This window comes from Diuraphis noxia, unplaced genomic scaffold, assembly GCF_037042655.1.
Source record: "Diuraphis noxia isolate RWA-SAM2 unplaced genomic scaffold, SU_Dnox_SAM2 contig0004, whole genome shotgun sequence".
Lineage (NCBI taxonomy): Eukaryota > Metazoa > Arthropoda > Insecta > Hemiptera > Aphididae > Diuraphis > Diuraphis noxia.
In genome coordinates, this window is record NW_028301714.1 from 60,117,038 (window position 1) to 60,189,126 (window position 72,089).

Here is a 72,089-nt window from a genome sequence, read left to right on the forward strand (position 1 = left end):
ACTGTGAGTGTACCTATATATATATACTGAGTTGCGATATGTACAATGTATATTGTACACAATATGGGCTTATTTTTAATATTTTTTGGGGATAATAAGGTTTAGGTTCGTCGCAAATTCGCAATACATTTGCATCGATGAGACTCGTGAGTCACAGTGATTTTTTAGAAATGAATAATTAGAACTTTAAAAAATGGATATTTTTTTACTTTTACCTTGTTAGAATATTTAAGATGCCTAAATGCCTTTAATATTTAGACATATTGAATTAAAGCTTAAGATGTACTCAACCTGCCTATAAATATATTTATTTATATATTGTTTAAAAGAATTGATACGTGATAAAGCTATTATATACTACCTATATACATAAAATATATTAATATTATTCAAATTTTCAACGTATTATTCAATGAAACAGAATTTAAAATTTAAGGCGTCCGCCGTCCTTCAAACAATTATTTTAAAATATTAAACGCGTGATATTTGTTCTGTGTCCTTATATTTAAATAATTGTATTGTGTACCTACAATATATCATTATACCTATATGGCTATACCTATAATAAAGTTTGTCTTTGGAACAAACCGTAGTTAATGCACCTTAAGCACCGCTTACACCGTAGTATATAACCATAACGCATATGGTAAATTGTCATATAGATGTGTATACTTGTATATATTAGTATTATACTTATTACTTAATACTTATTATAATTTCAAGCAAATTTTAGTACTTAATTTTACATATAAAAAATGCGTGATGTGAGTGTAATATGTTTTTATGAGATACAATTTTAAGGCCTATACAGTGAATAAACTTCTTATAATTTTATATTTTGTATCCAATTAACAAGTTTTTTTTAATAATCAATCAAGATCAACTTTCTAGCTCTTTTTTAATGTGAGAGAATAAAGTTAAAAAAATAAAGTTTTCATGGCTGACCACGTCGACATTTTTCTGGATTCAAATCATTATACCGCTTTGGCATTTTATCGGATCCATCTCATTAATATTTTAATTACTCATCTATACTGACTACTTATTAGTACTGAGTTTCATTTTTATTATATTCCTGTTTACCACATACTCTTGAAATTATTAAAATCCTGAGTTTTTCGTTCTAAATTATCATATACAATTTACTTTATTAAAAATTAAGAAAGTAAAAAATGGAACAAATTAGATTGAACAAACCCGTCAATTAAAAAAAAAAAAAGTATTGACTCTTGCATTCAGTTAAATGCTTATGCCTCATGACTCATGAGTTATTAACTATACGGTGCATATTTTAAATTGACTTTCTAAGTTATGTGCTGACTGCAGATTTAAATGAAACTGGCTGGATTGGAAACCAGGACCAAGATTACAGTAATATTCATCTAAATTTACCTATGTTATGTAGGTATAGTAATAATATTGTAATATTAAATTCCTTATTGTTTGTTTATCGCGAACCATTTACAGGTAAAATCATACATTTATAAATTATAAATTAATGCATTTATCTTTTAAGTTAACTTGTATTGAATGTGTAACTATTATAACAATAACAATAATTTAAATATTTCAAAACATTAATAGTTATTATTGTAGTATTAACCTAAATTAGTGTTAGTATGGTATGCTTAAAATGATTAAAATTTATAAAAATATTGATATTAATTGTTTATACTTTATCAAATTGTATAATATTTAAAATGTTATATGTCTATTGATATAATATTATACAATGCGAAACCACTCTTTGTCCAGTTTAAAGATATTACGAATTTATATTAAAAAAATTATATTCATGGTGTGATGGGCAAGGGGTCAATTGTGGGCGGGTAAAATTTAAAAAATACATTTGACCCTCCATGATTAAATTTCTATTTACGCCCTTGAAATCCATTGCCTATGACACAGACACTTCCGTGTCTATTGACAATACATTTTATTATGATACTCTAGTAAATAGTAGGTACCATTATGATTATTTTTATTTGAGAATATATTATATTGTATCAGACATAGGTTGACTCAGTAATTTTAAACCGCTTATTCTCGAGCGGTAGTCGCGAATTCTCCGAAGTACTTAGCTTGCTGAAACTTAAACACAAAAGAGTTTTAAATTTAAAAGTTCGTTTACAACGTTAACTGACTTACAGTGTTGCCGTCACAACGGTGCTTGAAGTTGAAGCATAAATGAAAATAATAAAAATCGATTCGAGATATCAAATTGTTGTTAAGTCACCGTAGTTCTGTTATCAACCAATGTTTATTAAATAATCAACAATAAAAAACAGTTTTAAGATAAAATTACGCTACTTATGAATGAGTGATAATTACTACACACAGTTTTAATCATTTTTTTTTTTTACATCAATAAATATACAATATACCTGACCTTGGTAAGTATATCCTATAAAATTGCATTTTTGTTTACTATAATGATGGCAGAATATGCCAATGATGGTGATAAATGACAACGTCGTAATAATATAATAATAATATTATGTATGGTTCGTTTTATAGCTCATTGCACACAGCTTCATTTCAGAGCTACCTATCAAAAACTATTCAATGGTCTTTGCATCAACGCTTCCATTGCCAAATTCAATCACATGTCCATCTTATTGTTTTTGTTGGGCTCTAATGATATTCATTTGTTACCAAATCAGTGATTTTCTTTTTTCATTACAATCCACATAGTATCTGCAGGCTGCAGCATACTGTAGGTTTCCTAATTTGCTCATTTGATTATATTATACGCATATTTTTTTGCGGAGGTACCTAAGACCTAACAGATTTTTTCCGTAATACTAGTACAATCAGGATTATATATTTATATCACTACTTAAATAAGTGCATAATATATTATGCACATATTATAATTAATTATTATATTAGGTACAGTTAGTATATTAAATATTTACAGCGACTATTATAGTGATAACTGACAATCATTGTTTAATAATTTTACAATCGTATAGTGACGAACTTTTATTCATTATATTTTGTACTTAGTGAAATTATAACATAAAATAGTAAAAATTTAAACGAAGTGTTATCATACATTTATGTAATATTTTGTTTCGAAATCGTACTTTCGAATTAACAATAAATCATTAATTACAACTTGTTGTGTAAATATTGTGATTATCATAATTTGTTAAACTATTGTTATCTAGTTAATAATAGTGACTAAATAATATTAATCAAAGTTTGATAATCAAACATTAAATACTATCAACGAGTAGTTACCTAATATAAATTTGATAAAGTGCGTATACAAAACATACCAATACCTTATCATTATTCAGACGATTCACACCAAATTGTTTATGGTGACGATCGGGATTATATATTAATATTTTTTGTACATCTACATTCTACATGTTATATTATGTATAATATTATGATATATAATATTTGTTGTTTGTGTAATTCAAATTTTTAACTGTTATAAAACAATATGCCTTCCCCAATCATTATTATAATTGTTATAATTATTATTACTATTATTTTTATTTGTTGTAAGTAATATTTGTATTATTACATAATTGTTACGAATTCCGTCATACCAACCCTATTAATTTATTAATAGCTGATACTGTATAAGATGTTAGGTTTTTAAAATTGTTAATTGTTATTACCTATATGAATTGTGATCAAAACAGATAATTTTTGAATGGAAATGTTTAACTGTATTCAACAGTGGTGTAATTGTGGAGAAATGGAAGGACAAACAAAAATGCGTGTCCAACAACCAAGTCCTAAAAAAAAGAAAAAAATTGATTATTTTTTTATGCAGATCGTGGATATAGATATTCCATAATAGTTTAACTTAATTATGACGTAAACATAAAATTTAAAACATAAATTATAATACAGTATGAAAAATACCCATATATTATTATTATGTAGGTATTTTTAGTTGACCCATTGAATACATTTATAAAAAAAGTATATTAACTTATCTAGGACTAATCAAATATATTAAATATTACAGTATGTTAATAATTTGAATATATCATATTATAATATTATATAAGAAAAAACGCTTATAGTTTAATATAAAATTAAACTTGCAGACAAAAAATAGAAAGTCTGCCAGACTGCGCGCTTAAAATACAACTATATACAATAAATATGATTTTAAATGATATTTTTAATCATGCAACTTTGTGAGACTAATGAAATACAAATAATATAATTTAATGCTATATAATATATATAATATTTTTAGTAGATACTAGTTGAGTTATAAATAATTCAAAAGTCTATAGTGTAAAATATGGGGGTCAAATAATTAGTTGCCCCTAGTCAAATGCCTGAGGGGCAAATGCTCACCCTTGCACCCCACAATTACGCTACTATATACTATAGTATATAAAGTATTTCAATATGTTATAATATGTAAACTAAATACCTAGTATGTTATTATTAATAAATTGCAACGATTGCATTGTTAGAAAGTTTTTATTCGTTTATTTCGATAGATTGATTTAATCTATTTTTTAATTCAATGTTATTGAAATTGGTATACATACATATACAAACATGATATATTGATATTGTCATATAATGCATAAATTATACTTTAAGAAGCAGCAGATCCACATGATCCACAATGATCCACATTCAATAGCTCATCAATCGATTAGAATATTGTACATGTAGTCAAACACAGACAGCAGATGCATGTATGATGATGGTTGTACTTAAATACAAGGAGGTAATTTCAAATTTTTTAAAAATGATGAAATGCCAAAATATGATATAGTATATTGACAGAGCTTGAAATAAGACAAAAAGTTTTCTCTTATAGATTCGTGAATCGAAAGAGTTATGTACAATATTTGTTAGTAGCCCATATAACAATTCGTATATAGGTAGGTACTATTAATTATTATAGCTTATATTCAATATTAAGTATACTCTACTCCAGTCTACTGTATTACTTTTTTTTTTATCACGCAACGATGATAATTTTTTTTATTAAAACCAAAACCAGGGGTGTAAATATTAATGAATCGTTTATGGACATCAATATGCGCTGTAAAATACTATAATATGCATAATGTGTTATGGGTATGTAAAGTATACATACTACATGTATGTAATACGTAAATAATATGTCTATTATGAATTTATTATGATATGTTTATACTTACTAACAAGAACCAATTTATTGACAAACAAATAAATTAGATTAATATAAATTGAGTATATCCGTTTCACAGTTGGATATAATATTAATAGTTGAAGATGAACACTACAGTCTACAATCATTGTAATGTGTTTTGTAAAGTCTAAGATAGATAAAGTCTTATTTATATATTCCTTATTATAATGTTATTATATAGGTATTTTATATATTAATTATTAGTATTGCCATTTATCACAATTCACAGGTATACCTATAATATATAGTATAAAACGAGAAATATTTAGAATTTTAATGCCCAAAGCTTTGATGTCACTAAATTTGTTACTGCTCTCATGAAAATTCAAAGAAAAGTGTCTCCGAAAATTATTTAGATACACAAAGATTTGCAAGTAATAGTAAGAATAACTTAAATATCTTATAAACAATCAACATTTGATGTATATACGTGTAAAATTCCAGGTTTCTTGTCATAAAATAATTACTTAATTTAGAAATTTTACTATAAATAAAAAGTAGATTCATTTAAAAAAAAAAAAACATCACTAAAATCTAACCATAATAACAGCTGCTTTACATTAAACATATTGTGGCTTAGTCATTTAGATTTGTTATTAAAACGTAAACGATTGGATTTCAGTGCACTATTTTTTTTTATTTGAACCAAGAGTTGAAACATAAAAGTAAATTTGTGTTCTGCAGATCCTATCTTTTGTTGTTAGCTTTAATATTAAAATGAATTAACCTATTATCAAGTGTAAAAATACAATATGATCTGTGTTTGTACATTGGCTTTTTTACAACACTTAAATTTTATGCAAGTTATGACTAATGTGTACGTAAAATATCACAATTTAAAAATGATCATTACCTATATCATAATTCAAATTTAAATATTGTACAAGCGCCAAGATGCCAAGTTATATAAATACAGTTACTGTTCTTAACTTTAAGTTTGATAGTATAGGTTAATAGTAATAAATCACTAATTTTAAAGTTAACAACACGAGATCAGTAAGATCAGTTCAGCCCCGACTCTAAAGAAAATATTTAAATTGTGACAATGATGCTGCTATCCTTAAACTTCTGAACAATTTTCCACCAGAGCCGATGGACTCATTTGTCCCCTTCTATTTACGTCCATGCAGGTAAGGTTGCGTAACATTCATTTCGTAGCTCATGTGTTAAATCTAATAAATCTTTCTGTATTTAATTCCTACTCAGTACAAGGAATAAGAAATTGTTTAGGGGAAATTTCAAAAACTAGAAATTTTTTTATCCGAAGCGTAAACATGTTTTGAATAATGCAATTGAAGAATTTAAAGTATAATATTACAAAATATCTTTAAAATGACTATGCTCTACTCGGTGGATAGAGCAGTATCATGCTGTAAATGGTTTTCTGGAACTTTTTGAGTGTATTACTAAATCATTAGACTTAATTTATAATTTGGCGGATTCAGACACATCTATACACAAGCGAGTAATTTGCGTTCTTCCATATTACAAGGTGAATTTATTATCTGTTTACATATTGCAGCTAAAGGATTTGGTCTTGGACTAACATTATCAAAAAAATTACAACGGATAACTATAGATTTAGTAGTAGGTGCCTTGCAGAAGATACCTTTAAAGGATTTCAGACATTACGTAGTATAAGTGTAAATATTGAATTTCATACTATTTTTGAAAATTCGAAGGGTTCAGCAAGTACATTTAATGCAAATATATCTATGCCTTGAGACTTGCAATTTACCAAAAAACGCAATGGAAGCAATAATATACTATATGCAATCAAGAAATATACGAGTATCCAAATGTTTTTAAATTGCTAAAAATATTTGCAACATGACCAGTTTCTTCAGCATCGAATGAGAGAACCTTTTCAAATTTAAAAAGAATAAAGACTTACTTACGAAACACGATATCTCAAGTAAATATAATTTTTTAATAGTTTATTTTATTTATTTAAAACTAATACCTATATTTTTAATTTTATTATGGAAGATAGATTAAATGGTTTGGCCATGTTATCGATTCAAAGAAATAAACAAATTACTACTGATGAAATTGAGCTTATAAAAAGGCATCTTGAATTTATTATTTAAATTAATTTATATAATACTTTTAAGTGTATTTATTATTTTCTATTTTCTATTTTAAAAATTATTATTGCTTGCTTTTATTTTTAAATAAAAATTATGTTTGCAGTAGGTATTTTATAAATGTATGATTTAAATTACGTAAAAAATACTACTTTTAATAAAATAAATAAAAAATGTTTCATTACAATATTTGATAAGTATATTATGAACTTAGTGGTTAGAAGTAAAACAGAGAAATATTGCAACCAATTAACAAATAAGTATATACCTATATTACCTGAACACTCCCCCAAAAAACATACAAAATATGCCACTGGATGTAGGTACTAGTGTACTGCGATTAAAATGTAAGCGAATAATAATAATAATAAGTAAGTAATTTACCGACCCAAGGTAAGAATACTTAAATAAAATTTAGGTAATATTTATTTTTGATGGTTTAAATTCATAATTGAAATGTTTAAAACAAACTTGGCATTTCTTCAATAAATGTATTGCCAATATAAATTTAAAAACAAAAAACTATAATATAATATATGTAATAAAGAAATAAAAATAGGGTATTGTAAATGGCAGGATGCCATAGCTCACAAAATTACTGAGATTGGCATTTAAAGAAAAAAATGTATTAAGTCATAAAACTTGACAAAAATAAAACTACTCATTTAATATAATATTAGATTTATATTATTATATCGTTAATTTAGTCTTGGAGTTTATTATGTCTTCTGTAGTGGCCAACATCCATAAAATGATAACAATTTATAATGTTATCTGACGAATATAAAAGCGATAGAATCAGTACGAAAATGCTTAGATGCAATTTATTAAAGCAATATTATCAAGAAAAAAATTGTAAATAACCGTGAGCCGCAACAATTCGTTATTATCTAGACACTATAATAGACGAACCTGATTTGGGTTTTAAAATAAATTATACATATATAATATATATATATATATATATATATATATATATATATATATATATATATATATATATATATATATATATATATATATATTATATACATACAGCCATACAGGGTGTCTGTCAAATGAAATAACTTTTATTCTAATTAATATAAAAAAAAATGTTTAGAGCATAGGTAGACACTTGCGTTACATTTATTTTTATTTTTTTATACTGAAAATAAAAAACTCAAAAATTGATTAAAAAAATTCTCGAAAACAATTCAATACAGCCAATTTGTGAATCTTATTTTGAGAAAAATTTATATGGTAAAAAAATTTATTTAAGTCAATTGGCTGATTTTTTACAATTTTTTTAAATATCAATATTCTAATTTCTATTTATAAGTAAATTACGATCGTTTATGTTAAAAACATTCAAAAATAGTCTATATAGAGGCGGTATTTGAATTATACAAAAATCTTACGATTAAAGTTTGAAATTTTTTTCCTCCTTTAATCACAATATTTTTGTCAATAATAATAATAACAATAATTAATTAATCAAATAAATTCCAGTCTTCAGTTGTAAACGTGTTATTAATATCTTCTGCAGTATCTAATTTATTTTTCAAATAGTTTTCATTATTTAATAGTGAAATGTTTGAAAAACGTTATTATTGTGTCATGCATTAGTCCATAGCTGTTTTTTTATTCCTCACATTTTAGTGTAACTCATAAGTACATAATTAATAACTTCACTTGTAGGACTAACAGAATATTTGAAGATGCTTCGCAATTCGCACCCCCTACTTGTCCCTAGACCCTAGCAACCGTCACGTGCAAAAATAACCATTACTAAATTCGTTAAAACGAGAAAACTTTCTTTAGTTAAGTACAATTAAACTGGATCAGCAAAAAGTTAAAACATAAAGTACCTGCCCAGTGATTTTTAAAACACGTGTGCTGCAGGAATTTACAGAATTCATAGTTTCATTTTGAGTTACTACTTTTATCCCTACAGTTATTAATATAACAATTACTATAACAGCATTAGGTTTGTACTAGTTAACTCATCACTTAGCCAGTCCATGACAGGTTCATTAACCTAAAACATTCATAAAATATAGTAAAATATGAATTATAATCATAATGTTTAACAAATAAGTATTAAAAATATCATTGAATAAGCTTAATATTCAGAAAATAATATTTCACCTTTCTATTAGTTAATAACACAAAATCGACAAAATAATCAAATTTTTTCATCACCTAAAACAAGTAGGTAGGTATTTCAAATAAGTTTTACGCTTTAAAAGTTTTTGTACGTTGGTAACTACCTCTTGTCATCTTATACGAATGTACAATATCTAACAATTTGTATTTTCATGTAGGTACTCTTGTCTCTTATTAATTATCGATCGTCTAATAATCGAAACAAATGCTTTACACATCATAGGCGTGCTCGCGAGGTGGGCCATGGCCCACCAGTAGCGTATATAGAAATAATTTTCGTGGTGGGCTCAAATATGTAGCAACCAACAATAATGATCTAGCACCTAGAAGCTACTATATTATATTTAATAGTTAAGACTGTAATTTCGGGAGGGACTGCCGCCCACTACCCCCTCCCTAAAACCTATATACACCACTGTGACACACATTGTGAATCATTCTGTACTGACAGACTGTATACTTGTCATACAAATAAATATAGAATTATGACATTTGTTTAATTATTTTCAATACTGAGAGATTATAAAATATCACCACGGAATTCGGAAATTTGAAAATCAAAATATACAAAAATGCGTATATGGTGGCGCTACCTAGTTACCACGATTTATGCTAACTAGCTAACTGATGATCGCGTACGTACCATAGAAAACAAAATGTACTACGTAGGTCATTCTTCAAGCAGGCATATCACGTGTTGATGATTTAAAAACCACGTCGATAGATTCCGTTGCAGTCTGAACTTTTAAACTGATTTGCGGTAATTAATGTTGTCATAGATATATAAATAAATCTTTTATTATTCTTATACTTAGAAGACGGGAGTGCAGAGTGAAAGTGCGCAGGATAAAATCCCACTTGTGGCGAAATACAAATTTATTATCTCATATTAGTTTTAGGTTTTAGCCGTATTAATTTTAAGGATATTGATATTGAAGTAGGTACGTGTAGTTGAACCATTATAGGAAGGGAGAAATAGCCCCTTTACGCCCTCTCACTACAAACGCCATTGTGAGAATGTATACTGCCCGTATAGGTCATGGATTAATGGTTTAAAATATTTATAATTACCTATTAATTTAAAGTTTAAGTACCTTCCTATATTTTAAGCCACTGAATAGGTTTAATTCACGTTTATGATATAGAAGATAGAATAATTAATATACGTTTATTCAATGTTCGATGTGTACGATGTAGATTATTGTTTTATTTGATTTGTCGAATTTATGACAATATAATATGGGCAAGGAGGTGGATGCGTGAGTCAATAGTTGTAAATCACAAGTCAAAACCAAGTACCATAATACTGGTTAATGCAAGTTCTTAACTGGAAAAGGGAAAAGGGAAAAGGGAAAACATTAAATTATTCATTATTATACATCGTTATTATATTTAAACAATAATATGCTTTAAGAAATTCTAAAAGGAACTGTATTATTATTATTTACAAAGACAGGTATTGATTATAATTTTTAAACTATTTTAGGTACCTATATGATTTTTTTTTATTGATTAATGATTTTGTATACATACATATGGATTATTATTAATGTAATATTGCAATAAAAATATTAATGAATATCTTTAAAAAAGGAGGAATTCATATCATATCATTATATTAAAGATGCATCAATAAGCTAATATGAAAGTTTTAAACCAGATTTTTAAATTAAAGGAAAATTAAATCATAAATTCTTTTTGAAAAGGGGTGGATTGAGAGAGTTAAAATTTAAGTAAACCAGTGCGTCAAAAGTCAAAACTGTGAGACAATAGTGTTGTTGATTAATGACCTATTCTATTTCACGATTCAAACATTCATGTTCTACAATAATAGTTGGGTATATACACAAAATATAAACTTGTTCGTACACTTATCATACATGAAATTTTTTTTTTTTTTTTTATTAAACAACTATCCGCGGCGTCTATGGCCATTGGATGTAACAGTACATTATATATTAGTATATTTACATATTACATTAATATTTAAAAAGATATACAAAGTGATTTAGTATTTAAAACAAGACAAAGTAGTAGTAATTAGGAGTTAAGTGAATAGTATTATTTACAATTTACAGTTTGTTTATAAGATTCGTTTGTCTGAGAAATAGTATGATCTTGTGTATATTGTTGGGGTCCGGGTTGAGTGCTTCAGCAAGGTGGTTGGATATTTGATATAACCTTCTTTCTTCGTCATACATGAAATTTATTCGTAAGCTACATTATAGTTAAACACTCATCACAGACGAATCTACGAATTCATCAAAGAGTGTATCCTTATTCCTTATCTAAAATATGGACTCTCTGCTTTGTAGGCTAAAAAGATTATGATATGAAATTATATCACCATAACCATAATATGATATATACTATATAGCCATATAATAGGTAGTCGGCACTTGATTCAGTTTTTGTATAAGTATTTTTTTTTTTTTTTTTAATTTAAAATTTAGAAATTGAAATAACTCTCAGGCTACAACAACAAGGTGCCACAAACACGTAACGATCACGTCCAAAAATTGAACTCATCCCAAATTCCCAACTCTGGAAATTTTCTGATAGTCGCAATAGTCGCATTGTTATCTATAGTGAATCTTAGGTAGGTAATATAATTAGATGATCGTGAAAAATAAGAATAGGTAATTTAAAAGTAATGTTTTACCTATATCAAGTTATTTTTTTAATTTCATATAACGGCGCGGCTCTTTAATCGCTATAATTTTAGCAACTAAACGTTTTATATTTAGTTGAACAGCTGAGTCTTAAATTTTTATCACTAAGAATTTCTGAAATCAACATGTAACTATAACTATTTAATATTCATTTGCTTTACAGTTATTATACAAATAAATTATGATAATGTCTATTGATAAGTGATTTTAACTTGAACTAACGTTATGTAATCAATAAATAAATGATTTCACCGACATTTAGAGTGTAAACAATTTATATTTAACATCTATTTGAACAGTGAGCACTATTATTTAATTATTGGTTGAAATTGTGTTAATTTTAATACAACGTTATTTGAATTTGAAATTTATCCATTTTGGTTGGTAGATATATTAAATCTAAAATACATTTGAATTTGAACCTAACATTATAACTTGTAACTACCTACCCATTGACCAATGGAAGCACTTGTGTTTATCTTGTTGTTCAGTTATTTTCAAATTTCCCTCCATTTATATAGTTAATGTTTACATTTTTCGTGCAGGAAAGCTCCTGTACTTGATAATGTGATACGGTAATAATTTGAAAATGTAAACACTAAATTCACAATATAGTTTTGATAAATTTTTAAATAAATTGTCGTCGTTATAAATATGGTACGAACAAACGGATATTATACATGACAAATAATTGTTGATCCGTATTTTAGCTGCTGATGTCTGTATCGTGGAGAAATCCGAGTCGTAATATTTACTACTGTTCAAAGTGTTCATATCGTAATGATACTATTACATTGATAGTGGCCGTGTTATCGAAACGTCGTCGGATGATAATAATAATATTATTCCTGACCCATCACTGATGGTTTTCAAAATGAACGAACGCTAATTTCGCACTCTTGCCGTCGACGATCTCGCATGTGTTTATTGCTCGTTCAGGTGATGGAGTAGTGTTGATGGACGATGTCGTCGAAAGTACCGGCGGGCCCCCGTGAAGTCACGATAACGAAGAGCGTCACCGGCTTCGGATTTAACGTTCGCGGTCAGGTTAGCGAGGGCGGTCAACTTAAGAGCATAAATGGTCAACTCTACGCTCCTTTGCAGCACGTCAGTGCCGTGCTCGAAGGAGGGGCGGCCTACGACGCGGGGATTCGAAAAGGAGACAGGATCCTCGAAGTGTAAGGCTCGTGCTTGTGCGCTTTGTTTGTTTCTTTTCTCGTCACGAGTCTGTCCATTATCTATGGATGGGATGTGAATCCCCGCGCGGATTCGTGACGAAAAAACTCGAAAAACCCCAAAAAACTTCACAATACTGTGTTTGTTGTTTAGGAACAATGTGAACGTCGAAGGATCAACACACAAACAAGTCGTAGACTTGATCAAATCGGGCGGTGATGTGTTGACGCTGACTGTAATTTCTGTTACACCTCAAGTATGTGCAAAATATTTTGATTATTTTCTGTTTTTAAGAGATAAGCATGGTTAATAAAAAATATTTTTCAATTGTTGAACAGATTTTTAAACATATCGATTCAATTTATTGCATTCAATAACAAATAGCATTTTTCACTTTTACACTTTTCCTTAAATCTGATACCTATTATTCGCCTAAATTAAGTTATAGAAAAATTATAGTAGCTAACACAATATTTCCAACTAATAATTTAAAAAGAAATCAATGTAAGATTGGTTTTATATACTTGATAAACAGTAAAGGTTAAATTTTTCAAATATTATCAGTTATGACCTGATTAAAACATTAATAGGACGTTGTACCCTTTGTGTTATTACTTTCTTACTTACGTTTAACTACCAAATTTTACTTTCAGAATATTACAATTTACTATTATGATTAACTTTAGAATGATTTGACCTATTATCAAGCTTAAAGGTAAGTACCTATTACTAAGAGCTCCAATTAGATTTTTTTTTGATTTTTAATTTTGAGCATTTTAAATTTTACAAAAAATACAATTTCAAATACTCTTATATTTAAAACGTAAAAATTTATGTGGCCTAGATAATAGTCTTGTCTTTATACTTGATAATAGATCAATTTAATTAAATATTACAAAATTGACTTTATTCCGTATGCACATTTTTTTATATGTTGACCATATTAAGACTGAAAAAATTCATGCAGATATAGCATCCTCTTACAGATACACAAACAATGATTTTACTCTTGTAATAGTGATGTCAAAGTTTATTCTTAATTATGTAGATATAAAGTTTATCAGAGTTAAACATTGTTATGTAGATTATTGAATGTTTAAAATATAATAAATTAAAACTAAAATTTTAATAAAATAGTTACTTAATAATCATACATAAAAAATCATTAATCAAAACATAAGTTACTGGTGATGACTATGTGATATTTCACGTAACAAATTTTATACTCATTTAGGTTCCTACTACCTATAATAATAAAAAAAAGTAATCTTGTAAGAGTGAATCATTATGATAATAATAATTATAATATTGCAATATAGTTTTTAATGACATCATAATTTTCAAATATTTTTTTACCAATGATATTGCCACATATTTTTGTTTCCATTGTGGCTATGACATGGGATAAACAAAATGTTTTCAAATAGGTACTGATCCTAGTTGCAGCAAAAAAAAATGGTCCAAGAATAATATATTAAACTTTTATTTTATAATATTTTTATTCATCAATAACTTAAATTATAAATACTGCCCGACAAATTATTTAGTGATCATTTAATAAGTAGAAATAGTACTATCATAGGACTTATTCATTTTTTACTAAATAACTAAAACAATTTAAAAACTTATTGATGAACCTGTAGTTTTTATATTTTATTAATCTATTGATACCTAGTTATAAATTTATAACTACAGTGAAAACTGTCTAAAACAGAAAAATATCCAATAAGGAATTTTTCTATGCTCATTCTCAATAAAACGGAACCTTCATAACGTGGAAACGGAACAATTTTCTAAGTCCCATGCAAGGAAAAACCATGCATAAACCGGAAAATGAGGCGCACATGTTAAATAAACCAAAAAATAAAGTATAAAATATAGATATGCGATTGTAAAATGTGCATTGTTAAATAGTGATAATAATGTTAATGAGTTTTTGATGATTGATACAAATTTGGTAACGGAAAGCCAAGTAGTACATTATCAAAATCGTTGTGAAAGTAATTCATATGGCGACGAAGAAGAAGTAATGCATGAAGAAGTCACAACGATTAATATATAAAAAGAAACATTAATTGGAATAAAAAGTCTACATAGGTTTGCTATTGATCAACAAGATGATAATCTTCTTCAATTGGTTTCATCAATCAAACAACACACAGAAGAAAAAATAGCAGCAACCGTAACAAAACAAAAATCTCTTCATCATTTTTGGAAATGCTAAATGTTTATACGTCATATTTAATTGTCTTGAATGAATTATAAAACCTATATTTTAGTTTAATTTTAATGAATTATATTATTTAAAACAATAAATTGAAAAATATTCTTTGATATTTCTTATTTATTTGAATTGAATAATTCAGGATTTTTCCGTTTTATTGAATAAAGTGGAAAACTGCTTATAACAGAATTTTTTGTTGGTCCCATGTGATTCTGCTTTAGACAGTTTTCACCGTATTCAATTGGCTTAGGGTAGCTCAGAAATAAGTTAAATTTTTTTTTCTTGAACCAAAATTTGTAACAATAGAGAACAATGTTTTTTCAATGGTAAAAATATAACTTAAAAATAAATTTTTAGTTAATTTTTAAATCACACTGAATTCCTGTTATTTTATTTTAGGAAGCTGAAAGACTTGAACCAAGTGAAGATCAATCTACATATAATTATATAGATTACAGTGATAAAAGATCATTACCAATTTCTGTACCAGATTATCATACAGTTGATAAAGATGGAGACAAATATGTGGTGAGAGATTATTATATTTTAGTTTTTATAATGGTATTATCATATACATCTTAGTGAGTAATTATTAATAAGTATGGTATTGATTATCATACTAACATAGTAACATGTTATTGAAAACATGAATAAGTGGGATTAATTATCAGATTTATAAAATTGTTGCTCACAAATAACACATTTAGATATTATATTATCTTAGATTTTTTAAGTTACATGGAATCATTGTTTTTTTACTGAGTATACAATTTTAAAAACAACCCATTTTACTCACTGAATATTAATTATTAATGTTATAAGTTCTTTAAAAATATAAGAAATAATTGTGAATATGAATTATTTAAAAAAACAAATTTTTTTTATAGTTTTAAATTGTTTATTACTTTATATTTTATATATTTTACTTACATAATGTACTAAACATTAAATATATCATAAGATCACATCTTCTGATCTAACCTCCCATACAATTTAAAAAGAAAAATGCATATTTAACTTTTATTTCTATCCATGTTAATCATTGTAGATAAGAATAGAGTGAGGTTTTTTTTTACAAATAAAACTACTATTTAGGTGTTCAATATATATATGGCTGGTCGTCACTTGTGTTCAAAACGATATAGTGAATTTGCCAATTTACATGCTAACCTCAAAAGAGAGTTTATTGGATATAGTTTTCCTAAAATCCCAGGGAAATGGCCCTTTACGTAAGTTCTAAATAAAAAAATTTATCTTATACAATAAATAATGCATATTTTTAATAGGTTAAGTGAACAACAACTTGATTCGAGAAGAAGAGGCTTAGAGTTATACTTGGAAAAGGTATGTGCTGTTCGTGTAATAGCTGAATGTGAAATTATGCAAGATTTTTTAGCTGATTCTGGAAACATACAGGTAATACTATTAATTTGTTAGACTTAAATATAAGTACTTAATATTTTTATTTCATTATTTTGTATACAGAATATTGACTCCATAGTGGATTTAAAAATAATATTACCTGACCGTGAAATAGTAGTTATTAGAACTAAAAAAAATGCAACAGCTGATAGTGTTTACAATAGTGTCGTTGATAAAATACAAATGGCTGAAAATACAGCAGTTTATTTTTACCTATTTGAAATTGTTGAGTATAATTTTGGTAAGTATTAAAATTTCTTAACATAATAGCATAGTTTATTTTTATCATTACTTTAAAACATTTAAAATTTATGTTTTATGCATTATTTATTTATAATATAATTTACTTATATTTTATTAGAAAGGAAAATTCAACCAAATGAAGTAGCTCATCAACTTTATGTTCAAAACTACCGGACGGCTAGTGCTAGTTGTTTATGTATAAAGCGATGGCTATTTAACCCTGCTGTTGAACTTCGTCTCATAGAATCTGATAATTTAGCTGCTACATTTATTTTCTGGAGTACTATAGACGAAGTAGATCGCAATCATATCATTGTAGGAGACCGTTTATATGAGCTAAAAGCTTTGCAAGATTCTTCCAAAAAACTAGATGTAATTATTCATCATATTTTTTATTTTACTATTTTAACCACAGCTTATGAAACAATTTTGAAGGTTTTAGTATATAAATATGAAACATTATTAAAAAATTTAATTAAAAAAAATTGTTTTTATAGTATTTAAAAATGGCTAAAGAATTACCTGGATATGGTGAAGTAATATTTCCACATTGTCCGTGTGACTCTCGAAAGACTGGTCATGTGATGGCAGCAGTTGGTTATTTAGGTCTTAGACTTATAGCTTGTACTGAAGATGGTTCTCTTGAGGTAATATTTATTAATTAATGATTACTAGAGACTGGATGTTTATGATTTTAAAATAATAAAATTAAGATGATCTTATGTTCCAAAAATGTATAAACAAGATGATTAGAAATTATGAGGAATAATTTTTTTATAGATTAATAAAAAAAAAATTGTGTTTTAAAATCATATTGTATTGCAAAAATATATTATTTATCCTTATAATATAAATTTTCTTGATGTAAAAACTTTAATATTTAAAATTTAAATTTATCAAAGAATGTGAACGTTGGAAAATCGTTGAAGTTAATTTAAGTGTTAATCTATCATTTCATACAAATTTGGTTTTTAGTAAATTAAATTAAATTTTATTTATTTCAGTAAATTATTTAAATGTTAGTGCTTGGTAATTTAAATAAGTAAACAGTTAGTTGTAGATTTTTGTATTTTTTTAATAAATTAATAATTTTCTAGATTAAAAAAAATTGTATAAATACATTGAAACTAAAAAATATTTATAAGACTTCTCCTATAACTGCACCAAAATTATATAGAACAATAATAAAATTAAAATTAGCATTTATATTATTTGATGTTGCAGAATCAAATTGTTGAATTCACATGGAAAACTATCAAATGCTGGGAGGTTGATGAGACTAATGGATTGTTTAGTTTTCAATTTCAACGTGAAGAAAAAAGCCCCAAATGTGTTAAATTACACACTCCTTATGTAAGTATATGATTCAATGTAATTAAGAACAAACTTAATTTTTTTATATTATTGTTATATCAATCTGATTTTGTATGTATTTTTTATTTATATAGTTCACATTCCTAGCAGACTGCTTTAATCGAATACAAGAGGAATCATGGAAAATTAAAACACCATAAAACAATAAATACATAGTAGTATACATTTTGTACATGTATAAAATATTTAATTTAATTTTATGAGTATAATAAAATACCTAAATAGTATTATTGCAATATAATTTTTTTGGTATTGATTGATGATGAATAATATTATATTTCCCATAATTATACAATTAATTCAATTTACTTTAAACAAAAAATATAGATAATGTGATAGTGACAACAGGCGCCATTTAAATGTTTATATTATTGAATCTTACTAAAGTCTATTATTTAGATTTCTTTTAACTAACAAATTCATTTTATTTTTTTCCAACTAGTTACTGTCTATCAAATATCAACTATGAATTTGTGTATATTTTTAAAATTAAAATCTTGAAATTATTTTTTTTACTATATTACATTTTATTGTATTTTTTATTTTGTTCCATATCGATTATATCTAGTATAATTTCATTTCAATAGTATATAGAAAATAAAAAATAGGAAAAATGGTGGAATTATTTATTTAGTTAAATAGAATATACCTTCTAATTTAAAAAACCTTTAAAGCTTAAAATACATTTTCATTTGACATTTAGTTTTTTATAATTATTTAAAAAAATAAATTATCATAATAAATTAGAGAAAAATTAAATATTATCAATTTATTAGAATCAACTATGGTGTAACATGTTAAAAGATTTGTTTCCAACTTATTATTTGTTAAATATTAAAAAGCCCATTTATTATTATACATTCCCAACTTCCCAAGTAGTATGATTAGAGTTCCATCATATGGGTTGATACATTTTTTTCATTATTTAAACATATTCCTAGCTAGTTTTCCTTTGTTGTTTCTTTTGGACTACTTTTATTTTTAGAATTATACTTATATACAATTAATTCAATTCTGATTTGTCATATGAATATGATTATTATATATATTATTTATACAATATATCAAATAGCTTATATTTTATGAGTATAATTATATCATATTTTTTTCCACCAAATAAAATTTTAGTGCCAGCATTATTGTAATTTGGGCCATTTATAAAACATTGGTTTTACTTTTAATTGTTTATATTTTAAAATCTATTAAATGATAAGACATTTTTTTGATAAAAAATTCATTGTTTTAATAATTATTTATTGTATTATTTTACTATTGTATATTATTATTATTATTATGATATGATATGTTATATCTTGTATTGATTGAAAGACATTTTTTTTTAAATTCATTAAAATACAGGCACATAATAAAATTTTATTCCATCAATTGTTTGTATTATACTGAGTGTTCAACAAGTGATCATATGAATAGGTTTATATTATTTAATCATTTTATAAGCTTGTTGTGAAATATATATATTTTTGTCTTATATACTATTATGATGATACAATTGTACCTGCAATATTGTATGTTCCGTTTAACACTGTATAGTAATTCAATTTTATATCAAGATTTGTTATTAATATACTATTATAATTAATTATTTTTCAATTTTCTTTATTGTAACCATGATTTGTTTTATGTAAGTTGAAGATCTAAGATATCATGTGATCGCCAAATACTGTGATCTACATTAAGCCGTACGGATATGTCCTATATTTTGATTGTGAAGTGGAGTAGTAAGTTAAACATATATATTATTCCGTTAATATCTTGTAAGTAATTACAATGAGAAAGTTATTTATATATGACTATTCGTAACTTTTTAGTAAAATATATTTTTTGAAAGTGATGTTCTCGAAAGCTTAAACTCCACTTGGACTTTTAATTATTATATTTAATTATTACTATGTCTGCCACTCAGTATTTTATATGTTCTAGTTTTTTTTTTTTACAATTTTATTATGATTATTATTATTACTATTATTGAGTCTATCTATATAACCACCACAGAGGTTGTAATATTAAACAATATATATATATTTTTTTAAATGCATAATAAAATAAATATTCAATATTACCATTTATGATAGATTAATGCCATTATGTGATTATACATATATTATTGTTGTGTGTGATAACTTGTTTTGATTATGTTATGAAGGTCATCCACTCTGTTACCATTTCGTAAATCTATGAGTATGTTATTATAATTAACTATAACTTAATGCAGTATTAAAACGCTCGTGTTCAGAGCTGTATCTTTTATTGGTCTGAGTAGTTTGTTTAGGAAACTTCTTAATATTTGTCAATATTCAACATAACAAAATTACGATGGAAAGTAAAAAGCTCACATTTACCGAAACAATCAATCTACGTAATAAGTATGTCGGGTAAGTGCTATTTTTAAAATGCAGTTTACTATATTATAGTCAATTAGTTTCTTTTTGATCTGGGTCCAATATTTGTTTTTCGTGTTTATTAATATCTTGTGATCCTCACGTACCTACTACCTGCTATTATTTAAATTTTATGATTTGAAAAATAAAAATACATTTAATTGTTAAATAGACTGGCAACATCTAACGTTATAGTTTTTTCGTAGCTACAATTTAAATTAAGCCTTAACAATGTGCGAGTATTTTGTTACTATATATCTAGTATCTACATCCTCAAAGGTCAACTTTCAATTTTCGCTTATTAAATACATATTAAAGTTTTGTTTAGTTATTTATTTAATTAATATTTCTTCTATAAGCTTTTACACCCGCTAAGTTAGTTCGTAGTTCTATACTTAGCCACCTTGATAGCTATAAAAGAAAATAGGTAATATACTGTTAGGATATTATTTAAGGATTTTTTAAAACAGCTTATTTACTTACTATAAAAATCACCCTTATAGCCATAGTATGGACAATATCTAATATATTACATAATTCCAAATGTCGTTTGATCAAAATTTAGTAGGTAATATTGAATATTTCTTAAGCATAAATATTAAATTAGCTGGGCTATAGGTGATTTTTAATTACCTACCTACCTAGTTCTAAAAAAAATGTTTAATGTATTTAATTTGGGCTAAACATTAATCGATTGAAAAAGTTTCACTAAATTTAATAAAATCAATTTTACACCAATAATTATAGGTATTCATTCACAAAAACTGTTGACATGAGAAAATAGTAAATATAATTTTTTTTATCTAACTACCTAATTAAATTTCAATTGACACTCAAATATCTTTTGTGTCTTCTGTACAAATAGGTTTGCTTATGTATGTATTTTTTAGGAAATCTTGCGAATTGTTTTATAAGAAGAATCCTTTGAAAATTGTTCGCGGCCAAGCACAGTATTTGTACGACCAAGACGGAAGAGAATACTTGGATTGCATCAATAACGTAGCCCACGGTATGGCTTAATAAACATTAGTAGGACGTAGGCTGTAGGGTTGTATTTATAAGTGTTTAATGGGATAAGCACTTGCACTAAAAAAAAAAAAATAGTTGCATTGAAATAAAAGAATACATTTTAGATAATAATTATTAAGTTATTTAATGTTTAATTAATAACAAGGTACTTGTCGTCCTGTATTATATGATTTTCCATATAAAATTCTCAAATAATCATAACAAATAAATTAACTAAATAAATTTTTTAATAAATTATTCTCACAGCCGATATAATATTAAATAAATAATTACTATATACATTGTTGCACACCGCTCGTTTTTATGCGTCCTAATTGAATGTTGTCTTAATTTTTAATGATTATTAGTGATAAATTCGAAACGACACGAAATAAGTACCTATCATTGATTATAGAATAGACTATTTTATAATCTATAGTACCTATGTATATGTAGGTGTATGTCTTCCGGGTAATATGTTTTGTATATTACCTATTGACTATTGTCTATTATTATAGTTGAAAACGTTTTTGTATTGTCTGTACCTATTCCATATTTGGTACATACTTGGTACTTAGTAGATACACTTATATAATATATATGTAATATGTATTAATATATATTATGTATACCAATATCTATATACTATATAAATAAATCTGCTAATTTGCAATACACCAATTAGGTATGCCAATGTAATTGTTTTAATGATCTGACATCTTAGCACATCTGAATCGAACACGTTAGTTCGTGGATATTTAAAATAAGTGTATGCAATAAGACACCTCTTAATTGGTAGACATGATTCAATGTTACAGGTCGTATTATTTTATTGTTATTGTTAACTTGACAACAACGATCGAGTTTACGAGTAGATAATATGGTCGTATATGTATCTACTATTTAAGTACCTTCCTAGTTTAAATCATAAGATGTAAGTAGTAAGTAGGTACCTACATATTAAGTATTAATATTAATTCAAAGTTCAAACAAAATAATATTATTTATCGTTGTGAGTCGTGAGACGACTAGTAGATTTCAAATATTAGGATAAAGGTATATCGTATATGTCTTGCATAATAAATCATAATACTCAAAGATTTCCTTGAACAGTTATTTTGTTTAAATCTATCGTCTAAAGATTCTCTTGGCTTTGTTTCTTTCAATTTTGACGTAGGAACCTATCAAGGTAATTTGTTTGTTTAATTATTGACACACTGGGGTCCTCAGTAGCGTACCTGTGAAAATATATTTATTTTTTTGTGGTGGGGGGGCATAAATTAATTGCACAACTATTTTTAAGGCTATAAATTATAATATAATCTAAAACTGTATTATAAATTATTGTTAAATACTTAAAACATGAATCATATACTACATTGATAAATGATATCAAAAAACACGATTTTAATCAGTGAAAATTAAAAATATTTATTATTTACATTATTTAAGCTGGACAATGAATTTGCATTACGACATCAAAAAACTTCTCGGGGGGGGGGGGGGAATGCTCCTGTTGCTCACACCCACAGGTACGCCACTGGGGTTCATACTTTATTATTGTATATTTGTATACACATATATATGTATGTAGCATTGTAGCCACATGTCTATGAAAACACCTGAATTAATATTATGATTACTAATAATCATTATGGAATTTTAATTTTATGCAAATAATTTTTTTATTGTATTATTTTAGTTACTGAGCGGAATAATACATGATTGATAAATGGTCTTACCATAATTTGTTTTAAATTCTGTAGAAATGAGTGGAGTGATGAATATATTGATTTTACTATTATGTGTGTTACTTTTTTTCTGCCTGTTAACATTTTTCTATAGTTGAAACAGTGTTTCAATTTTCTACTCCAGCATTTTTTTTGATAGGAAAGTGAATCTATAGCTAATATTTTGGTTGGTCAAAAGTAAATAATTCTTGGTTGTTTTCAAAAACATAAGGAAAAACAATAAATGAAAAAAAATAAGGAAAAACGGGGATTCTTAATTAAAATCAGTGTTTCAAATCGATTTAGTTATTTTCGACGAAACTCAAAAACGAATAACCAACAACCGTAGATACTATTGAATTTTTCAAAATATTTTTTCTCGTTTTTATCTATTTATATAAATTAAAATTTTTTCATGAAAATCAATAACAGTTGAAATATATTCTGAGGCGGTGTGCCTTCGATAAGAATCGTTGTTTGTAGATTTGTATGCTATGATTATTATTGAATTTAAACTGAACACATTCATTAAAGTGGTCAGTGACCTATTTAATGACGAAACACACTCAAACTCTACAACTCTACTATACAGTGACAGTATAGATAATAGGCGTATACTACCTAGGCGGTACTGCAACTTTTCAGTTTTAATTTTTTTATTGAACATGTTTGACATAAGCAGCAAAGGCCATTAGTCACAATTGGTATACACATTTTTTTTTTAAATTTTATGATATATATTGGTTTTTTTTTAAGAATTTGAGAACACGGCGGTCGGCGATGCTTGTAGCGTCCGGTCCGAGAGCTGCGTCCAACGTGATGGGTACGTTTGAATTTCTTCGTTCATTCGTAAATTGGCGGCATTCCGTGATTATGTGGCAGAATGTTAGTTCACAAGAAATGCACAGTGGTTTTCTTCCTTTTTTTATTAGGTATCCATGTGTAAGACGGGTGTGGCCGATGCGGAGTCTTTTTATGGTTGTCTTATCCCTTCTATTGGGGGAGAAATTAGGCCAGCTGAAGATTGTGTTTTTATTCTTCTTAGTTTAGCGTTTAATAAGTATGCGTTCCTTGATTTGGTTTCTTAAATTTGCATAATATGTTGTATAATGTTTAACTTTTGTGCGTCTGAGGACTTTGTTGCTTTCTTGGAATTTTCGTCTGCTTTTTCGTTACCTTCAATATTACTGTGTCCAGGGTTCCAGATGAGGAATTTGTTGGTTTTTTATTTATTATGAATAGTGTTTATACATTTTAAAATTTGTAATAATATGTATATAATAATAAGAATAACAATTAACATCATATTAAGATAAATTCCGATACCGTTGAGTGGTGGAGGATTAAGTACTTACCATAATTATTTTTTAGTTTTAATTATTAATATCAATTTCATACCTTTTTATTTATTTTTCCCTTATCTAAATACAATTATTATTATTTACCTACCATTAAAATTTGTTAGTAATGGTAGAGTTGCGATAAACAATGACAATTAAAATAATAAATTATATCATAATAACCTACCTATACTTTTATTGCTTATTTACTAGAAATTAAGTTAAAACGGTGTTATCTTGGTGTGGCACGGTTGCTGCAGTCATTTACTTGACGTGATTGAGCGTATATGCACCACGCACTGCCCGTTGCCACTTATTCCCGGATGGGTTAGGAACCACCCATGTTCTTAGTGGCAAATCGTTGACATACACGTATGTCAGAGACCAACTGCATCTTTTCTCAAAGTTAAAAAAAACTTATCTAAGGTCTATGTTTCCGCGGGTAAATTAATAATGATAAAAAAAATTAAAACTTTGAATTTACGAGTTCATACATCATACTACTATTAGCTTTACTTAAGAACTTTAAAGAGCGCTGGCACGATATTTTTGACTTTTGTGGTTACGATGAACTCGTGTTATATACGAGCTCGGAGACAACAACGCTTACGGGACATAGGGATTTTCACTAGGCCCATAATGGTTGATAAATCGAAGGTCCAGGGATAGGTAGGTACACTACTTTTTTTTTTTGAATTATAGTATTAAAAAATAAGTATAGGTTATGAAACAAGTTGCCCGATATTTATCATTCGGTAAATCAAAATAAATTTTCTACGAAATAATTTTATAAATATTGTTTTTCACGCCAAAATAAATAATTGTATGAGAGAGATCATTTTTGTGGTTATCGAGTGAAGTGATCCGCCGCTTTGTGTGTCATGGAATTGTACAATTTTCACATGTAGCCTTTTAAACATTTTTCGCACAACAAAATAAGAGCCTATCCGCCTCTACTCTTATCTATATATGCAGCGTTTAACGTATATTATTATGTGTTGTTTGCAGTTGGCCACTGTCATCCGGATGTGGTGAAAGCGGGCGTAGAACAAATGCAACAGTTGAACACCAACAGCCGGTTTCTGCACGATAACTTGGTGGTGTGTGCGGAGAAGCTTGTGTCGAAAATGCCGGAATCGCTTTCCGTCTGTTTCTTCGTCAATTCCGGTTCCGAAGCAAATGACTTGGCATTGAGGTTAGCCCGTCAACACACCGGCAACACCGACGTCATCACACTGGACCAGTGAGTTTATGTTAAATTCAATAATACTGAATTGATAATATTATAATACCTAGCTCATGCCTCTAAACTGTCTCGGTTGCTAATTTAAGTGACCATAATATTTAGGCATTCGTAAGTATGTAGCAGGTGATCTTCTATTATGTATGTGACAATGATCTATCGCAATATTCAAGTACAAATCTACAGTTTGATTGATTATTTTGCAATTGATTAATTACTATTGATATTTATTTTTATTAGTAATTAAAAATGACGAAAACTATAACAAAAAAAAAAAAAAAATTATCAAGTAAAAATGTATTAAAAACATGAATTGAACAGAATGACTATTACCTATATTAAATTTCTATTTTATATACAAAATTATTATTAGAATTATTAGATGTACCTACATGATCGTAATCAACTACCTTTAGGAATATAAAATTATCGGGATTCGGTATAAATTCCGTGTACAAATATATTAAGTAATATCTAATAGGCTAACTAACATTGTAAATAGGGTAATTATAATACGTAATTAATACTATACCTTACCTAGCAAAAACGCATATTTTGTAGACTCTACCACGATTACCACTATTACCTACTAAAAATTAAATAAGTAAGTAACCGTTGAAAAATATTTATAAAATTTGATAGATCACCTGAAAATGACGATTGTAGTAAATACTACCAATACTACCAATGGTACTACACATTTATAAATTGAAAGGTATAGAAAACCTACGACCCTTAAAATTAAAGGGTACAACAACTTCTACACGAATATTTTTATTTATATAGAAGACAGAGTCATGTATTATTAGGTTGGGCTGGTGATGGCGAGAGGGTAATTTGTGGTAGAATATTAAAATAATGAAATTATTTAATTGATTGCGCGTGATGGTGAATATTTAGGTAATTACTAATTACTAATTACTAATAGATACTTACTTCGAACCACATAAAAACGATTTGCCAAGACAATGAATGTTTATTGTTGAAAAAAAATCATTTTGTCATGTTATATAAATAAGGTATTTATTTACATTTATGTAGGTAAATATTTAATTCGGCCAAATTAATTTTACATTTGATAACCTTTGGCCTAATATTCTGTGTCGTATTCCGATAGAGAATTTAACGATGTGAATAATGTAAAAATATATTATACTATAACTATATACCTCAAGATATTCTAAACTATTATTGCAAATAATTAAGTACCAATAGTTATAGGGAGCTATTGTATTATACCATTGTAGTTCAGTTTTTACTGGTGACTATTTTCTTTCGTGTTATTTATATTGTTAAATTTGTTACTATATTAATTACCTTATACATTTATCTTTGCTGTTAGTTTTAATACTTTATGTGATTCGATAAAATCAAAAATAAAATATAGGAAACAGGTTTAAGAAATATTGTATATTTGTTCAACAATATTATATTTTTATGTAAATAATTTGTTTTTTCCTCAAATATTTATACTTCAGCATATTTTATTGTTGTGCAACATTGACTTAGTCAGGTGTTAGTATTTAAATTGTATAACTGCTGACGAAATTACGCTCTTTGTATATAAGCTATATAGATAACAATATTATCTCTAAGAATATTTTCTATTTTCATGTCTGAAGTGTGAAAGGTTAAAATATAATACCTAGCAAATAAATTATTGGCATGATTAATTAAAACTATAACTTATCATAATTATCGAAAATCATTATTCGATAACGTAGTGGTTCTCAAACTGTTTTATTCGTGGAGTCCTTAAGTTTCTAAAAATAATCGACAGAGCATCCCTATACCATGAATTTCAATTTTTAAACTAAAAACAAATTATTAATCTTAATGAATGATCATCATTAGGCAATGTAACTAACATTATTGAATTTAATTTGGAAGTGCCCGCGGAGTCGCTAGACCACTGTCGTGGAGTCCTAGGGCTGAACTCCATGTGGATCACAGACTCACAGTTTGAAAATCTTTGTCATAACAAGTTTAATATTTATTAAGTTTATATAATTTAAGAGATCGTTTACGTCTTATTTTGATCAATATTTATCTGTGTAGACAAACTATGTTTAAGCCGTCTTTAATCATCACAATCATGCATATAGGTACCTACATTTTATCATTGATTATAAATAACTACTAGTATTTATAATCAATGATTTTAGTAATTATTAATTACTAATTTTTATGGTATAATTGTTAGTGGATTATTTGTGAATTAAGTACCTAATCAAACTTTTTTTTTTTACATTTTTTAACCGAGGACTGGGGCTGGCACTGACGTCAGTCACTTCACCCCCCCCAGCCCTCATAGTTTATTGAATTAAATCACATCATATTTTTGGCCTCAGCCCGGGACAGTCCCCCTTCCTGGCGACCTTACACGTTTGTAATACATGATCGAGACTTATGGTCTCCTAGATTTCGCTTTCAGCGTACAACATAAATAATAATAAGACATTGACATTAGTGCTACACGCGTGCTCGCTGCCTCTGCCTTTCCTTTTCCTCCTTTTTCTGCATCACTTGGTGGATGAAGTCCTCCATGACATTCCACCTTTCGGTGGATTCCATCATCACCCCGACCATCGTTTCCGCCGTGATGTCCTCGCCAATTAGTGTGTTCATAATTCTTCTTCTTCCGTACCACGTGTCGCATTCGAAAAGTGTATGGTGGGCGTCGTCTGTAATACAGACTCTGTATGGTAGCCACAGAACATACACTCAGGTGACGGTAGCTTACCGAATCGATGTAGGTATCCCGAAAAGCATCCATGCCCTGTGAGGGCTTGTGTTAGGTGGTACTCTACCATACCGCTCGTTCTTTTGTGCCATCACTTAATGTTTGGTATTAGCCTATAAGTCCTAATCAAACTATCAGAATATTTTTAAACATAATATTTTTTTGAAATCTTTAATAAGTACATAAAATATTAATTTAAAACGAATTTAAGTAAGTATGTTTAAAATTTAAATCAGCAAAATTGAGTGGCTTAAGGCCCTGGAAAAATGTTGGTCCACTAATCCTATTTTTACATTTTTAAGGACCAATCTAGTGATTGCTTGGAGTTTAATTTATATGTATAATATTTCTTAGAAAATATATCCTATTTCAGAACGCGGGAACAGTGTATGTTTTTTTTAAAAATGTTGTTTTGTAATGATTAAAAACATTTTCAAAAAACGTCAATATATATTTTGTGGTAATGCATAGTGTTTACTATCAAAACAATTACTTTACGTAAATATTTAGATATTATGTGGTTTAATACTGCAATAAATGATTAAAAAATCTTTGTCAACAGAGTTATATTATAATGGTATTGAATTTATTATATTGGTTTATGACATCTATAACTTATAAGTTCATAACAACATATAATATACGAGATATAGGTATTTAATCGCAATTATGTATAAATATATTATACATATGTTTGTGGTTAATTATTCATTTTATACCGATATAAATAATTAAACGTCGTAACCTAAGTTTAATAAATAAAAATATATTAATTTTATAAAATACATCACTGTAACTTAGAGTTTGAAAAAATATTTATACATGTTTCAGTGCGTACCATGGTCACTTGACTTCACTAATTGACATATCACCATACAAACTAAATTTGCCTGGAGCTCCAAAAAAACCAGATTACGTGCACATAGTATGTATTTAAAAATAAGAAATTTTATAATATTGTTTAAAATTATTAATTTCGATTTTATTCAATTTCATTCTAGTACCTACTCTCATATATTCTTTTTATCTATCATAAATATTAATATAACTTATTAGTTATTAATATTCAATACTCAATTTGGCTTTGCCATTTAATAGTTTGCATTATACTTTTTTACGATTTATTTTTATAAAAATGGAAGTTTTAATCTTGAAAACCTTATTTTTTTTTTATCCAAGGTTATTCATGTTTTAACTTAAATATAATTTAAAAATAGCCCTGACATTTTATTTTCTTAAGAGTTTAAATTTTAGTGGATTCTTAATGTTTACAAATCAGAAAATATGTGATTTAGTTTTTCAAGATTGATTTTAAGTTCGAAGGTCATTTATATATTTTTTTATTTAATTATGTCACTCTATAATGATTTATTATTTTTCATGTATATATATAATTTAAATCTACACTACACGTTGTTACCATATAGGCTCCAGTTCCGGATGTATATAGAGGTAAAATAAAAGCTGATGAACATCCCGACGAAGATATGGGCAAATTGTATGCTATGGAAGTTAAAAAAATTATTGACGAAAATGTGATTGGACAACGCGGTGAACAAGTGTGCGCTTTCATCGCAGAAAGCTTACAAAGCTGTGGTGGCCAAATTATATTACCACATAATTATCTGCGAGATGTTTACACGTAAGTGACTTGAATCTCAATTAAGTTCAAAAGATTGCATAAAAAGGTGAAATAAATAGTTATAGATCATTCGTTACGATTATTTCACTGTTACATGTATGATGCCAGTATTGTTAAAAATTTGAAACACACTTTTTCAACTAAAATTTGGTAAATTTATCATCAGCTTAAGGTTCAATTAGAAAAAAATGGCTTGAAATAACTTAACTAAACAATTTTATCGTAATGAAAATGATGAAATATTTACTATATTGTTGCTGATAGAAAATAAGTTGTAAATCAACGAATTTGTTTATTGCACCTAACTAAAGAAAAGCGGATCTGTAGTCTGTGCTCTATAGATATATTAATTGTTCACGAATTTACGAGTTTTTCTAATCCTATAAACTATAAAGGTTTAATATTTTGTATTTTATTGTTTAATAGCGAACCTTAAGTTGCCTATATACGACGCCGAGAGAATGTAATTTTATGATATTGAAATGTATTTAAAAAATGTAAAAAATGTTACGATTACCAAGAAATCCTAGTATTAATTAAGACTTACGATAAGTTCAAGCAATATCAGTATTTTCGAAATCGCGTTTTGATAAAACTGATATTTTAAATTGAAAACGTGTGTGGTAATATAAAAATTCTTCGTATACCTATGTAAATGGTCGCCAGACGTTTTAGATAATTACTAATTAGAGTATTATTTTTGATTTTAGATATGTGCGGGAAGCCGGTGGTGTGTGTATTGCAGATGAAGTTCAAGTGGGATTCGGCCGATCGGGTACGCACTATTGGGCGTTCCAGATCGACGGACCGGACGTATTACCCGACATTGTGACCATTGGAAAGCCAATGGGCAATGGGCATCCGGTGGCTGCCGTCATCACCACGGAAGCCGTGGCCCGCAGCTTCGAAGCCACTGGTATTCAATATTTTAACACGGTGAGTAAAAATAAGTGTTTTTTTTTTGCTATAAATCGTGATTTGAGTGATTTGATGCGTTTTTATTTGATCCATATGTCAAGTCTGAAAATATGTAAATTAGGTGCGTCTCAATGGAACGCCACTAGTTCGCCGTTTGTTTCTATTTAAAAAAAATATAATTGTTAGTTTGTTTCTTTTATTTTGGTTACCTAAATACTGTATTCGGTATATATGTATATCTATATGGTAAATATACATTCATATATATTATATATAAATAATTTATATAATCATGAAGAAATTCAAAAAAAAAGTTATCTATCAAAATAGTCAACAAAATAGCCCGAGTATATATACACTACAGTTAGGTTAGGCCCTTATATTATGGTTGAAGATATTATAGTAAAATATTAATTATTATCTATGTAAGATTTACGTTGAAGAGTTTTTTACTCTGTCTGTATAACATAAATATTTACAATATAATATACAGCATCACGACATTGATAATATAGCCCATACTCGTTTTGGGTTTTCAATAATCCTGTATCAATGTTAACACGTATCAAACACATCATAAAGTTTATGCCTCATTATTTACAAAAACATCTTTGATCGAACCCAGAATTAATAATTTAAAAAATGATTTGCTGTTGCTACGACTGCATTTGTAGTACTTAAATATTTTCTAAAAATAAATTATACAACAATTTCTTCAAAAATTCACCACTCAAGCGCTGTGTATTCCACTTTCAGTAGGTACATGTATATAATTAATAATAACATTCTTTTTTATCAATTTTGATGTACAAACATATACCTGTTAGTAATACGAGTATATAGTGACGAGGATCTAATGCAACCATGTGGAGCCATGTGGAGCCAATTCTAAAATCCTATAGCTACTCACATCATCCACGATTATTATTAATATATTATCATAATATTATAATATGTATGTACATATTATCAATAACAGATTATTATTGTATAGTGGTGTTACTCCGCTATTCCAACTAGGATTCAAGTTAATCCAAGTTAACGGCGAAAAACTCTCGTGTGGTTTTTCAGTACGGCGGAAATCCCGTGTCGTGCGCAATAGCCATCGCCGTGATGTCCGCCGTCGACGAAGAACGGATGGTGGACAACGCCAAAGACGTGGGCGGGTACCTGCTGTCCGAACTCGAAAACATGCAACAAAAGTTCCCGGACGTGATCGGAGACGTACGCGGTGTCGGACTGTTTGTGGGCATAGAACTGATAATAGATCCGAAAACCAAGACTCCGGCCACGGCGGAAGCCCGAGATGTCGTGGACAGGTAAAAGCCAAATGTTGTTTGTCAACGTGCGTAAAATGTCTCCTGAGGTATCATTATTGCCTCCGTTAAAATTATTATTATTTTTAAGGAACCAGACGATTTTATTTTAATTTACAAATATTAAACATGATTATGGTATAGGTATAAAAGTTATTTTGATATAAAGACTTCAAATACATATTTTAGCTATTTATAAAAAAAAAATTAAAATAAACTCACAGAAACAAGTATCGGTCTTAAAGGGCTCTTGCCTGGTATATCATAGACGAGTATAGACAACGAGTATTTAAAAATATTGTTTTTATTATCTATATATTTGTTTTTAAAAACTCATAAAAATATAGGTAGTCAAAAACTTTTTGATTTGAATTTATTTTAAACGTCCATTTGAAATATATATAAAGTACGTATAGCCGTACAGGTACACTGAACGAAAATTCATTAGTAAATTCAATAATGATTATTTATCATTTATTAATAAATACTGCTATGTTAAAATAATAATTATTTTTTTAGTCTGAAAAATATATTATTGAGTTAAGAAAGTTCATAGGTAAAATCAACAAATTTTATCGGTATAATTAATAATATACCCAAACATTAATTTAAGAAAGAAATACATTGAATTAATAAATAGTTTATTAAATTTATAAAAACGCATTTTTAAATCAACATTGGTTTTTGTTAATTTTATACAACGGATTTAATAAATTTAATCATTATTAAATTCATAATACTGTAACAACAAGTATGAATATGTCTAAGTATACTTTACATTTTCCATGTGAAAGGTCTGTCCTAGGTTTGCGCTAGCGAAACGATTTTCTCGGTATATATATAACGTTTAATATGAATATGATACTTCGCGAATTTATGAAATTAAAACTACATATTATTATGTATCGCTAAATGGTTTTTGAAATATTTTGGTAGGTTTATAACATTTATTATTAACGTACAAATTGTGTTTCAGAATGAAAGACGAATTTCGAATATTGGTCAGCAGCGATGGACCAGATGTGAACGTTATTAAACTGAAACCACCGATGGTGTTCAGCAGAGCCAACGCCGATCGCTTTTTGAAGGCGTTCAAGACAATTATATCAGAAATTAGGACACAACGGTTTCAACTTCTGTGATTTATTTTATGCTATCACCTACTATAAATGTAATTTGGCATAATTATCATAACTGTATTTTTTAAATATATAGGCCATGATATAGGTAATATTGAATATATGTGTAATAATTTAAATGTTTAACTGAAAATATTAAAATAACGAGCACCGAAGTATAAATATATATTTTGTATTAGTTACCAATATAAAAAAGTATATATTTTAATAATTATTGTTCGTTTATGTATGTATCGATGTTTATTTCTGTGATTTGCTTTTTGTGTAGTGATAATATTGATCTATCGACTATCTGTGACCGAGTCAAGGCCGCAGGGCAATTGAGTGTAATTCCATCAACATAACTTACACGTTTACAGGCCCTGAACTGCTCGAATACAGAGTTATTGATGTATTTTGTACGGGTATTTTTTTTAGATGTTTTTGTCGTCACAATCGTATAAGCTTATAAAAAAACAGTTATGCTACGGGTCAATTGTAAAAAAATGTTCATAATAATTATGCAATCAAGAAGTAGGGTTATTCTGCAGGTTTTGTTCTGCGTAATTCGGTGGTAATTGAACTCGTATCGCATCGAGACGTGCTATGACGATATCGCATTTGTTATGAACGTCTTCCAATACATTTTCAAGTAGGTCTACTCTCTTAATCAACCTGAAAACTCATTTTATTTATAAATCAGTTTGGAAATAATAATCTCGATACTGTATACTTGCCAATTGATATCTGATGCATTGGAAGTGTCCTCGTCATCTTTATTACCTAAAAAGTAGTAAATAAATATTTTTTTAGGTATACCTAAGTTTAATTTTTACAATATATATACATATTATAATATTAATGAACAACCGTTTTTAATTTTATTGAATATTGGCTGTAATACCTATCTCGACTTCGTCTGGGGAAAAAAATGATCAAGCATACATACGGCATTAACTAATTTTCAAATAAAAGATTCTCGGAGTTGATGAGTCTTTGAAAATTTTTGCACAACGGAGTGTGGTGATTACGCCTTCGTTCAAGAATATAAATTTCAATTTATAAATACATATTATTTAATTCCAATTTAGACGGGGGATCGTCCGAACAACGTTAACGTCAAACGCGCATGACTATTATCTGCAGTAGTCAATATAGGCATAATAACTGATGATAAGACTGCAGTTGTGAAATAATCACAGACTATAAAAAAATAAAATAATAAAATAATAATAATAAAACGCATACTCGATTCTGGTGCGTTTTGCAGCACGTCCCGGAACATCTGCTTAGCTTCGTCTTCGTGGACCATCTTCTGCGGTTCGATTCCATATTTGTTAAGGATGTTTTCCACTTCCGAGTCCGTAAAACGGCAGCTGCGGGACGAGGACGAAACATTAACGAAATCGTGGTTAGATTAGGTTCCCGTCGTCACACACAGGTATACCGCTGTGGTATAGCTAGTAGTTGAGCATAGAATGTATTATAGTTAAAAGCCAGATTCACAGCTATGTTTGGGTGCGTCGATGCGCATTTCGATTGTTCGTACGCTACTTTTTTGGCATCGTGTAACAACCGAATTGCAACTTCGAGTGCTGCCTATATACCGAGAGAGAATTGACTACAACTCTAATTTTAAATCATTATGGTCACCCGTTGTAACCATATGGTTACCACGTCCACGCACGACACGAAGTAGCTGTAAAGGGTCCGGTTTCATCCTGTTGTAGGGTTTGCGAGATTAGCTAATATCGCGAATATGCCCCTCCTTATTATGTTTGGTTGTGAGTGGGTGGAAGCGGCGAGGACTTGCACAAATGCCCACTTCGCCCATCATCTTATTTCTTAGACTTACCGACTTACGTCCATTCTGATGACATATATGATGCCTTAATCCTAATTACACAATATTACATTATATCGGTATACTACGTACCGTTTCAGTATCTTATAAACGTCCTGATAGGTAACTCGACGATCCAGTTCATTGTTCAGCCGGTCGGTTCGACGGCGCACCGCCCATTTTTCGAAACCCATTTTGGCGAGCACGTTGTCCACAAAAGCCGACACCTTGTCGCTCACGTACGGTTGTCGGTCGCCCAACAACTGTTCGACGTCCACGTCGAAATAAGCGTGAAACACGATCGCCACTAGCATCGTCTTGAAAAAGAGCGCGGTTTATAAAAATACAATAAATAAAAAAAATTTCAAAAAGTTCCAGGGTGGGCCAGTGGACGAGTCAGAGATTTTCGGGAGGGCAATGGCCTGCTCGTGCCCGCTCTTGGCGCCGCCACCTGTTGCAGTACAATGGTCCCTGCAGACTCCGGCCCCATATCCTAAATTGGGGTGCACAAGTGAAGCACAAAAAAGCATTTTGATCCTAGCCGAAAGTCTTTTACAAGTATATATACATGTACAAATAACCCGCGGACTCGCTGCGGGTTAGGTTATGATCTCCCTGGCCTTTGAAAATAGGTTTAAAAAATACACAATATAATTATACATCATAATATAATTACCAGGAGAACGAATATCATCACGCACGTGAAAAATACGAAGAAAAACGTAGTGAACCAAGCGTCAGCGTCTTGAAGCGTATTGTAGTCGAAGTCCCTCATCAGTATTCTGAGCGACGAGAGAACGGAATCGTAGATGGTCGAGAATTCTTTTACCTAGTTTTGAGTGGGTGAAAGCGTGTTAGAGGAAAACGACCAAATAAATGACGGTCGCATTGCGTTCAATTATCATAATAGTATATATATACATGCATAATATGTATTATATAATGTGCATTTGCGGAGGTAATATGCATTTACAAGTAGGTTCGACGTCATTCGAATAGCGATGTCCTTTGTTTTTACGAATAACGAAATGTAACGAAAGTACGCCGAAGGGGGTGAGACAAAGTTGTTGATACTTTTTTTTCTTCAAAGATATCTTTTTCGCTTATATCATAGTTGATTCGTAAAAAAATTCGTATATGATTATTATCTATAGTCTATATCAGTGGTACAGATGTATAAAATAGTAGCTTTGAATAAATATTATCTAAATAAAATAAATAAATAATTTTTATTAAAAAAAAGTTCAAGTTGTCGCGGCACACCTTTCAAATTTCACGATACACCCTCTGGGAAATATTGGTCAATGGTCATATACTCAATGGTATAATAATCATCATACATCGTCTTAAACATATTATCTAAATATTTGAATTGTTTATCATGTATATTATGTATATTATTAGATTTTAATCATATTTATTAAAAGTTATAATTTTTATAAGAATATATTCTTATGTTCATCATCTTTCATATAGTTGTTCCAGAACAATCATATCATACACGGGAATTCATATAGGTATGGTCATAGTAGGGCATTATTCGAATATTTTTTTATTTAGATAAAATTATTATTCGAATAATTTTAAAAGAGAATTATTCGAATAAAAATGTATTCGAATAACATTCACAACGATTTATTTGAATAAAAAATTATTCTATACATATTCTTAGAATACAATTATTCTATACTAATATTGAGCTCTATACAAAAATGTACAAATAAATTAGACATTTAGATATTATATGGGAAATTTGCATGTTTAAAATTACCCAACCAAAGTTTAATCAATTGAGTAAACGAAAATTAATCGAATAATATTTATTCGAATAAATCGTTGTGAAAATTATTCGAATAATATTGTTTTTAAATTATTTAGCACACAGACATCTCATGGAAAAAAACGACCCTGCCATATGTGAAATGTGTGGAGTGGACTTCACAGTCAAACATATCATCACCGAATTTTTAAAAATACGATTATACGAAGAAAAAACACCACATATATCACAACAAATCGGAGAAGCGCTTGCACCGGACCCCCAATCAATCATGAACATCCTACAATTTATAAAAGAAATTCACCTATATAACCTAATTTAAGCCATACCATAACATAAGTTAACCACCCTTGTAAACTAATTTAAGCTAATGTCCAACTAATGGCCATAGAAGCCGATGTTTTTTAGATCAATAAATAAAAAAAAAAATTATTTAGATGAAAAGTTATTCGGATAATTTTTTATTTGAATATATTTATTCGAATAATTATCTAGATAAAATTTTGCCCAACTCTGGGTATGGTTAACGAGATGTAAAAAAATATAATTGAATACATTGCAGTATTTGGTGCACATTATGCGAGTATGCATTTGGGGATAAATATTTTGTTTCATGTGAATAATATGTATACCACAATGGGCACAATGTGGATTATTGAGCCATTGAGGTTCAAAATGGATGTACACGTTTTCCAATTTAAACTTGGTATGTATTTGGGATGCGTACGAGTTGATTTCCGGTTTCCTGTTTACCTGCGCCGATACCGTTGAGTTGATTCCATGGTCATCAAGAGTCATTAAATATTTTTCTCAATATTTGACTAAATATTGAAAAACATATCTAATGGCCTTGGGGATCAACTCGTACATACCTAATAATCATTCTGGAATCAACTAATCAACGTAAAGCAAGTCTCGGGCATCAACTCGCTTACTGCGACCAAACTCACTACCTACAGCAAATAATAATATTTCGACTGATATTAATTGTATATTGTGTGATCGAAATTACCTGTGCGCCGAATGCAAAATAACCAAGCGCCGCGAACGCACTCACGACAAAAATCATTATAACCAGGTATCCCGAGACGATTTTGAAGCACTGCAGTGACAAAAAATAATTTATTATATTATTGCCATAAATAAGTGAAAATATTATGTACCACAACTGAATATAATCTATAATATCGAAGGCCGGGTTATTAGGCGTGGACTGGTTAGGATGCTATAGCTAAAACATATTTGATCTGATTTGTTGTTAATGTTTGTTGTAACTTGGGTACCTATTTACGTTTTTTTCAATATTTTAAAAAAAAAAAACGAAATATTTCAATATTTTACAATTAATCGACATATATTATTTTAAATTTGCCCTTTAAAATTCCGAGCCCTTTTTTTACCAGTCTACGCCTGCGGGTTGCAATCGATGTAATAATTCGATAATTTGTAATACAATCTCTTGTTTACCCTGCCTACGCTCAAGTACACGGTGGTCATCGATCTGTTTAGGTCGGTGTACTTGATGACCTTGATGCACACCAGGAAGAACAAGTAGGCCGTCAGCTGGACAAGGGTCTCGTGTCTTGCTACCAAGAGCTCCACACCCTTGCGGTTCGTCACGGTTTTCGTGATTGCTTTCCATGGATTACCACCCGACGATGGCTTCTCCTTGAATACGACCATCAACGCCACGCCGATGGCCCACCACGCCAACTGCGGCGGCGTAAAGATTGCATTTTTTAAGTGGTTCGGTGGTGAACAGTTTTTAAGGAGTTAGAGATAGGCAATTTTCATGCATCCGGGTAATGTAAATTCGTGCATAGTATGTGATGTGTGTGTGTGTGTGTGTATGCGATAATATTTAAGAAAATTAATCTGAATTCGTTGTATTAGTGATCATCTTCTTCGGAGATGGTTTGATGTCTAAATTTATTAATCCAACGATTCCAACTTTTTTTTTAATCCCTGCAATGTACGTTATTGGTTGAGTACTGGAGTGTGTATTTTTGAAATCAGCCAGTTCACGTTTCTGATTTAAATTCCGAATAATTAACGTTTAAAAATTCCGAAATTTCAAAATACTCAAACTAAATTAATGCTTTTGTGTGTGTGTGTGTGGGGGGGGGGGTGAGGGGGAAGTGAATTGATTGATTTCAAGTAGACTTAATAATAAAGAATTCAAATCAGTTTTAAAAAGTGTTTTCGCATTATCACTAGGTCGATCAGTATGACGTAAAAAAATTGGTATGTTTTGGCTAAAATAACTGTTCACCACCGATTCTCCGGACAATAAATTGTTGAAAAAAAAAACCATGATGACTTACTGCCACGATACCGAAATCGACGTAGTTCCAGAACACAGTGACGTAGTCCTTCCGGAAGTACACTATTTCGAATATTTCTTCCACCGTGAAATAAACGACGAACCCGACGACGGCGAGCATGCCGATCAACGTAGACAACGAGTCGGCCACAGAGTACCTGTACAGCTTGACGGACCGAAACGTAGCCGACGAGACGACACCGCCGGATGCCGGAAATTCGAACACTAACCTGTGGGCACAACGTTCGAATTAAGCCGACGACAGCCGAATAACTATACTCTTATCGGTTTTAACGGAACAACAACAATGTCAGATTTAATGACGTTTGGACGTTTGCGGATTATTGTGCAGCGAGTCATTAATGCGTCGACAGCCGTGCACTGCAGCCACGCTCAACCTTTATATAATTATTTTTTAGTTCATATAGTACAATTATTATTTGGTATTATACATTACGTGGGGCTTGGACAAACATTTTGGTAGTGATTGAGATGTCTATAGAGGGGGGCGGTGGATTCTAAAAATTTGGGTACTTCTGGTAGTTTGAATTAAAAACTTTAAGATTTTTGACTTGGTAAATATGTTTATACTTTGCATCGTTGGAGTAAACATTTAATGTATTTATAATTTATATATATGTATAAAAAAAAATTGAATAATTAATAAAATTTTAAATATTTGTTTATGTTAAGAATTCGATAAAATTGAAAATGCGCTCTGACCGATGGCAAAGTAATCTTGCGAATGCAATCAAACATTATTTAAATCGAACCTTTGGGGAAGTACCTACTTAATTTTTGTCAGGCGTACAGCTAGTTCATGTCAATTGATTGGTGTTAAATATTTTTATCTAATGAGTAATGACTAAATGACATGTGCATGAGTTTGTGTAGATGAGGGCATTGGCGTATAACTATTATTATGAACGGGGTGGGCGGGGGTTAAGTATAAGTTAAACTATTTTAAATGTATTTATTTATCTTAATTGCTGGTGGAGGGAGGGGGGGTTAAACACCTAAAACCCATCACTGCAGACTACGTCACTGCTGGCGGGGTGGATAAGCACACACTAATGAATTAATTTACTACACGCGCAAAGAAGAGCGGTGACCGCGTGGAACAAAAAAATTGTCTAAGCATTACCCCTTGAAAATGATATGTTTGCAGGGGACTTACATCATTTTTTATGCCCAGGCAATTGCAGGGAAAATGGGAGGCATGAAAAAACTCGGTGGACTGAAGGTCGAATATAGCTGACGTACGTTCAATGATAATATACACTGCTGTTGCAGTAAAGTATAATCGCTGTCGCGTTTTGTTCTGTTCTATTACGCGTATATAGGTGGGTGGTAATGAAATCAAAGAAGAAATAGGCCCTCACTTGACAGCACAAACCACGTTTATGTTGCAGTTGTAAACGGCGAAATCCACAAAAACGGCTCTGGTAGCGCGGTTCAGCCACGTGTCGTGTTTGAGGTTCTCGATCATCGTTTTTGCGTGCATTTTATCCTTTGGAAAATCGAAATAAAATCCACCAGGTCCGTAGGTCGCGATTTCACCTCTGAAGAACACGCCCTGGGTCTTAGAGCTGTCAGAGTACTTCCACCTATACATAGGTACACACGGAAACGGAATGCCGGTCAAGTCACGATTAAAAATAATGTATATAGTCTCTCGTATTAAGGAGCCTGCTGGTGAATAATTTTTTAGCTCAAAAACAAGCATTACAGGCAAAACTCATTCACGCCACCTATAACGTATAATGGATTTCGATAATGAGAAATACTTCTTACAGGGCGCCGCTGGATTTGGATATTCAAAATTCAATTTTTTTAAAACCATAACTTTATGGAAAAATGATTTTGACCAATTTTCGCAAGCTTTTTTTGTTTTTGTTCAAATCACTCTGTAGAAAATGGTCCTCTTTCTTACGAAAATAAAAACAGAATCAAATCAGGTTGCTCTTCGATGTGTGAGAATTTTACTTGAAAAGCGTGTTTTGAGCAAAAAATTGGGTTTTTTTTGCGCAATAGTGCTGTTGTCATGTGTGTGCACATGCAGATAGTCCAGTACTCACATTACACATGCTCTCACTAATCACATAATATTAACGACTAAATAACACACAAATGGTCAGTGGTAACGAAATCGCATATTGCCTAAATATTTCCCCTTAAAAAGACACGCGAGCAGATTCCTTAAGTAGGCAGGTTTCTATTTATGTTTTATAATTAAGTTGTTCTATAAATAATATCGAGACGTGCTCGGCGAGTCGCGTCTGTTATGCGGATAAAAACTTGCCAACTAAGAACTTATGCGGGAAAATTCTTCGATTTTTATTTTTCAAAACTGTATTAGGTACATTAATTCAGTTTTTTTTTTGTTACTAAGCGAAAAAGCTATTTAAAATGTTTAAAAAAAACTTATTCTCTTATAAAAGTCTCTCTCTTAAACTTATTATTAGAATACAAGAAAACTTAAAGACTAAAAACTAATAAGTACTCAAGAAAGTAAACTTATTGCCATGAAATTTGAGCATAACTATTCCCGAAATTTGTCACATTCATTTGTCACAATATCGAAAAATCAGTGGTTATATAAGTTTAGCATATAATATAATACTAAGATCATACTAAGATGACTTACGGCGTTCCTTTTTGCGGTCCAAAACTTGCTTTGTCTTCATATTTAATATCGTATGGGACATAGCAGTCTTGGAATAATCCTTTGAATTGGTTTCTGATTTCACAGTGTCCTTCTTCGACTCTGACCTGTTGGTAATAAATAATAATAATTTATAAAAATACAACAACTCGAACAACTGTGTATGTGTTAATTGGGTTCAATTTCCGTCCATTCGCGTTGTACCAATAAGTTCGATACCTGTTGCAGTATTCGATTACGTTTCGAATTTTTTTTAACTTTTTTTGTTTTTGTTTTAGAAATAAATTAATCACGTCGATTGTGCATCTCGCGTTTATCGTTTAAACTGTCTCCGCTGAAGTCCTGGGCGCGAGTTGAGTAATAACAGCTCAATAGTGTTGTGGAGGTGTCCGCGACGTAGTTATATAACTTATATATAAATTGATATTGCGGAGAAGCCCCGTGTGTACAAAAAAAAAAAAAAAAGAAAAGCAAACACACTATAACCGCGTGTCGTCGATAGTATACGGTCATATGACTTGAGGGAGAAGAGAGCAGTCGTGTATTTTATACGACGGAAATCTCACGTAGAGCTCACTTAGTGTACCTACATAATATAATCTTCTGTATATGCACCGACGCGCTTCTATAAATCCCGATGGGCTTATGATTTATAATATATATATAGAGAGAAAGAATATATAGGTAACCTCCACTACTCGAGGGCCCACGCGTAATACCATATTAGATTATATTATTATCATTTAATTGTTGTAGTCGCTTTTATTTATTTATTTTTCTCCCCCTGGAAACATAGTCTCGTCGTCGAGAAAAATACGACACACGATCACACCGCTGCAATGCGCACGTCATGATAAATTATTGTTTCATAATATTAAATGATATTATTATGGTGTACGGGTAGATGTATCACCACGCCGTATTACTATCACTGTATTATGATAGTCGAATTATTGTAGTATGACGTGCAGCGGTTATATGACAACGAAAACAACTAAACATAGTGTAGGTGTATATTATATTATATTGAAAAAAGAAATTTCGTTTTTGGATTAAAATTTTGTTTTTAGTGGGTTATAATATACTCATTAAACATTGAATAATACCTGTCTCACTCTGGGTCTGAACAGAAATTTGTTTTCGGACAGTAATTTGGTACTGTCGTCCTTGTCCACCACCGTGGGAATTTCGTACAGTTTGTCACACAATACACTGTGAAAGTACTGTACAAAAACCAAACTTTGAATTATTAAATGTATGTCTATACGGCTATGCTCTGTGTCAACGAGAGAACACAACCAAGCAGCGACTAAAATTGGTTCTTCTGCGTTCTGTGCACCCCCCCCCCACCCCACGGGTTAGGTTCTCTCGTTGGAAAGAGTTTAGATATATACCGCACGAGTGTAATACAAATAATATTATATGGGACAAGTGTGGATCCTGAAAATTTAAACAGAAGTTTTGTTGTGTGAAATTTGGTTATATCTTTCTTATTTAGTCTACGTAATTTTTGATATAAATTAATTTTATTGATGGCTTAGACGACAGAGGGGGACTGAGCAGTGGTGAGCATCCATAATCTCAGTCTAAATCCACGCCTGAATTCATGGGGCATAACACTATGTGAAATCGAACTTTTGATCGGGTATGAAAGGATTTTATTTTACAGGTAATACTATACCTGCCAGAAGTGCGTCATGGTGATGATGTCGCCGAATTTTAAGGATATGTCGTAATCGTCGTCCGAGTGCGCCGAGAAACTCGATTCCAAGAACAGTGAGGATATTTCTCTGTTGATTACGAACGTGTCATACGAGTACAAACGAGTACATGCTGAATCGTTATACGTATATATTATCGTTAATAACAATAATGATCACAATATATTATTATAATGTGATACACGCGCAGTGGCGTATCTGATGCTCGAACACGGGAGGGGGATTACTGTTTTCAAATAAACTTTTTTAAATACATTTAATTACCTCATTAGGGTTTTAGAAAGGGACAAGTATAATTATTAATTTCTTGCAGACCAATTACATTTATTTTTTTTTGTCACAATTGTTTTAATTTTTACAATATATATAAAATATTGGAGAGATGCATAAGAATGTTTGGTTGGCTTGATTGTAAAACTATTCAATAATAGTATGCTTTTCATGGCCGCCTTCATGATTACATTTTTAGTGATAATAATTTAAGATATAAAAATTTACACTGTTCACCGAATTTAGTGAAGAATAGTAAAAAATAAAATAAACTATAATAAAACAATAAGACAGGATATTTCGTTAAGAAAGGGTATTATAGGAAAAGTTCATGAATGACACAAATGTTTTTCTTGAAATTTGGATTTTGGATTTTAGAATGTACAATTTAATTTTGGTGCGGGCCGCATGCGTAGTGTGGATACTGGATAGCTGATCTACAGGATAGGTATAACAGGAAGACCTGACAAACAAAAATAAAAATTGATACTATATCGTCAAACGTATTATGAAAATTATATGGATAAATATTTATTACAACAAAATATGTTATTTCATTTGTCAGGTTTTTCTATTACACATTGTATATGTACAGCCGTCATCGGGCGAGGTAAGTACAGTGTTTTTATATATTGATAATAATATGCTGGTCGCAGCTGCTCTCGATTGCGCTTACAGGCGAAGAATATCACGAAAAACACAGCGTAAATGGCCAGTTCCTGGATTGTTAGCTTGACGTACAGTTCACGATCGTTTTTGTCCAGAGCAATCTGGCGGGTCTTCCATATGACTGCAAACCGAGAAATGCGTGTGAGAACCATCGAAATATAATAAATTATTTTCACAACCCGAACATGGTGTAATTGAAATGCGTGTATAAGTTTGATAGAAGATAGTATTGTCATATTAAAATATAATTGTATGCATAACATACGAAACCAAACTATTATGTCGGTTTGTATGATATCGATGATACGGTATTGCTGGCTAAGGACGCTCGTCTGACAATACAAGGCGTTTCAAAGAAAATAGAGCATCGACGGAACAAAAATTATATGATATATATATATATTTTCACATAGTCCTACAGAAAGAGGTCGCATGGTGTGCATGGTAGCGGCGAATTTGACTTAGTTGTATGGGAGAGAGGGTGACACTAAAACTATAAGTTTAAATTCTACCCTATTCATTTTACCATTTAAGGTAGGTACCTAGTAACATATACCTATATAAAAACAATAATTATTCAAGTCATGATAAGCGATTTCCCTCATTACCTCCCCTCAAATAAGCCACTGGTGCGAGATCTGGTGCTGCGAGTTATCTTCACGACCCATCAGTAGCGTTGTGGTTAGTGGCGATTTAAGAAGGTGCAAACTTCCCACTAATGTGGGGGAGTTCGAATATCGCCTCCATATCTGTTCGTAGTACGGTTGGTGGTCACGTTGATAATTTGTAGAAATTTAATAAAGATTGTTGAAATATATTTACTCTTTCTGTATAACGTTTTTTGGTAGAGTCGTTGAAAATCATTTCATTCTTAATGAAACGCCCTGCATGTATTATAATCTATAATAATTAATAACGTACAGAATTACATGCAGGTGGAATTCCACCGAGAAGCTCTTCGTCCATCTGTTTAATTCAATTCAATTATAATAAATTGTTTGCACGATCCACAACGCGGTATTTAAATTAGAATCACCTCAAAAGCCAATAGCAAATTGGAGAGTTTACTTCTCTAGATATACAGAGAGCGGTGCAAGCTTATTGTGGTGAGTGGTAACATCTAATTATTTTGATATTCTATTTATATACAATACATATACTATTCAACTATTGTACATAGATTATAGTGAGTTCGATGATGAAGGAAGCACGATATAAATTTTGAATGTATGACCGAATTTGATTAGTATTTTTTCGCTGAATTAAATTATTGGTTACTATTACACTAGGTAATTCTTAACCTTTTTTTTTGTAATTTCGTCCCTTTCCAAGTTTAAATTTGAGTAGCATTTTTTTTTAAACATCTTTGAGTTATTTGTATAATTTTTTTGTTTCAACAGTTTACTAATTATTTATAATATTATAATATTTTTTTTTATTAGCAGTCTATAATACTTATTATTTCCTTGCGATTTTACAAATTTGTATCTTATGAGATATCATTGATTTTTTGAAATTTGAACTTGCTTTCAATAAGTTTATTTTTAAAACGGAAAGTATATTATTTTCATAACTTGTTTGATTTACAACATATACCGCCTTTTAATTTCGAATTTTGAAACAAAATATTAAAGAGTACTTTGATAAATAAAAAAAAAATTTGGACAAGCATTAAAAAAGATATTTTCATAAAAAGTTATAGGCACTTCATAACATAATTATAAATAATGAATATTCATCTATAAAATAATCACCCAATGTGGTCCGTATATATATATTGCTGATATTATACCACAAATACTTGCTTACAACTGAGAAACCCCGGTTGACGAACATTTACAGTGGATATACCTTTTTATTTCCTAAAGGGTAGAGGTTAAAAACTGGGGTACATGTACCACGTATATGGTATGAAAAAAGCCACACAGTGGTAAATAATTGATGGCTGCAGATCACGTGACAGTATGGAAATTAATATGTTTTTTTATCATTAATGCCTATGGCCAAAGTGGATGATTAAATGTTTTTAATTTTTTGTGTAAATTATTATTATTATTACTTTTATGTCTTTTACGTGAGTAACTAAGTTATTATGTTCAATAGAATATGGATCAATTATTCTGAATCGAGGAGAATAAACATCAATAAGTGGAATTAATCGACACACACACACCGCGCACGATCGTCGATCATTTAAAAAAACATATTTAAATATTTAAATGTCTTATTTTAATTTAAATACGATTACCTACACGCATATATTACAAACCGATAATATTCAGAACTTTGTAACAAGTTAATAATTTAGGGCACGATAAATGAGCGTTTACCGGATCAATACTTTTTTACTGAAACTCCGATGTGCGCGTTATTTATATGATATATAATATTTACTCTATAATGAAGAATTTACAACACGTTGTAGAATTGGTGGCACTAAACAAAACAATGTGCAAACAGACAAAGTAACTTCTGTATACTGTATATTTGTATTATTTAAATAAGTTTATTCTTATCGTTGAATAATATATTAGAAGTGCTGTAGTGCAGATAAACATTTGAACGTCGTAAAATTAAAAAGCCAAGTTTTACCATTAAAACGTGTAATCTTTAACACCAAAAGTAAATTAAAGATAAATCGAAGTCATTCGTAGGTCATAAATCAAAAATGACATTAATGTGCGGGACGCAGATGAGTGCTATATAATACTCTGTTTGTTACCTCTTTGAGAGCATAATAGAACGTAAAGTCTACTATGGCTTTATGAGCACCTATGTAATAATACGTATGTATTATTGTTAAACAAACGGAAAAATATTAATCTAAAATACATAAAACAAATAAATAACTAAAAAATATAATCTAATAAAGAATGATAAATGATTTCAAGCCAGTATTGTCAAATTTCGAAATAGATAATAGTTTGTACACAATACAATACTATAATACAATAATGATATTAATTTATACATAATTTATCAAAGTTTTTAAATAATTTAATTGCAGTCAAATTTAGGTTCTCTGAGACATAAGGTTCGATAATATTTTTGTTTTATAGGTAAAAAAAGTATATATAATATGTATATATTATATAAAATTGTATTCGCTTAAAATGTGTATGAAATATTTATTACTCATCTAGAGTGCGTCTAAAAGTTACTCTTATTTTATTTTAATCTTAAATGTAACTGAGTTATTATGCATGTATGTTTATACGTATTATTTAAATGAGTAATTTTGTGTGGTCGATGAAAATGTAACCCGTTATAGGTATATATAATATTTATAAATTAATGATCAAATAAGTAGGTAAATTATAAAAGTTACAGTAAGTTACTAATTTTAGTAACTTTGATCTACTAACAATTTATAATGAATAACGGGTAGGAATACTAGGCAGCCATTAAAAAAAAAAATTAAATTATATCAGAACAGTAATAATACATTATGATTATTGAGTTACAGCCGTAAATTAGAATGAATTGTATCAACGCGAAGTCGTAAAAATATAATATACATGAGTTCTTGTTTAGAAATTTATGATCATTAAATTACTTTGGGAAGTTTGTTGTAATATTTATTTCGAAATTACATTCGTACATACCGAAAGTAACAAACGTGATACATATTTTTCACCAGCTTATTTGGCTGACGTATGAATAAAATACAATTTAATTTTGAATATGAAATGTTATAAGTGTAAACCAAATGTACATTAGGTAAAATAATATATAATATACAATATAATGTAAATTAATAATAATAATCGTTAATAATGCGATGATTAAATTATATTCATATATAACCTTCAAGTTTCATTTTCTATGTAAGTTTATAGTTACGCTTTGATATTTAAATAATATTATAATACGAAATAAAATTAAAATAAGAAATCGTGAGGATAATGTTTTTTATTAATAATACCCTCGGCAACATGGGCCATTGGGTTTAAAGTGAGAAATATATGTAAAAAAATTACATGAATTATATCTATATCTAAATTATACTGAATTTTGGTCAGAAGATTTGCGGCTGCGATGAATTGTATGATGTTGGTAATGGATTGAGGATTGTTGTTTAATATTTCTGAAAGTGATGATTCGGGCAGGTTGAAGCTTGTACTAAAATATGTTCGGCAATCGGTGAGGATGTGTTTAATGGTTACTTGAACACCGCAGGTAAGCAGGTTGTGCATATTGGAGGCTCTTCCTTGGACATTAGAAAACTGTGGCAGATTTTTGTGTGTCCTATTCTCAGTCTGGTTATTATTACCTCGAATTTTCTGATAATGTTTTATTGTACATAATATGTATCATTATTAGCAATTTGACGTACCTTTCATATTCACAAATGTTCTTAATTCCTGTAATTCTCATTTTGGCGTAATTACCACTAAATTTAGTAGGTTTTAAATAAATTATAATTCTATATCGTACGTTCAATTTGTACAAATCTAAAATGATTTGGTCACTTAAATATTATGTTTATGTATGTATAATGATACGAGTACATATTTTTTTTTTTTACTATTAAATTGCTCACATAAATAATTAATAATCATTTAAACATCTTAACTAAAAAGTCTAAAACAAGAAATTACATAACAGAATGTAGCAATTATCCATTGTGCAAAATTAAACTTGATTAAAAAAATCACAGCTAAACTATTGACAATCTTATTAGGATACACGGATACACCTAATGATAAATGTGAACAAATTTTAACTATAAAATAAGTTTTAAATTTAAATTTTAAATTTTATTTAATCAGTATTAGGCCAAGCTACTGCCTTATATTATACTAGACTATGGTTAGGGGGTCTCGTTACACCTATTATTTAAGGGACAACGTGTAGGCACTTTTTAACCTCGTCTTAGACGGTCTGGGATCTATTTTTATATGTGTTAGTTGTAAATCCAGGGCCGTGTTAAACTTTTGGCCCCCAGAGGCATTAATATAAGTTGAGGAGTCACCAACAGTGGTTTATAAAGCTCGAGGCGTCCCTTGATTTTATCAAGCTGTGGCGCCCTGAGGCAAATACCCCCCCCCCCCCCCCTTAACACGGCCCTGTGTAAATCTGTTAATAATTATTAGTTTGAGTGAAATTTGATGAGGGTAACACTCTCGTACACATGCACGTGTCAATAATTCAATAACAATATAAAATTCACTATTCGAATTTTATTATATACAACTTATTGTTTTAATAAACCTAAAGTTAATTAACGTTGTCTGATTTTGATTTTGAAAAATATTTGAATTTAACAGAACAATGTCCATAGCTCGTACGAAACACTTTTCGTTTTTAACTCGAATTATTATTTTAAAAAATGTATTTTTTTTCAAATTTTTAATTACACTTCACAATGATATAAGCGTTCCGTACGATCTGTTATAGATAATTTTCAGTCAAGTTTGAATTATTTTTCAGCATACAAATTGAACAATGTAAAACTTACTTAAATTTTGCCAAAACTATAGGTTAGGAGCTAAATTTCCGATATCTTATTACTAATATTATTCTATTGTCTTAATGTTAAAAAAAAATTTAATTTAATCAACAATAAGTTAAGATGACTTACGCCAGTAAAACCTTATTTAATAATTAAAAAAAAAAAAATGAGCTAAATAGACGGCAGCAGAGAGGCCCCTTAAGGATGTAGTTTAGAAGGATTTTAAGCGTAATGGGAGTAGCATTTACGTTTTATTATTATATTGAAGTTAAGGAATTGTAGACAATATATATTGTACGCAGGTTGGTTCTTAGATCGCAAAATATTTTATTAAACACAGTCAAACTGGAGTACTAATTTTTATGGGGGGGGGGGAGGGGATTTATCTTACAATGTTTCGAGTACCTATCTATATAATATATAATATTTTAAAAATGGTAATTAAAAATTTACGGAGGGGGCTAACCTAACCAATTACACGCCTAATATGATACCGAGTCGCTCTGGTAACACATCATTACAATATTCAATCACCTACCTTTGGGTCGTACCACCGGATCTGACGGTTGCCCTGAGTCGATTACCGCGTTCGAACCACCGCGGTCCGACATGATGATATTACAATATTATTGTTGCGGCGGGGTTTCAAAACAGAAAAAATCGGAATATAATAACGATGATACACAACATATAATATCGGTGGTGAATAATCACCGTCGAAAAATATAATAATAATAACAGTATTATAACGTATAGTTTATCCGGACCCCGTTCAGCATTGTTGTCATGCCGCCGTCGCCCACGACGTATCGTATAATCAGATGTTTAATGTTTACATTAGACCAGTAAATTTTTTTTTTTTTTACAATATATTATATTTTCCCCGGGACCTACATAATAGTAATAACAATAATAATAATATAAGCTATTTGTTTGTTTAACCACAACATACGCCACGTCGGGCTCGTCTCTCGGACACTGTGTATGATTGTATATAGTGAAACGGTGGCGGTGGCGGGGAAAAAGGTCGTTACCGATTTAATAAGATCTATAATTCATATATTCCGGTCCCCTCGGTGTCACACACACACCCGAGTCCTAATAGACTTTTAGGGCCGGGATTGTCGCGGATATGGGGTGGGGTGGAAGAGTTCTAGCCATTATTTATGCCTTTTGGACCCTTGGTGACAATAGAGAAACACCCTATATATACATACCCGCGTTATAATAATAATAACAATAATAATGATAATATATATAGGTACATTGTCATTTCTCGCGCGCGGTTTTACGACCGTCAGGCCGCTGTATTAACATACATATTATTATTATTATTATGAGCAATAATTACGAGCGTTTATACAAGAGCCCGTCGACGACGGCCAGTTTTGCATTTCGCCCTCGAAGTTGGTTTCTTCCGCCGCCACAAATATAACTATATAATATTTAGTAGTTGATTGCGATTATAATAATGTATTGCACAACGGGTATATAATAATATATATATTGCTTATATAATAAGCAAGTGTTTCTTTGAGGTCGTCGTCGTCTCCGGAAAACTCGTTCCGCGGGCGGAAGTCAGTCGCCATAACGTGTTAACCTATATATATCATAGCATACGTACATTGGAACCTCCTTATTATAGAAATTGCTCTGTACCAACTGAATTTTCCGTTATAAATGAGTTTTCACGGTCGTAGCCATTTGCCTCTAAAAATTAGATACCGTTTTCCTCCACAGCAGTCTCGACAAAAAAAAAAAAAATCATATTACATTATATTTTACCCCTCAAGGAATTAAGAATAAATATTATGTTTATGTTTGACTCGGATATATAATAGTATACGCTTATTTGTTTTTATAACTTATAACTTAAAAAGTTAAAACAAATAAACATTAAAAAAAAAAATTACCTAAATAATATGATTTAAAATGATGTACTTATATTATATATATTTTTTTATAAACTTACGACATTTCTGCGACAAATTAATACTTATGCTTAAAGATAATTAATATCATACAAATGAATAGTTAATTTACTTTTTGTTTAACTTAGACATTTCTTTGTTTTGAATTATATAATATTGCTTTGTCGATTGCTTCACGCCGTTTGTTTACTATTATGGTTTTTAGATATTTGTTTTGGGATATGAATATTTCTTATTTAATATTTTACATTAAATATTATAATATTTAAAGGAAAATTGAATCTATTTTATTTTTTTATTTCGAAGCAAAGTGAACAGTTGATGAAAAAAGTTGATGGAAAAAGATGGGCCTGGTCGTTTTCGTTATAAGGTGATTGACAAAAATAGGTTATACACGAGACTGTTGTTATTTTTGGTCGTAAGTAGATTTCCTTCTGATGGGGTGTCCGAAATAAGGAGGTTAATATCGTTAGGTACTCGTACTATAATATATTGACTTATCTACAGAATGATGGCCCACCCTGTATACATTATTAGATAATATGCGTACGCCGTACAGTAGCGCACTGCAGTGTATATAATCGCGTCTGTGCATTATGTAAGCGACCCTCTTTCACGATTTATAAGCCCCGTTTTCTCGTTAGAAGTCAATTGCCCGTTATCGATGCTGATGAGATGGCCATTTCGATGGAATTATCGTTGCGGCTACACACACAGTGTATATTATTATTATATCATCATGTTGTGTAATAATAACAATAATTATATTATAATATAATTTTTATCTTCACAAAGACCTAAAAATTCCTACACTTAATCAGTTAGCAAAAGCACATTACTCTAAATTTCACTCCAACTTAAACTCTCACAGTAATCCATTAATAAAGCAACTTTCTTCCACCTCACTACTTGGCAATGTACGCAGAAGACTAAAAAGGCAGTGGCCTAGAGACCTGCCAAAATAAAAAAATAAAAATAAAAAAACAAAAATAAAAACCCACGACATCTAAAATGTTCTCGGTCGGGTGGTGCTGTTGAGTGCCTGCCCCTAAATGCTAAATTCTGCTATTTCATATTATATTAATTATCAAATTTTCCCATTGTACATAGTTGTATAGATTGTAAATTACTTAAATATAAAAAAAAAAAATATAATTTTTATTTCCGGGCAAAGTCGCGGGTTATACGCAGCTTTAGTTAGGTCGGCGAAATTTGGAGAAGGTTTTTAAGCAACAATTACGTTAATATTTACTATTGTAACAATTATAATATGTTACATGATACCTAAATATATATATGTGTACTACACGTCTACACACTTAACATTATGTACGATGAACTGCTGACCAATACAATAATATTAACACACACTCATAACTGTAAGACCTATGGTCAATACACACCATGTATGAAGTAAGTTAGTTCTCTGTGTACCTTAGACCTCAACACTCAACAAACATCGAACTCCGTATAACTACGATACAGTCAGATAGTTGGATAAAATATAATTGAAATAGCTTGTGAGTATTATTATTTGTAAGTGTTTAATCTATAATAAAACTTAATGATAACTGAAACGGAATCCTAGTTATTTAAATATATTTAAGATCCTGTTATATATATATATCTACCCCTGGCTACGGTAATTATATCTATAGAGTCCTACGACTCTCACTGGATATCTTATATTTAACTGGTCGTTCCCCTGACCACGTTACACTATTATATTATTATTATAAGCTTTCTCTAGCCTCCTCCATTTATATTATAACGTCAATATAATATAATCTTTGAGGGTTGACGGTTTCCAGAAAAACTTCGATTAGAATCATGGGGTTGATGAAGAATGGGTTCAATATTGCGCACCACCGATGAAACTATTCGCAAAACTAATTAATTATGATCAGCCATGATATTATCTTAATGTGGCATAAAATTTCCGAGGTACCTATAATATATACCTATTAAAGTTGGACAGAATAAAATTAATATTCATTGGAATAATAAAAGTGTTTGAGATCAATTTGAAAAATTCCGTTTTATTTGATATGTATATATTTTGTGATTAGAATATGATATAGAATTTAAGTTTTGTGATAGTTTTTATCCGATCAATTTTTTGTAAATATAAGTAAAGCTGCAATGAAAGTGTTTATTAGAAAAAGTTGAATTTATATTCTGTACTGAGATTAAATAACTGTATCTCTAGATCCTACGTGGATATTGAAACGGTTTTGGATTACTAACGAAAACACTGCAAACTTGAAACCACTTAATCGGCTATTCAAGAGAACGCTATATCTGCATACGTTGCTTCGCTTGACGTACAAATTATCAAACTCAAAGTTAAAGACATGATCAGTGTTTGTACATGGTACTAGGTAGATCTCTTATAAAATGTTTAACTTATACGAGAATTATTAAATTGCAATACGGTCTTGTAAACTAAGACAGCTTAAAAAGTGCAACATCGTAAAAATGTGACGCAGGAACATAACATAATAATTCTTAAAATATACAAAAATCAAAAATATGATAACCTAACCTGGGAAGTTAGATAGTTTAGATTTTTCTATAGTATAATAATAATAATAAAAAAATAATTTACTGCCAAAGTTCCTGCTTATTTTCATAAAAAGATAGTTTTGAATTATATACAACAATAAAAACAATTTGTTATTTGATTTTTTAGTATAATTTTATAATTGATGTAATGTACGAGTATTTACAATAATTTTAACAATAATTATATTATGCCGTAAAATTGCTTTATAAAAACAAAGTCATGTTACTTTACTTTTAAGTTTTAATTTATGATACTTCATGTAGGTATATTATTTTATGATGAATAAACTTCGAACATCTGACAAAATTTTTATTTCGTACGGTTAAAAAAAATAGGAAAATTCATATTTAATTTTTTATCATAATCAATAATATCCTCTCTGAATTAAAAAAATCAATTTTAAATTTTAGAGTATGTGTATTTTTTTTTGTTCAGTGTAAACTGCCATTTGGTTGTCATACAAACTAAGCCATTATAATGTAAACGAGCTTTGCTAATAACGACCGTTTGATTATGACAAAGTCGAATTTAATCGATTCAGTCACTGACGATCTACAAAATAGTTGTTACTAGAAATAATAATAATAATAATAATAGTACAAAACAAATGGGTTATACTGGGAGCTTAATGGATTTTCATCCCTTTTGTGATGACGTTTTCATAATAATAATTGATTTGGTCCTTTAATGGTTACGGATAATATTTAGACTGCAAAAAAAAAAATTAATCGATAAATTATCACGTGAAACACACTGACATAAATCGTTGGATTTGAAAAAAAATATTTTGTTCGGATATCGATATTGTTATCGATAAAATTCAAAATAATTTCACTTACAAAATTTAAATTTTGCGTAACGACAGAAAGAAAAAATTAAATCACCAAACGATAAACGATTATCATTATGAACAAAATAAGTTGCTAGTACTAATATTGAATTACTTTAAAAACAAATCATAAGATTAAAATATTAAATAAATATAATGTTTTATTATTAGGTCTCTGATTATTTATAGACAAAATTAATGGAACTCGGCCTAATTAATTATGCGCATAGTATGATGATTGATATACGTGATCAAAATTCAATACGTTTATTATAATGGTTTATCTGTCGGTCGTATACAATGGTGAATAGTGCGTACGTAATGAGTTTACTGCAGAAGGTACAGACTATAGATTGACGATTAATTGTCGAAAAAAAAAACACAAACTCGATATTAATTTTATTTATGAATAGTAATGGTGGATTATTTCGTATGAATATATTTAAGTATTTTTACCAGTTTATATTTGAAAAAAAATAATCTAAATATACTTGACTCCAGAACACATGCATAATATAAACATATGTATACAGCGTTTCCACAAAAACAGAGTACACTAATTATTAACTTTGAGCAGTCGTACTATATTAGACATATAGGACATAGATACTAGTTATACAATTATTATATTACCCAGTACCCCATAGACATATTTTGAAAATTTTTTTGGGATACGAGACTAAACTATATTGGATCATATAGCTAATTCTTATGACTTACACTTTTTCTAACTCCTGTTAAATCTTAGTTAACCTAACTAGATTAGTGTTAACTGAAACAGGCTTATTTTAAAACTTGTTCTATTGAGTGTCAGAGTAATATCTATAGTAGGTAGGCAGTGCGTCACAAATTTTTTTTAATATTAATATTATACATTTATAGGTATACGCAGTATTAATCTCAAAGTCATATAAATAGTATTGACTTATGCAGATTACAATAATTGGATAGTTTTTTCATTAAGCAATAACAGAGTATGATTGTCGTTGGTATATGCAACACAATTACCTAGGCCATATAATGCACTATTGAATTGGCTCCCAATTTTGGTTAAATTTGAAGTTGACCCTTGAATTGGCTCCTGAGAAATGTACACCTATTTGAATTGGCTCCCGAAACTGTAAAATATTATTATTTAACCAAGGCTTCTCATATTATACGCGTTTACTTTTACGACGTCAACCTAAACTAGCCTGGCAGTTTGCACTAAAACATAGTCTAACGCCGGATATACGGTATACCATAAACCTATAGTATCAAACATATAAATATTTATTGGATTTAGTCAAATCATCTTAATCATCGTAATCTTCTACAATCATCGATTATCAATGATCAATATATTGGCCAATAAGCATAGACCCCGAAAAATAGTTGAATTTACAATTTTTATTTAACTTATTAATGAAAAATAAAAACGAATCACATAGAGCTTATGTTGTATTATTGTCTGTGTTTTAATTTTTAATTTATATTATATACATGTATTTTATAATGACGCGCTCAGATATTATAATATTTGTTGTGTTTTAATTTTTTAATTATTGTTGTGCTTTTATTATTTCTCTTCTCTAGTCAAATCTTTGTATTATATTTACTAAATAATCTAATATATATATATATATATATATATATATAACTTTCAATGTAATCATGTCAGATATTCGAATGCTATATCGTAAATCATGTGTACATGTGTTAAAATTAAGAATCGTACCAAATTTATTTGGTTATCTTGAGTGTAACCGACGTAAATAACCATTCTAGGAAATAACTTCTAACTTAAAATTATTAACAACATTTTGGTAACCAATTCATTTTTGAAAACAAATTTTAGGGGACCAATTCAACAGTAAATTCTTGGGAGCCAATTCAAAGGTAATAATTGAGGGTAAAATATTGGCTACTTATATTTGGGAGCCAATTCAATTGTGCCGATTACCTATAAATTTTCCCAGCTATATTCTTAAATTAATGATGACTAGATGATACGTAAGTATTCGGGTTCATAGACTCTTCCATGCGTTCGTGATGGCTGGACAGTACCTTCGTGTTCAGGACAGATTATTTCTGAAATCTACTATACACGAAAGTTGTTAAATATAAAAACGCGTATCGCATGTATAGCAAATCTCGCTGGGGAGGCTGCAACTGCCAAACCCGTAGAAACTTCAGCATGTTTGTGTGCGAGTTTACCCATACCATACGTAGTTTATATAACAAGTCGGTTCGACTTCATATAATTAGTAATAAATAACTATATATTTATATGTTATGAGTATATATATATATATAAATATATATATAATCTATATTATTTATTTTACTTATTTATTCAAATATTATAAGGACTTCTCTAATTAAATTCTATTCGGCCACACACACACACACATATATATATATATATATAATATATATAGATTATTAATTTCATTGAACAACTGTAGGTATACGTATATAATATATAGACACTAATTCATTTTAATTTTCAATTTTCATTGCCATTCTTGCAGGTAGATCGTATTATATACTTATACCTAATTGACTATTCTATCAACGCTGTATAGCTGGTAATTTATAGTTATCACATACACTTATAAATTAAACGGAAAATAGTTTTCACACTATATATATCATGTTCAAACGAACCGTTTCGAGGCGTTGCTTCAAGACTTTTGGTGCTGACCACGTTTATTACTATACCGATAGCCGTTCGAGTCCAAGCAATAAATATACGTACACCGTACCTATACCTATACCTATAGGTTACTGGTACGATACGCTGTATCAAAAAAAAATAATCATTCTACACAATATATTCGGTTGTGTGTATTGTTTACTGCGCGATGAGTTACCACGCGTTGTTTATTATGTGCGTGACCGCGGTATATCGAGTGGGCGTGATTGTAATAATGTTACATATATTATATGAAATCATATTGTATACGTTATATTAAATATACGATGAGTACGTTGTATATATGTTATTTATAATGGCGTGTATTCTGCAGTCTGCTACCACATGGTATAAAAACTGCGTTTACTATACATATATACATATATAATATATATATGTATTATATATACCTACCAATATACATATATCTATATACATAATGTACTCACAGAATATAATACAACCTAAGTATACGTTGTGGGTGGGGGTTGTAGGGGGGTTGCTGTACATTACCATATCAATAGCGAGATGAGGGACCTTTGGCGGTAGTCCCATGCACCGTATATATGTATATAGAACAACGGTCCGCTCGTATAATGACAGAGTCGCGCGTAAGCCCGCCTCGGCGAAATACGACGACGGCGCGATGACTATTATAATAATAATAATAACAATAATAATAAACGTAGAACATAATATATTATATCAGAGACCTGCGTTGTCGGTCGCGGGGAGAAGGATAGCGGCGCGAAGGATGTGCCGCCGCAACCGTCGGTGTTTTGTTTGTTTATTATTCTGACACTGTGTTCGCGAGAGCAGCAGCAGCTCATGAATTATTGCCTTTGAGCGACCTGTCTGCCTTTTTTTTATTTTTTAAAAAAAAGAACTATATATATACACACGTACACGCATAGACATTTTTACCGCTTTTTTTTGCGCACGGCCAAAAAACGGACATTTGATGAATAATGCAATTCGGTCACAATGCGAAACTATATATAGAGTGTCATCGTTGTCGTGTGCGCGCGACTCTGCGGAAGAGGGTGCGGCGGTGCATGAATAACGAGTTTAGGTACCTATATATTATTATATGCGTATACTGTACAGTAAATAACGCGATTTTTTCCCCGTCAAAGTTATTTTGTATAAGGCGAAAACTTTTGATAAGCTCTTTACGAAATTAGACGCACTGGAGAAAATGTATTCCACACCTCGCGCATTAAACTTAATTGCTCGAAAGCGATGTCCAAAGTCGATGGAGTACCAGCTGTATAGAATGTTGTGAAAAAAATTGGTTTTTATCCGGTCAACGTGGCATAGATCCGAATTCAGTTGGATTTTAATTGTTATATCATGTATATATGATAACATTGATAACTGTTGGTAACACGATTTCTCACCTATATTATAACTTATATTACTACCAACTACGATACGTCTATATTATATTTATACGTATAGATTTTTCATTAACGTAAAATAATCTAGTAATCTGTTCAGACATGCGCAGGGGGGGCAGGGTAAGCCACGATCCCTCTTGTGGCGTTACTGGATTTTTCTTTAATAAATGCCTCGTATTTCCACATTGAATTTAATAAATAGATACTTTATAAAATTTACAATTTAATATTTAACTATACCATTAGCCATGCATTAGAACGAGAATCTTTGGTAATTGTTTCAGACCTTTTTAATCCGGGCCCTCCTGCAGACAAAAACTTCGCACGCCTATATAATATGGTAACCCAACTCCAACTCAATGATGATGATATTATGCATACTACTGCAGACGAACAATTTGAAAATTCTATCGTAGGTACGTGCCGCGATAGTGGTAAGCTTCAGTACATAATATATCCTTTTTCATATCACATACGTCGAAACCTGTATAGTTGTGTCCGACTGCGGTCGCCCCGACTGAATATATTTCGGAATTTATATTATATTTTTATAAAAAAAAAATAAAAATATTTTCTCTCGTATAATATCTTCACGACTCCACGTACGTGTATATGTATATACAATAATATAATGTTCACAAATGTGTGTGTTTATATAGATCAGGATCAGCACTACACGTGCGCCCTTATAATAACGTAGTCGCGGTGCGCGTCGACGCGGAAAAACGACGCGTAAACATCGTCATCGTCGTGCACTCTCTTGTTTATTTTTATTTTTTTTTCCCCCGGACACGCGACCGGCCAATGTCGTGCATAGTAATGACATAATACGATACGCATCGCACGATTCGTACACACATAGACACACAAATGCACGTACCGGCGCACACGTGACCTAACCGGATACCACACCCGCCGCCACCCGTCAGCGGATGAGCCGCCGTCGCCGCCGCAGATGAGGCGAATAAAAAAATAAAAACCGACGGACGGCGAACGAACGCGTACGAGCGCGGTGGGTGCTCTGCGTAAACTGAGTAATATACATATATATAACATGTGTGTGTACTTACTCATCGTCATACACATTTTACAGGATGTGTATCACCACAATTGGCAAAAGTCCTCTGGCAATTTGATGCAATATACGACTGTAATAATTAGGTATTTTATGATATTATAATAAATGAGTCTATACATACCCAACACACGTATGTCTGGGTTGGCACTGTAGGCGGTTATATGCAACAACAGCAGAAAACCTCGCGAACATTTTGCTATTATAGGGTTTGTGTATATTCCGCGCAAAAAAATTTGTCCTCTCGTCGTTACCGAATTCAAACTGGCATCACCATCGCACTTTGTGCTGCATGTCAATAAATCACATTACAAAGTATATTCAGAAAACAAAGGTACGATAATACTATATAATATGCGGGAAGTTTTTCACACGTAATTTTTTACCGGTTCAGACATTAATTATTTTGATCACGGAAAAAAACAAGTTAGCATGTGAATGGCTCTGCAACTTAGTGTACAATTCACCATTTTTGTGAACACCATTAGGTGTATATTTGATGAACAATTATACATCACTTAGCCATGCCTTTTATTTACACTATAGCTAAAGCTATTATTATTATTATATATGCGCAAACGTGGGCAAGTTAATTTTTAAAAACTTTTGAACTAGATAGTTTATTTTCTAATCAACTTGAGAACTTAACAACCAATAGTCAAATTGACAGTTGAAATAACTTATATTATCTCATTTGATTTAAAAATAATCCATCAATTTAAAATTTATAATTTGTTAATTGCGTTAACTTTTAACTCAATGATCATGCGTATCCTCTTAACTTGAGTCGATTAATTTAATTAACTTGCCCACTTTTGAATATGCGTTGGCGAACTGCACTGTCATCATGAAACTGGCTGATGTGTATTAAATTTATTGACATTTTTGACTCGTAAAATTTGGTGACATCGCACGGCAGTAAAATCACTTTAACCCGTGCGAAATCTTGTTGTGAAAAAGGTATAGACTATATTATCGAAAAGAACCACCGTCGGGCATATATACGCGTTCGAGTTCTACCCAAATCCGACAGCGTCACAATTGATGTTGGTAGGCAGGTTTCGATATTGATATACCTGAATACGTAATCTTTGCGATATTTTAACCGAAAACCTGCGATGAAAACTATAATATTATAACACCGACCGTATAAAGCACACGTCGTATATAAATTTGCGATTTCCGCAGATGACCGAATATAATAGTAATAACATTATACAGAATTCAAACACATAATGATATATATATATTTGGAAAAAGTCGACCACGTCCTCCACGAGACACCCTGTACGTCATATAATATTATGTTGTGTGATCACGTTGCCACGTACTACATGCACACACACACACACACACACACACACACACACACACACACACACACACACACATACGCCGACTACCCTCGCGCGAGTTTTACATGCGAAACGAGTGTTTACCAATAGAATTACAATTAGCCACTGCCACCGCCACGCTCTATATAATAGTATATACAGAGCGGTGCGTGCATATTTGCATCACGCTTGGACACGTCGCCGACGAGGGATTAGCGCGAATACGCGGAAAATCACGTTTCCTATTCGGGTTAATATTGTTAAGGGGATGGGGGGGGGAGTTGATCGATGGGGAGCGTGGGCGAGAGGATATACAAAGACGTTCAAGAGCACACACACGCCCGCACTTTAGGAGAAAAAAATCGTAGGAAAAAATCGCGGTCGTGTGTCGATTGAAAAACCCTTTTAATCGTCTTGTTCGCCGTTTGCAAGGTGCAGGTGTTTTAGGGCTGTTATAGCCACTAGTGCTGCTGGACAGTTATATATATTATATACAGGCACGTACATTTCATATATTATGTTTTTGTCATTTGTCATGCAAATGATGTGCGATAGGCTCTGGTCCACCTGCACGGTGCGTGTTTATTTTGTATTTTTGTAATTGTTGATATTTTTTGCACGATTTTCTAATAATTATTAGCGTATACAATAATATGACGCAGCCTGAGGTGGAAGTTATTTACTATAGTGGTTCCCATCACACTTAGGAAAAATTACGCATGTAGTGTGTTTATCAGTAGGTACACAACAGAATAATGAATACTTAAATGCATTTTTAACTTTGATTGGAATTAAAACAATAAAATCGAACTTGAGAGTGGACGATGGTTGTCCACGATCGAATAGCATTCAAACGTGACTTTTGTAGTTCTTCATAATAATATTTTATAAGCTGTATTCAGTATCGGCCGCTTATTGGGTTATATAATAATATTATTATTAGAAATTGGATTGTATAGAAATGTATTGACCTCCGGTGTTTTGTATATTTATATAACCGATTTTAATTCAATCAAAATACCTGAAAGTATTTTACCCACATTAGATTCGATTAAAATGCAAAATATATTGAGAAGTTCCTCAAATAGTATTGCACCTACATATGTATACACATGACAATAATGACGTACGTACTAATACGTACCTACTACGATTAAATACGTTAACGTGTACCGACTAATTATACAAATTGCACATACTTATTTATCATTAGTTATACATAATAATATAATAGGTAACTATTATTGTAGTATACCTATGGCATTTTAACAAAAATAATAAATGGCACATTACCAATAATGTTATTATTTACGCGGTAGCGTGTCAAGCCAAGTTCTAGCTAACAGAACTGGCGAGTAGCACCGTGTGTAATATTACATGAACCATTTGGAGCCACTTTTGAACCCCCTCATAACTCAAAAACTATTCCACATAAACATTTCAAATTTGGCTCATATATTGAGAATTACGAGATACATAATATGTTTTCAAAATTTCATAAACATACCTCAAACCGTTAATTAGATATTAACGTCCCAAAATCGTCATTTTTATCACTGACTTACCTATAGATCAAAATTCTAACCCAGTTCCAGATGACCTAGAAAGTTCAAATTTGGCATACAAATAGGTAGTTAGGTTAAGACAAAGGAAAAAATCAGAAACTTGAAAATTTTTAATTTTTTAATTTTTAATTTTTTAATCAATTGATTTTATTATAATTTTTCAATTATTTGATCTATTATATTTAATTTTTCAATTAATTAATTAATTGCCACTAATTTAATGTAATGTTAAATGGATGATAAATGGATGTTGACTTAATAAATAGCTCCGCTAACCTTTGCCGTATCGCGGCTCCAAAAATACGTCCAGTCGAATATGTGTCGTCGTATCGATACTGGCGACCCGCGCGCAGCAACATACTTCTTTTCTATGTATTTAATTAATATTAATTTTTAAAAAATTACAATTAAAATAATTAAATAATTAATCTTACAATTATGAATTACCCACCCATCAGTAGAAATTATAGTAAATAAAACTATGATAATTAAAAATAATATACTCAAAAGGAGATAAAATAATTTTATATTAATTTTACATATTTTATACTCTGTATACAACAGAAAATATTTTATAATAAATACCTATTATTAATGTTAGTAACTGAATTATAGTATATAGTAATAAACTATAGCAATTAATAATTTACAAACAAAAAGTAATGATATCCCACCAAAACATACATGTAAAATGATAGCCAAGTTCAATACTATAATATATGCCCTGGTTGTTGACTTCAACGACAAAAGAAGTGAGATCTAAATGGATGCCAAGTTCAATGGTCAGTCCAAAAATTTATTTATAACAACATAACATGTAATTTCTTCTTATCACTTAGAATAATGTTTTGAAGCCTAAGGTCTGACTTGGCTAGTTTCCATACACCAATTATGTTATAGCCTTCGCAAATTCTAAAGTTGTGAGTTCTTTTTTATCCTTCTAAAAATTTGACTTGCTGGTAGAAACTAGCTATCGAACATAGTGCTCTTTCATGACTGTTTTAGTTGGTACCTACTTAATAATAATTCGTATATAACTATAGTTGAATAAATCATATATTATAAAATAGAAACAATATAATTATGTTTAATTAAATAAAAAAAATTATTATTATCATTAAACAATATTATACTAATATACTATATTATATCTGTATTATTATAAGGTATTTAAATTATGATTATTTTATATTATTACTTATCACAGCATGACAAACTGTCATGATAACGTGTACTACATAAAATGGCATGATTTCTACAGCTACATTTTTTTGTAGATATAATTTTTTATCCAGATATAATAAGAGTAGTTGGATAAGGTAATAAAAGTATAAAACATTTTATCAAAATTATCAATTTGTACAATACCTTATACTGTAGCATATTATAGGTATTAGATAGTATAAGATACTGTTTTTTTAATTGTGACCCTCCCGTTATTCCTAAATTAGATTAAATAATATCGGCATTACCAACATTCATCAATATCGTTATACAAATGTCAACATTCACTAGTGAACGTTTACTAAAATCACAAATTTAATCAATAAGCAAACATTCACCAATGATTTTGGTGTACGACGACATTAACCGGTGACTGTCAGCATTCACCAACTGTGGACATTCACTGCAGTAACATATCATGGCAGTTAAGGAAAAACATATTGTTAATCCATATTTGTCAGTGGATCGAATGAATTGGGATTTTCTCGTTTATTTGTGAACGATTTGTCACAGACTATGTATATTAAATACTGCAGCGGTTGAATTCGTTTTTGTATCGTTTGTCAATATAGTACTATGCACTTTCGCATAGTTGTATAGTGCGATGATGGTAACAATTTGTATTTTAGCTGTCAATTCGTCCACGCAATCAATGGATTAATTGTTGCAGTTAATATTATTATGTATTGTTGTTTTTTTTTTTAAGTGCGTATTAAATGTTAGTGCATTCACACTTAACTATATGTACAGCTGCAGACCTCATAGTGGAAAATCATATCGATAATATGTGCGGACTATATTAGCTGTACTTTTATGCAAACGCAAATTAGCAAAGTAAATTATAGAAACGATAGGCAATATATACTTTGTACGTGAGAAAAATCCTACGGTTCCATGTACAGGATTCTGTGTACACTGCGGTTCTTATATATAATATGGGACTTTTGATTAAAAAGTGGTGATTTAGATTAAACTTACACGTACACACACACGCAGCGTCCTTCTCATTAGTCATTATATATAGACATAAAATATATCATTAGTGAATAATGATTATACATGTATATATATATATATGGTACCTATACGTATATTCTAGCTTTTCGTGTGTATAATAATAGTACCTACATAATATAATATATTCTCTGAATCCATTATGCTGTACATCGGGGGTGTCGTTGTACATTATGCAAAACCGATGAGCCATTAAGTGTTGTACAAATTATTTTTTAGGTCTGCCCCCGCCCAAACTCCGCTGCGTGACAGGTCTCCGGGAATAGGGAACATATGACATTTTCTTTTGTCCCTGCGCATATACGTACACCGCTGCGCGAGGGATCTAACCCTCCGTATATACTGTTCGTCAATGATTTTTTTTTTTACTTTACGACTATGAATAAATTACTGCAGCCGCACGGCGTGTACAAAGAAGTTATATATGACTAATTATTTTTAAATGATTTTTCTCTCTGGTGATAAAAAATGTAATCGATTTTGACGTATTATATATGATATAATATATATGCTGCTGGCGCAATAGGCACAAAAGATCATAGAAACGCAAGTGCGCACAAAATAAGGGAAACAACCACGGATCAATAACAATGCGATTAGGTGACGAGTTTTAATATATTTTGCACCAAACAAACGAAATAATTTGTTTTATTTATGCTTATGCGGTTAAACATTATTTATATCGATACAAGATACCTTATTCAATTGTTCAAATCCAACACGCGGTTTGTATCAACTTGTTCGAGATAAAGTTTAATGTATTGTGTAAACATGAATAATATTACGTGAGTGTTATTTTAAAAGTATCAATTAGTACTGTAAAATAAAATAATTAAATCAAAGATTTTTTTTTTATATTAAATAATGCGTTTCATCGTTCAAACTACATTATTATCTACTTGTATATTGGATATATGTATATAGGTATACAGGAAATTTATTTTGATGATCTCAAGTCCACAGGCTTAGTAATCAAATAACTTTAAATAAAATAAAATTTACAACCTGTAAAATAAATAAATTTGATAGCATTGTAGCAACAACAATATGAACAAAAATGTTAGGAGGGAGGCTTACCAGTGTAAAAACCTTCCTGACTTTGGGGGAGGTGCAGATGTTCATTAAATCATTAATGTATAAGCCGGGATTCAAAAGATCACAACACCTCAGTGTCTTTTCAGTAGATGTGTGAAGTATAAAGTACAAACATTATAATACTTATGATGATCCATATTATACATTATACTAAGCATTAAACAAATTATTTGAAACGTTTTAAGTCTGAGCTAATGATATGGTGATAGACTATATAAGATTCACAAAATGTTTATTTAATATCTATGTACATATAATTACATTATATATGCATTTTAGTATTTATACATAGATGTCAGAATTATCAAAATGCAACTGTATCTTATTTTCATTTTTGTGTTTTAAGAATCTGCAGTCAAACGATCAATACTTAATTTGACCTTATATGAAAAATTAAATAACGTAGGTATATACTTGTCCATACTTAAAAAAACCCCAACGAATCCATTGGAAATATTATCGGAAGTATTAACTAGTTTAAAAAAAATATGTAGAATAGGGTTGTGATAATGGTTACAAAATGTACAAACATAAATCAAACATTTTAAATTTCTAGCAAAGATATAATTTATATTTATTCTTTGGTTTATTTGAATCGATCAATAAATGATTTACAAAAATAATTAAAAAAATTCTAAATTATTTAGCGGACATATTTTTTTTAAATGGTGATGTATCAAAATCAAAATTCGATGTAGTAAATTCTCGACTTTCTCTTTTTCAGGAACAAACGTACCTACCAAAATACACAAGACATAATTATATAATTAATATTATGACAAAGTTCAATGAAAATGGTATTTCCAATTACGTTTAAAGTTTGAAACACCAATTCCTCTTTTTATAATTTAGTTGGATTGGTTGTTCATAAATAGAGTATATTAAGCTATATATATTATTATATACGTATTCTATTTGTATTCTCCTTATGTATCTGGCTTATAATACTTATTGCAGTATAATATGTATGGCTATAAATACAGTTCTGATACATTATAATATTATGAGAGAAAACGTTCAGATGAAATTCTCTCTTTCTCTCTCTCTTGAAATTATTTAATGTTTCTCGTAAAATCTAAAAATATTCAAGGGGTTCAACGGGTAAAAAAAATCACCTATTAATAAATAAATATAACCCATAAGTAGGTACATCTGGTCGGGGAATTAATGGTTTTAATAGTTCAATGGATGGCAGCCACGACCTTTTTGTGAACGCGCGACAAATAAAACGCTCATTAATCCCTTTACGAGGAGCTACAAAATGTGAACGTAATGTTCATTCAACTTGCGCCCCTTCGCCTTCGACGTTGTGCGCACCACGTATAGTATACTATAGTCACTCTCATAATATTAAATATTATATATTAATGCACGTAGCAAGAGGCGGAAGGCAATTAACTAAAACTTCTATTTTTGTCTCCATTTAATGTGGCGAGTGATTAATATATAATACACGCGCAATAAAACACAAAGTGAATTGATATATTTTTTTAAATGTTAACTGTTTCGAGACAAGCATTGAATAATAAACTGCAGTAAGTTGCAGACGAAAGATGATACCTTTATGTAATATATTTCTGAGTAAAAAATATAACACATTAAACAGAAAGATTGAGTTGTATTTTGCGCGCATATTATACTACTGTGTGAAACGAAAAACAATATTTGTATTTAATTAGTCTCACGTGTTTATGTATTGTAAATTTATCCATATAAAATTAAAATGGTCCGGTGTATAAACTGTTATGCTATTATTATTGTTAGTATTTTGGAAAGTTTACCTGAAAGCTCTATATATATATATATATATATGCACAGAAATTTGAGAGAGGACGTTAAATATTCAGATCGTTAAACATTTTCCTAAAAGGGTGGTCTATTTGGGTATTAATTCTATTCTAAAGGCGTCTAAAGTTTACCCAAAACTAATTTCAAACTAAGGTTTGTTTTAAAATTGGTAATAAAACGCGTAAAACCATCTCACTCGGTTGATTAACGACCAAATAATGTTTTTGGTCTTGTTATTTTTTTTCTCTTAAAATACATCGATTTAGTATGTTCCAACTTTTAGTATTATATAATAAGTATATACATTCAAATTTTCTGTTTATTCATAACTTGACATATTTTGTAATTCATCTTAATATTATGTATAGGTACGTTTGGTAGTTTTTTTAATTTTTTTTTTTTACTATAATTATTTTACTGTAATATATTTCATTTTTATTCATTTCATAACGAACATCAACAATTTTAGTTTTAGAAAATTACAATAGATATAATTATTTAAATATTAGATGTGGCTTGGCGTGGCGCGTTATTGGCTGCTGCCAATCGCGGGATGCGAATGGGAATAAGTAACGGCCACATTTACTAGCTCCCGGATGGGTGACCACCCGGGTTCATAGTAGTTAAAAACATCGCCACACATACACTTGTTTGTTACCTACCGTAACAACCGTAAAAACAACCTTATGTACCAAAACCTTACCACTACCACAGTTCATAACCCTTACAACAGCTAATGACCTTAGTCGCCGGGCTTTAGATCAATAAAAAAAATAAATATATTAGATATTTGAATTAGCTAGTACGTTTATGTTATCGAGTTAAAACGGTTTGAAATCAATAATGGATATATTCGCTTTATAAAGATAAAATGGTTTAAGTTATTTTATTTACCGGTAAAAGTAAAAGTATTTATGGATATGAAACCGTTTTAACATCATCATATTAAATGTATTAAATGTGTAGTCCAAAATAATAAATATTTTAACTAATTTATTAATTGGATAAATCATAAATTAATAAATATAAATATTTAAATTTTAAAGCATATTTGTGTTATAAATGCATATTTTATGGTTTTTTTTGAAAATAAATGCACATATCAACATTTTTAAGTGCATATTTTCGATCATATCTATGACATTTTCAATGCATAATTGCATATTTTTAAGAGCATATTTCATAGTTTTCTTGGACATTTAAATCCGTTCCCTAATCATAAATATATAGGTATGTATGGAGTGTAAAAAATAATAATGTAATATAAAATATATGACTTAATAATAATATAATAATGTATATTTTCACACTTCAAACATACCTATATATTTATGATTTATCTATATAATTAGTTAAAATATTTATTATTATTTTAATCTAACATTGGAATCAAAAGTATAATTAAAAAGAAAAATATATTATTTTTGTATTATATTTTCGTATCATTTATATAATATATAATAATATAATATATTTATTTATATATTATCGTATTATTTATATCATTTATATCATTTATAAATTGATTTGATATAATAATTTCATGAATACATTATTTCTATAATTATATTATTTTCATGTCTATCGTCACGTTCTAAAAGTAAAAAAGGTAATTTTTTCAAAATTAGTCCCCCCGCCGGAAAAACCACTGGATCGCTACTTTTGTTATACATGATATTAAATATTACATATTAAATATATTTTTCATGCTATAATATTCATGAGCATAACGAGAAACATTACAAATATTATTGTGATAAATTTAAAATGAATTATTAGATCATTTGAGAAGCCAAAGTGCCAGAGCGGCATGTAAATATATAATACTTTTAATCGGCAATAATCGCGTATTCACAATATAAATATTATGTATAGGTATAATACCTAGCTATATTCGTCAAGCTTATGAACTGTTGTTTTTTTTTTTTTTTTTTCATAAACAATATTAATGATATTATACTTGTGCTATAGACAACTATAAAAAAAGTCATCCGAAGCATTAAAGCTTGGGTATTATATTAGCTTAATTTAAACCGTAAACAGTATCAGAACCATCTCACTCGCCCGGTCACTGGTCAGTAATAGAAATTATCTACAGATTTAAAAATCACATAATATATATTAATAGGTAGTTACCGAACTACCAACGATAAAAAAAAGATTTACCAAACGTTAACGCTTTATGTGGTTCTATACAATTTATTGATAGATGTATAAAACATTTAGGGTATTTTAATAATAATACGCAATTCTATGTAATACTGATATATAATATATACCTAGTTTGACGTTATTTATAATTCATAATTTAATATTTATACATATAGGTATAAACTATACGCGGGTTTGTTTGTCGTCACGCATTCCTGCAAGCCCACCACCTCTATATAAGATGTTTTTTTTTTTAAGAATGCTCACCTTGTTTCTTCAGGCTTTTTCTTGTTGAGAATTTTGATAATTTTAAATCAAAATCCAAACGAGTATTTTTTGAATTCTAAAAATGTGTGTACCAAGGATTATAGGTCTATGTTCTATAGTAATGGGTTAAGTAGGTATATGGGCTTATAGATGATCGGAAATGTTAGTATTACTATTAATCTCTGTAAAAATGATTCAATAGTAAAAGTAGGTACCATGTCTATTATAATATTACATTTAAGTATAGTAAATATTTTTGTAAAACCATTTAAGATATTTTATTCTTAGTATAAAAATTTTAACAAATCAGAAACAATAGGAACACTCAATTGGAATTTTGATAAAGTTATGTACAAATCTTAGTAAAAAGAGGTTCTAATTTGAAAAATAAAAGTTTGTATCACCACAGGGATACTCCTTTAACAATAATTTAGAAAATATCAAAAATTTGAAAATGTGCAGGTCTTTAGGCAT

General features: G+C 29.7%; 4 protein-coding genes and 2 long non-coding RNA genes across 9 annotated transcripts; 4 read left to right on the forward strand and 2 right to left on the reverse strand.

The window, feature by feature from the left end:
- The first annotated feature begins 2,072 nt into the window (after positions 1-2,072).
- Positions 2,073-4,460, forward strand: LOC149056264 (uncharacterized). The gene is made up of 2 exons (XR_016191760.1): positions 2,073-2,393; positions 2,518-4,460. It is a non-coding gene; the product is annotated as an uncharacterized LOC149056264 (long non-coding RNA).
- A 1,665-nt stretch (positions 4,461-6,125) lies between these two features.
- Positions 6,126-7,238, forward strand: LOC149056265 (uncharacterized). The gene is made up of 3 exons (XR_016191680.1): positions 6,126-6,300; positions 6,377-7,085; positions 7,160-7,238. It is a non-coding gene; the product is annotated as an uncharacterized LOC149056265 (long non-coding RNA).
- A 5,543-nt stretch (positions 7,239-12,781) lies between these two features.
- Positions 12,782-18,743, forward strand: Snx27 (sorting nexin 27). The gene is made up of 10 exons (XM_015515826.2): positions 12,782-13,255; positions 13,407-13,509; positions 15,877-16,005; positions 16,573-16,706; positions 16,764-16,893; positions 16,963-17,140; positions 17,261-17,514; positions 17,640-17,789; positions 18,367-18,495; positions 18,591-18,743. Exons 1-10 carry the CDS (start codon positions 13,041-13,043, stop codon positions 18,654-18,656), a joined length of 1,488 nt encoding a protein of 495 aa, XP_015371312.1. The 5' UTR covers positions 12,782-13,040; the 3' UTR covers positions 18,657-18,743.
- A 1,994-nt stretch (positions 18,744-20,737) lies between these two features.
- On the forward strand, positions 20,738-34,205 carry LOC107166959 (alanine--glyoxylate aminotransferase 2-like). Of its 2 annotated transcripts, XM_089225355.1 has the most exons (8): positions 20,738-20,909; positions 21,806-21,924; positions 26,002-26,236; positions 29,811-29,904; positions 30,407-30,621; positions 31,332-31,557; positions 32,611-32,858; positions 33,832-34,205. In XM_089225355.1, exons 1-8 carry the CDS (start codon positions 20,851-20,853, stop codon positions 33,995-33,997), a joined length of 1,362 nt encoding a protein of 453 aa, XP_089081481.1. In that variant the 5' UTR covers positions 20,738-20,850; the 3' UTR covers positions 33,998-34,205. The 2 variants fall into 2 exon arrangements, with proteins under 2 accessions (XP_089081481.1, XP_089081482.1); XM_089225356.1 differs by lacking the exon at positions 21,806-21,924 and having other exon boundaries at positions 20,747-20,909.
- Positions 34,206-34,290: 85 nt separating this feature from the next.
- Positions 34,291-42,950, reverse strand: LOC107172297 (polycystin-2-like). 3 transcript variants are annotated; one of them, XM_089225352.1, is made up of 11 exons: positions 42,804-42,950; positions 42,567-42,691; positions 41,302-41,526; positions 39,921-40,149; positions 39,064-39,309; positions 38,609-38,698; positions 36,493-36,645; positions 35,910-36,133; positions 35,222-35,349; positions 34,711-34,756; positions 34,291-34,648 (listed from the first exon to the last, which is right to left on the reverse strand). In XM_089225352.1, exons 3-11 carry the CDS (start codon positions 41,421-41,423, stop codon positions 34,501-34,503), a joined length of 1,386 nt encoding a protein of 461 aa, XP_089081478.1. In that variant the 5' UTR covers positions 41,424-41,526; positions 42,567-42,691; positions 42,804-42,950; the 3' UTR covers positions 34,291-34,500. The 3 variants fall into 3 exon arrangements, with proteins under 3 accessions (XP_089081478.1, XP_089081479.1, XP_089081480.1); XM_089225353.1 differs by lacking the exon at positions 41,302-41,526; XM_089225354.1 differs by lacking the exons at positions 41,302-41,526; positions 42,804-42,950 and having other exon boundaries at positions 42,567-42,708.
- On the reverse strand, positions 42,563-51,310 carry LOC149056266 (polycystin-2-like). The gene is made up of 5 exons (XM_089227048.1): positions 51,238-51,310; positions 45,252-45,365; positions 44,266-44,417; positions 43,691-43,807; positions 42,563-42,691 (listed from the first exon to the last, which is right to left on the reverse strand). Exons 1-5 carry the CDS (start codon positions 51,308-51,310, stop codon positions 42,563-42,565), a joined length of 585 nt encoding a protein of 194 aa, XP_089083174.1.
- Between the last annotated feature and the right edge of the window lie 20,779 nt (positions 51,311-72,089).

Excerpts from the sequence above, each read along its gene's own strand:
- Snx27 (XM_015515826.2), top strand. The coding sequence starts at position 13,041 with ATGTCGTCGAAAGTACCGGCGGGCCCCCGTGAAGTCACGATAACGAAG. Across the intron at positions 13,256-13,406 it reads GGAGACAGGATCCTCGAAGT|GAACAATGTGAACGTCGAAG; the intron begins GTAAGGCTCGTG and ends TTTGTTGTTTAG. Across the intron at positions 16,006-16,572 it reads AAGATGGAGACAAATATGTG|GTGTTCAATATATATATGGC; the intron begins GTGAGAGATTAT and ends ACTACTATTTAG.
- LOC107166959 (XM_089225355.1), top strand. The coding sequence starts at position 20,851 with ATGGAAAGTAAAAAGCTCACATTTACCGAAACAATCAATCTACGTAAT. Across the intron at positions 29,905-30,406 it reads AACCAGATTACGTGCACATA|GCTCCAGTTCCGGATGTATA; the intron begins GTATGTATTTAA and ends GTTACCATATAG. Across the intron at positions 31,558-32,610 it reads GTATTCAATATTTTAACACG|TACGGCGGAAATCCCGTGTC; the intron begins GTGAGTAAAAAT and ends GTGGTTTTTCAG.
- LOC107172297 (XM_089225352.1), bottom strand. The coding sequence starts at position 41,423 with ATGCACGCAAAAACGATGATCGAGAACCTCAAACACGACACGTGGCTG. Across the intron at positions 40,150-41,301 it reads AACGTGGTTTGTGCTGTCAA|GTTAGTGTTCGAATTTCCGG; the intron begins GTGAGGGCCTAT and ends TTGTGCCCACAG. Across the intron at positions 35,350-35,909 it reads GTTTATAAGATACTGAAACG|CTGCCGTTTTACGGACTCGG; the intron begins GTACGTAGTATA and ends CTCGTCCCGCAG.
- LOC149056266 (XM_089227048.1), bottom strand. The coding sequence starts at position 51,310 with ATGTCGGACCGCGGTGGTTCGAACGCGGTAATCGACTCAGGGCAACCG. Across the intron at positions 45,366-51,237 it reads TCCGGTGGTACGACCCAAAG|TCATATGGAAGACCCGCCAG; the intron begins GTAGGTGATTGA and ends CTCGGTTTGCAG. Across the intron at positions 43,808-44,265 it reads CCATGACGCACTTCTGGCAG|TACTTTCACAGTGTATTGTG; the intron begins GTATAGTATTAC and ends GTTTTTGTACAG.